This window comes from Muntiacus reevesi, unplaced genomic scaffold (genome assembly GCF_963930625.1).
Source record: "Muntiacus reevesi unplaced genomic scaffold, mMunRee1.1 SCAFFOLD_99, whole genome shotgun sequence".
Lineage (NCBI taxonomy): Eukaryota > Metazoa > Chordata > Mammalia > Artiodactyla > Cervidae > Muntiacus > Muntiacus reevesi.
In genome coordinates, this window is record NW_027078034.1 from 402827 (window position 1) to 464000 (window position 61174).

General features: G+C 40.4%; 2 protein-coding genes and 1 non-coding gene across 4 annotated transcripts; all 3 read right to left on the reverse strand.

The window, feature by feature from the left end:
- Nucleotides 1-8879: 8879 nt before the first annotated feature.
- Nucleotides 8880-50504, reverse strand: LOC136155424 (exocyst complex component 1-like). Its single transcript, XM_065917150.1, is given in 21 exon segments — nt 8880-9441; nt 13086-13280; nt 15678-15761; nt 15763-15878; nt 18082-18265; nt 21795-22023; nt 22541-22617; nt 24673-24780; nt 25351-25514; nt 26858-26890; nt 26893-26901; nt 31607-31712; nt 38229-38378; nt 43082-43194; nt 43777-43909; nt 44123-44350; nt 46152-46339; nt 46587-46606; nt 49603-49727; nt 50202-50338; nt 50423-50504. Coding segments are annotated over 21 exon segments (2694 nt in total). The 3' UTR covers nt 8880-9228.
- TRNAG-CCC (transfer RNA glycine (anticodon CCC)) lies at nt 17823-17895 on the reverse strand. Its single transcript has one exon. It is a non-coding gene; the product is annotated as a tRNA-Gly (tRNA).
- On the reverse strand, nt 46407-59937 carry LOC136155426 (keratin, type II cytoskeletal 2 epidermal-like). 2 transcript variants are annotated; one of them, XM_065917152.1, is made up of 3 exons: nt 59593-59937; nt 49635-51321; nt 46407-46445 (listed from the first exon to the last, which is right to left on the reverse strand). In XM_065917152.1, exon 2 carries the CDS (start codon nt 51294-51296, stop codon nt 50706-50708), a length of 591 nt encoding a protein of 196 aa, XP_065773224.1. In that variant the 5' UTR covers nt 51297-51321; nt 59593-59937; the 3' UTR covers nt 46407-46445; nt 49635-50705. The 2 variants fall into 2 exon arrangements, with proteins under 2 accessions (XP_065773224.1, XP_065773225.1); XM_065917153.1 differs by lacking the exon at nt 59593-59937 and having other exon boundaries at nt 49635-51702.
- Between the last annotated feature and the right edge of the window lie 1237 nt (nt 59938-61174).

Sequence of the window (61174 nt, forward strand, 5' to 3'; positions counted from 1 at the left end):
ACATTAATTTTTTCTGTGCACAGAGCTCCCATAGGGAGCTGAATTATAATTGATTTTTAGACTTACTTAGCAGGACTGCGAGTTTAACTCACATCATACCTCAGAAGTTTGGAGCAAGTGTGGTCCACTGTTAACTAGTCCAGCCTTCTTCCCCCATCCCTACCTGCTGGTAAGAAGTAAAAACAAATAACTAAATCTAACCGAGTGGTTGAAATACATTTCATGAGGGATGTTAGAATGTCTCGGAAGATAAGAGCACAGTCTGTCAGACTTCTCACCCGGGGCTCTGCGATGGGAACAGGATGTGTGCATGTGGGGGTGGAAGGCCGCCTGGCCTCGTAGCTGAGGGAAGACTGCGCTCCACAGGAGCCTCTTCTAGGCCTGCCTGGCTGTTCCTGGTGTCTCTGGCACTGCAGCTGACGCCTGGGTCTGGTGTGATGTCTGGGTCTCTTTCTGTTCCTAGTTGGCCCTCTCTGACTCTCTCTGCCTCCTCAGGGCTTCTCCCAAAACAACCTGTTCCTCTGACTTCTGGCTGTGACTCCCACCTCATCCCAGCCCTTCCTACAGGCCCTCACCCACCTCACTGGCACAGGGGATCCCCACCAGATTCTCAGAGTCTCGGTCACTGGACCCAGTGAAGAGAGTATAGGCGATTCTAAAGTTAAACCTTATGACCTCCCTCTCTCTGGTCATGCTGGACCCTCTAGGGTTGATATGAAGCAGCCTAGAATGAGGCCTCTTCTCAGAGTCTCAAATGGGGAGTGGAGATAAGAACTTCCTTCCACCTTAGATGTCTTCCCCAATTTCATATCACGTGCCCAGGCTGTGTCTGGCAGCTCTGTTCCTCTGTTGCTCTTTCCATCCCACAGTCCTGGGGCTGAAGATTAATGGCTTTCCTCTCTGTTCTTCTGTAACACACCTCACTTCCACTCCAGGAGAGAAATGACTGAGCCATGTCATCTAGGCTTAGTATCGAATGAATGGAGGATGAAAGCAGATAAAATAATTTAGAAAATCCCCTCCCAATATAATAGCCTGGCTTTTAAACTATTATTTAGCTGCACAATCTTATTTTGAAGGTTGTGCACGCACGCTAAGTCGCTTCAGTTGTGTCTGACTCTTTGCGACCCTGTGCTCTTCCGTCCGTGGGATTCTCCAGGCAAGAATATTGGAGTGGGTTGCCATTTCCTTCTTCAGGGGATCTTCCCGATGCAGGGATCGAACAGGCGTCTCTTACGTCTCCTGCACTGGCTGGTGGGTTCTTCATCACCAGTGCCACCTGGGACTCCCCTTAAGGTCAGAAACTGAGTGTTAATTATGTCTTTCTCTTTGCATTCCATGTAAATTGCCTAGAGCAGTGCCTGGTGCCCGGTAAGCAATCAATATTCTCATTCTGTAATAGATCTTTTATTATCCTGAGACTGGTTGATGTCTTTGGCCAACACATAGAAGAATATGTGCTAGGAAAAGCAAAAGAGAAAAATTATGCTGATAATGTCTAAGATATTAACCTTATTAACATTTCATTTTACCATTTTTCAAAGTTATCAACTAGTATTTGCTTGTAGAGGAATTCAAAATGTATAGGAGATTACAAATAGAAAAGTCCCAATAAAAATTTTAAAATTTCATTTCTTCTGTTCTGCTATTTTACACTTTTCTCTAAAAACAATGACTGTAAGCGTTTTGGCTGGATATTTTTACTTGCCCATCTCTACCATTACACAATAAGTTTTTGATCTTGTCTTTGTAGCCCCACAGGTGATTAGCATTTGATGAATGAAGAAATGAATGAATAATGAATTACCAAATGATGTAAGTAAATGAAATATCTTTAAAATATATTGTTATGTAAACTTGTTAAGAAGCTACCTTAGTTACATTTCGGACTTTCTTCATAGGATTACATGTGATTCAAATATAATAGTGATTTAATTATGATGCTTTGTCTACAGTTTTCTTTCAAATGCTTCCCATGATGCTTCAGGAACCTTCTACTGAGTAACAGAATGAGAAGTTTGGATGATGACAAGGCAATTCATCAAGGCTTTTGTGTTTTTACATGACTATCTGATCTCGTAGCAGTAATGCCGAGAATTTTCATGGCTTACTTTACTTTCGATATGTTATAAAGCATAGTCAATACATACTCTGCTATCTAATGTGCTCAAGTGAAATGAACTGCGCTGATTGATCATTTGGATTTGTCAATGTTTTAAAAATTAGTAACATAATTCTAAATTAAAAAAGACATAACGTTGGCAGTCTGATTAAAATGAAGGACGAGACAAACCAACCTAGTGAATAGATTACTGGTGTTATGAGTAAGAAACAGGACCCAGTTCATATCTAGTTTTCAGGTTCAGTGAATGAGGTTCTTTCCCAGGTCATTTAGCAGAATTTGTTGAAGATGTCTAAGATATTAACCTTATTAACATTTCTCAGAAGGCTGGTTGAGGCTTGAAGCCTTCTTCTCTGCTTTGCCTCACAGGATTTGGAAAGGCTAATGAAACAACATTAGCAAGTTTCTAAGGACTTTGTGGGTAATGGCTTCGCAGACAAAGGCCTGGAGAGACTTCCTCTGTCCTGGGAAAACGCAGGTGCGCCTGCCTGGTGGGTGACTGGGTCAGGGTGAGGAATGGACCCCAGTAAGCTGTTGTCATCTTTCGGCCCAAGGATGTTGCTCCATTTCATCCACTCACCCTGGAGAGCAGAGTATGATTGCTCAACCGTTGCTCAGAAATGCGTCGTTGATCCATTTCTTCTTAAAATTGAATGCTTATTAGCACCGTGCTAAACATTTTACAAACACCATCTGATTTAATCCTTACAATGAACCTATGAGAGAAGCACTACTCTTTCCCTTTTACAAATTAGGATCCTGAGGCCCAGAACTAACTTACCTGCACAAGATCAGACAGCCCGAGAGAGGCAGGGTGTGAGGCCTGTGCTAACTTCAGAGTCTGAACTCTCAGCTCAGGTTACACTGTTAACTGATCTTCACGGGTGCTGCCCAATGGGTGGGTGGCAGCAACTCAATGATGCATGTCTCAATTCCTTGACTTTATCAGACTACAGATACATCTAACTCCTCTGAGCTATTACAACACTGTCTGTATCATTCATTTGGCAAATACCATTTATTGTCTTATACAGTTTATTTGATTCTGTGTATAAACATATTTTAGTTTGCATTAATTGGGGATCTTCGGTTGCAAGCTACAGAAACTAACTTCAACTAACTTAAGGGCTCCCTACTACTCCCCAACTGCAATATGGGAAGAATATCGGGTGATTCACAAAATCAGAAGAAAAAAGAACCACTTCATCTTGGGAAGATCACAAACAAGGGCAACTTTGGAGATCTTTATAGAAGACATTTATGGGTGTTCTCTTTTGGTGTGAAACGGGGAGGATTTAACTCTAAGTACCTTCATTCAAGCAGTGTCGCCTGCCCAAGATTCACACTCCCGGCAGAGATGGAGAGTCTGATTGGCCCAGTTAGACCAATCATCTGCCTAATCTTTGCAGAGCATGGGGACTGTGATGGATAATCTTTCAGGATCCAAATGATCCTACTGTGATATGGGAAGAGACACAATCCATGTCTAGATTATTGTGATTAATTTTATATCCCCTGATGCAATACTATAATTTTTCAGGCAGAAAAGACAATCTATGGTACAAAGACAAGGCTAAGAGGCAGGAAATTATTAAGACAAAGGACCCAGAGAAGAAGCAGAGAAATCACAATTCTTAGAATGATGATGCCCTAGGAAGAGGCACATAATTTCAGCCTCCATCAGTAAAAGTTAAAGTATTCATCTATTATACTCTTAGCTGTTCCTCTGCTCTCTTCTACTTTCAGAACTGTTCCCTGTGATAAATTTTATGGTTCGAGCAATCTTACAGGAGATTATTCCTCCTGAATAAACAAATATGGAAATGAATTTTTATGAACACAAGTTAGATGTAGTTCATTTCATTTATAGCTGTAGCTAAATAAACTTGGCTTTAAAAAAGCTAAGTAAAATTATAATGAGTGAATTTTAATACAAACCACTTCAAGATTTTTTTTTTTTCAAATTTAAATTTAGGTTGGGCCTACAAACTGCCTTAGGAAAGCAGGTGGTGTTTTGGATTAAATTTTGTATTATTCCACTACGTAGAAATCCTTTTAGAAAGTTCTCTTTCCCTAAGTGCTACAGTATTGACTGGTCAACCTGACCTCAAAGTAGTTGCAGAGGATCAATGTTGGCTTAGCTACAGCTTGGCAAAGACTGGGAGGTAAGATAAGAGCTGTTGGTCCAGAAAAACAACCCACGATAAAGCGTTCTTTTAAACTATAGCAAATGCATATATTCTAACAAAACAATACAAAATTTCTTCCAAACAACTCTCAGATCTCTCTGCACGTATTTTAAAATCATCTGCAAAACCATAAGGATCATGGTTGTGTGATGAAAATTCAATAGAAACCTCTAAAGATTAATAGTAACATATGGATAATCATTAAAGAAATTACATTCAATACCCTAAATTTTCAAACAATTGCACCTACTCTGCTTATATACATATTTTTTTGACATGCTTGCATGTTTTAATACACATATATCATTGCATGCTTTACCTTTTTCTTTGATGGCTCTGGTAATCCTACTTCATGATCACAGCAGCCATGGCTCTCATCTCCTATCACAACATACCAAGAAGGAAGAAGATATAGAGGCTAAAGACCCTGTATGTCTTATGAACTTTCTTTTTTTTTCAGTTTGGACAATCTCTCTCGAGATCTCTTAGCAGACTTCCTCCTAGATCTCACTGACTAGAGCTGGGTTTACACAAATATGTATTCCTCAATCAAACATAGGCAAAGGAGAGCTGGATTGTCATGGCCTGCTGAGACCAGGCCAAGCATGCTGCCCATTATGGTTTGGGAGGCTTCAGAACCTGGGCCCCATCTTCAGAGATTCATATTTATTTGGCTAGAGTAGGGTGCAGATATCAGGAGTTTTAAACATTTCCACAACTCTAATATGCAGCAGGTCGGGATCCAAGAGTCTATGCCAGCTTTGGTGTTTCACTTTTGTCTGGCCTGTTCCTACTCTGTAAAAAGCAGAGCTCTGTTAGCAGGAGGAGCAGGCAGACCCCACAGCTCACAGTGTCTACCAGAGGAGCTGACAGTAGATCAGGTACACGGCCTCCCTAAGAGAGCATATCTGAAATCTACAGAAGACATTGTTCATTTAGGCCCTTCATGAATTTAATTCGTCAATCTTTATAGAATGTATACCACTGTGGAGACCCTGTATATGTATAAGGTAAAAACTGGGAGTAGAGTATACTTTATCTTGTAAGTCCAATTTCCTTGTAACAACCTTCACTCAGCACCTAGAATGAGATCCACATCTAGTTACATTAGGTGCTAGGTTCAAGCAGAGAACAGAGATTCTGCCCTAATGCAACTTACTTTCAAGAATACAGTTGTGCTCTAAACATTGAAGAGAATTGTAAAGAAATTCATGCAATGGTTTCCTCCTTCCATGAGTTAACAATTCAAGGCTGCCTGTTCACTTTCTACTGTTTAAACTCAATATTTAAGTACATACATGTTCTAGACAGATACTGTTACACAAAATAATCCTAGTCACAAAGACTGCAGGCTTAGATATAGGGGAGATATACTAAAGACGTAGTATATTATAGTTAAGTGCCATGAAGGAAAAGAATAGGCTCTTATGAGAGAGTTACAGGGCAACATAATTGAAATGAAAGGAGATCCAGAAAGGCTAACTGTTTAAAGTGAGATGGAGACAAATTTAAATTCAGATTAAGGCACATTCCTTCCATTTCTTAATTTCTTTTTTACTACCTTCTCTTCTAGCTGACTACCTGGAACTTCTTGAAAGACTCACCATCTTGCCAGTGAAATTGATCGAGATGTTATCTCAGAGAAGCTGCTTTCTCAAGATTTTTTGGGCAAGACATGTGCTCATAGACTCATGTTTGTCTTGCTTGCTATATTCTCCATTGTTTCTTATCACCTGATTTCCCTTTTTTTCATATACTCCTCTCCCCCTTTTCATCCGCCCCACTGTCTTTTTTCTTCCTCTTTTCAGAATATGAATTGCTCCTAAATGCACTTAGTACTCGGAGAAGGCAATGGCACCCCACTCCAGTACTCTTGCCTGGAAAATCCCATGGACAGAGGAGCCTGGTAGGCTGCAGTCCATGGGGTCGCTGAGTCGGACACGACTGAGCAATTTCACTTTCACTTTTCACTTTCACGCACTGGAGAAGGAAATGGCAACCCACTCCAGTATTCTTGCCTGGAAAATCCCTTGGACAGAGAAGCCTGGTAGGCTACAGCCCATGGGGTTGCAAAGAGATGGACACCAACTCAGCACCTATGCATACCAGCATACCATATCATGGTGCTGCCAAATATTAAAAGCTGAGAACTCTTAAAGCCACAAGCACACATGTGAGCTGTCTTCCAAAAGACAAAACAACAACAACAAAAACCCCAAATTATGTTAATTTGTTCAGAGGTATGAATGATGTAGCCTACACCATTGTAATTGACTATGCCAAAGCCTTTGACTGTGTGGATAACAATAAACTGTGGAAAATTCTGAAAGAGATGGGAATACCAGACCACCTGACCTGCCTCTTGAGAAATCTGTATGCAGATCAGGAAGCAACAGTTAGAACTACACATGGAACAACAGACTGGTTCCAAATAGGGAAAGGACTATGTCAAGGCTGTATTTTGTCACTGTGCTTATTAACTTATATGCAGAGTACATCATGAGAATTGCTGGGGTGGATGAAGCACAAGCTGGAATCAAGATTGCTGGGAGAAATATCAATAACCTCAGATATGCAGATGACACCACCCTTATGGCAGAAAGCAGGGAGGAACTAAAAGGCCTCTTGATATAGAAACGAATGAAAATGAAAACACAACAACCCAAAACTTATGGGACACTGTAAAAGCAGTGCTAAGGGGAAGGTTCATAGCATTACAAGCTTACCTCAAGAAACAAGAAAAAAGTCAAATAACTAACCTAACTCTACACCTAAAGCAACTAGAGAAGGAAGAAATGAAGAACCCCAGGGTTAGTAGAAGGAAAGAAATCTTAAAACTTAGGGCAGAAATAAATGCAAAAGAAACAAAAGAGACCATAGAAAAAATCAACAAAGCTAAAAGCTGGTTTTTTGAAAAGGTAAACAAAATTGACAAATCGTTAGCCAGACTCATCAAGAAACAAAGGGAGAAGAACCAAATCAACAAAATTAGAAATGAAAATGGAGAGATAAAAAAAAAAAAGAAAATGGAGAGATCACAACAGACAACACTGAAATACAAAGGGTCATAAGAGACTAGTACCAGCAGCTCTATGCCAATAAAATGGACAACTTGGAAGAAATGGACAAATTCTTAGAAAAGTATAACTTTCCAAAACTGAACCAGGAAGAAATAGAAGATCTTAACAGACCCATCACAAGCACGGAAATCGAAACTGTAATCAGAAATCTTCCAGCAAACAAAAGCCCAGGACCAGATGGCTTCACAGCTGAATTCTACCAAAGATTTAGAGAAGAGCTAACACCTATCTTACTCAAACTCTTCCAGAAAATTGCAGAAGGCAAACTTCCAAACTCATTCTATGAGGCCACCATCACCCTAATTCCAAAACCAGACAAAGATGCCACAAAAAAAGAAAACTACAGGCCAATATCACTGATGAACATAGATGCAAAAATCCTTAACAAAATTTTAGCAAGCAGAATCCAACAACATATTTAAAAAATCATACACCATGACCAAGTGGGTTTTATCCCAGGAATGCAAGGATTCTTTAATATCCACAAATCAATCAATGTAATACACCACATTAACAAATTGAAAGATAAAAACCATATGATTATCTCAATAGATGCAGAGAAAGCCTTTGACAAAATTCAACACTCATTTATGATTAAAACTCTCAAGAAAGCAGGAATAGAAGGAACATACCTCAACATAATAAAAGCTATATATGACAAACCCATAGCAAGCATCACCCTCAATGGTGAAAAATTGAAAGCATTTCCCCTAAAATCAGGAACAAGACAAGGGTGCCCACTCTCACCACTACTATTCAACATAGTGTTGGAAGTTTTGGCCACAGCAATCAGAGCAGAAAAAGAAGTAAAAGGGATCCAGATTGGAAAAGAAGAAGTGAAACTCTCACTGTTTGCAGATGACATGATCCTCTACACAGAAAACCCTGAAGACTCTTCCAGAAAAGTACTAGAGCTAATCAATGAATATAGTAAAGTTGCAGGATATAAAATTAACAACAGAAATCTCTTGCATTCCTATACACTAACAATGAAAAAACAGAAAGAGAAATTAAGGAAACAATACCATTCACCATTGCAACAAAAAGAATAAAATACTTAGGAGTATATCTACCTAAAGAAACAAAAGAGATGGACAGGGAGGCCTGGTGTGCTGCAGTCCATGGGGTCGCAGAGTCAGACATGACTGAGCGACTGAATTGAACTGACACCACTGTAAAACTTTGCAATTTCAGCTGTGGGTTATAGGCCTGTAGCATTGATATTACCTGGGATCTTGCTAGAAATGCAGAGTCTTAGATCATACAAAACCTGCATTTCAACAAGATTCCTGGTTGTTTCATATGTACATTAAAATTGGGGACTTGCAGATGCAGAGAATCCTAGAACATAAAGTTATGAGAATTAATAATCTTACTTCCTAGACACCATTGTATATTTAACCTTCCTGGCATAGCCATTTTTGCTTTCTCAGCACTTTTTCATTTCTTTATATTCTCTAAGTTATCATATGTTGCTCTTTTCTCATTCTATCTGTAGCACAAAATATTACATATCTCTAAGATCTAGAAAATTGTAGCTGATCAGAGTCATCCACTGCTTTTCTTTCTTCATTCAAAATATCTTATTTAATTTTGAAAAGCTGTATTAAACTTAGTTTCTAATTCCTTAGAATAAACAGATACTAACACAAATATAAACTGAGACATATTAATTAACCAATGTTTATCTTTAATAGGAATCATGTACATCTTACTTTCTCAAAATTTCTATCCAGTTATTTAGATAATTTTGTTATGTGACGTGCTTACTTTTTTAGATTCTTTTCTAAGAAGTATTTTGCTATCTGCCTTTTCTTTAAATAAGAGCCATACCACCTCAGGTAAAATAAACTTGGTCTGTTAACAGAAACATTAGACAGTGTTTGGTCTTTAGATGTTTAAATATATTTATATCTGTAACATTCTGGAGAGGGAGGTCACTGTTGTGTGGAATATCAGCTCTGAACATACTTGGCTTGAACCTCGAGCAATCCAACCAACCTTGGATCTTCTTTGTCTCCAGATCATCTACAAATGTGAAGGTTTTTTCCTATGTCAATAAAGAATATACACACACATATGAGTTTGATTTTGTTTTTAAATTAAACGTTGAGCTAATATAAAATAAGATTTATAAGGTATGTGTAAGGTATCAAGTATCATAGTACAATGAAATCCATGTAGCCACTGCCCAGTTTAAGTAACATAACATACCTTTAAAATCCTGCCCCTGCTAGATACCATAATCTTCCCTTCCTGCTCTCTAATCACTCTAGAATTTTATGATCATTTCCTTGCTTTTTCTCAGTTATACAACACTTGTAACTCTAAATACTGTTTATTTTGAACTTTTATATTAATAGAATCATATGATATATATTCTGTGACTTTTTTTTTTTTAAACCTGACATTATTTTCCTGGTATTCATCTGCAGTATTTTTTGTAGATAAAATTCACTAATTCTCACTACTCTGTTGGCAAATACTGAATACACCTTAATTTATCCATCTACTACTAATGGAAAGTTGGATTATTTGCAATTTTTTGCTATTAAAACTGTAGAGGGACTTTCCTAGCAGCCTAGTGGCTAAGAATCCGCCTTCCAATGCAGGGAATGAGGGCTGATCCCTAGCCCAGGAACTGGGATCCCATAGGCCATGGGACCTGAGCCTGAGCGCCCCAACTAGAGAGAAGCCCACAGGCTGCAGTGAGGATCCTGACGTAACCAAAAGTAAAATAAATGCCAAAAAAGTGAAGCCGCTGCACTGACAGGGTCTTTGTGTTTATGCATTAAGGACACGAGTCTCTTTATGGCAGTGATTCAGTCCTCACTGAGTACCACTGACTGACTATGTTTTATGATAAATGACATGTAATAACTCTTCTATATTGATTTTATAAGGACTTGCTTTCATACAAATGACAGCACATGATAAATTTAAGAATAATATTACCACATTTCAACTTTTTGGAAAATGTATTTCATAGAATCAGAATCACATGATCCTCAAAATTCAAGTTTACAACTGATCTTCACAAGAGCCTTATCCATATACACAATAGTTATTCAGAAGGAAAAATTCGATACAGTATTTTAGTAATTACATGATTTGTAACCAATACTGAATTACTGAAAGCTGGAGAACTCTCAACGAATTACATATAGGATAACCATTCTCAAATACAAGAAGCGAGACAATAAAGGAAAATTTCCTGTTCAGTCGTAGAAAAATGATAAAGGCATTTATGATGAGATAAATGCTTTAAGTTAGTACACAACCTACTGGGCGAATAAAATTACCACACTGGTTGGTAGTTTTGCTCTTGAATATATGTGGTATGGCATCATCCATTTTGGAGAAGAAAACGGCAACCTACTCCAGTGTTCTTGCCTTGAGATCCCAGGGACGGGGGAGCCTGGTGGGTCGCCGTCTATGGGGTCGCACAGGGTCGGACAGGACTGAAGTGACTTAGCAGCAGGATAGCATAATAGTTAATCACTGTGGATGGTGACTGCAGCCATGAAATTAAAAGATGCTTGCTCCTTGGAAGAAAAGCTATGACAAACCTAGACAACATATTAAATAGCAAAAACTTCACTTTGCTGACAAAGGTCTGTAGAGTCAAAACTATGGTTTTTCCAGTAGTCATGTACAGATGTGAGACTTGGACCATAAAGAGGGCTGAGTGCCAAAAAACTGATGCTTTCGAACTGTGCTGGAGAAGATTCTTGAGTCCCTTGGACTGCAAGGAGATCCAACCAGTCAGTGCTAAAGGAAATCAACCCTGAATATTCATTGGAAGGATTGATGCTGAAGTTAAAGCTCCAATATTTTGGACACCTGATGTGAAGAGCCGACTCACTGGAAAAGACCCTGATGCTGGGAAAGATTGAAGGTGGGAAGAGAAGAAGGTGGCAGAGGATGAGATGGTTAGGTAACATCATCGACTCAATGGACATGAATGTGAGCAAACTCTGGGCAGTCCATGGGGTCGCAAAGAGTCGGACACGACTGAGCGACGGAGCTGAACTGGGAGAGAGTGAAGGACAGGGAAGCCTGGCGTGCTGCAGTCCACAGGGTCACAGAGTCACGTCTGAACGACTGAACAACAACAGTTAAGAATGTACATCCTGAAGGAAGATTCGTAACTCCTCGAGTGACCTTGAGTATGTTACACCACTCTTCTGTGCCTCAAGGCCCTCCTTATCTGTAAACTGGGTCGTGATAATAATACCTTCCCCACAGGTTCAAATGAGATTAAATGAGTGAATGTATGTAAAGTGCTCAGAACAGTGTTTGACACAGTAATGTTTATTACATTTCAGCTGTTATTGTATCTGTTCCAATAGCCAACACAGATGTGGCTATGCACTACTATGTATGAAATAAGACTAAGGATTAAATGAAACTTCACAGCAGATGAAAGTTTAATTTATCTAAAATTAAGGATGCAAAACACTTCTTGATGACATGGAGAACACCAAGATGAGTCAGACTAATCATGAGCAGTCAAAGGGATCTATAGTCTAGAAGTGGAAACTAAATTGCTGACAGATATAAGCAGAAATCAATACGACACTGTAAATCAACTGTACTTCAGTCAAGAAAAAGTAAACAAATGAACAGTCCCATCAGAAAATAAACCTTAGACAACTATCAAGGCAGAACCTGACACACACACACTGACACGGCAGCGCTGTCAATAGGCTACACTTACTCGACTTGTTTCACATCAGCACAGTGCAAAGGGCTTTATGTATGTATTATTCTATTTAAATCTCATGACAACCTGGTGAGGGTGGGTACTATGAACGAACACCATTTCTATCTGCCAGTTCAAAGAGTGCCTTCTTCTAGGATTTTTCCTTGTAAATCCTAAATGTCACAAATCTTAAATTCCTAATAGTCAGCTTAAGACTATTTTACTAAACAGCTTTACTTACACTTTTTGCTTCTCATCTTTTAGCTCACAGTATTTCTTCCACGGGGAATGCCACTTCTATTTTATCTGTTAAGTTAGTATCTGACTTCCAGAGACTAACATAAATGCTTTCCTTCATGAAGCCTTCCATGATGCTAAAATCAAGAGTGATTCTTACTCATCTCTAACTGAGGTTTAAACCTGACTCTATCATACATTAGCTATGGGATCGTGGTCACATTACTCTACCTCTCTAAGCTCTGATTTTCACATGTATAAAATGGCAATGGCAATAATATTAGTGCCCACCTAGAGAGTACAGGTATTATTTCTGCTTTTCAAATAAGGAAACTGAGGCTCAGAGAGGTGAACTAACTTGCTCCAAACCAGGCAGTTTTACCTGGAGGCAGATTATGAACCCATATCCAGGCTCCCATGCTCACAATCACTCCACATTCCATTCCCTTACTACCTTCCAAACTAAAACAAAACACAGAAAGTCATGAAAAACCCATCCCCAAACAAAAGCAAAACAACTTAATGTCTCAAAATGATACAACAGAAAGATAAAATACACAGAGAGAGCCATATAAACTTGTATAAATATTCCTTTTTTCCTCACAATTTACTAATCTTGTCTGCATTTTATATGGCGCTTTCCTCCTGCACTAAAATTAGAAAATGTATAGCATTTCTAGAGGAATATTTAGGGGAAAATAGATATATATAAGGATGTGCAATCTAGGTAGGTTAAGAGAACTAAAGCATACCTGGAGTAAGTTCTCCTCTTCACATAAATGTTTATCAACCTTCTCGTAGAGGTTATCGAGGCCTTTTTTCACTTCTTTTCCAGGATACTCTTTAATAACTTTTCGGAGTTCTTGCTTGTTAAACGCAAGTTGATAGCTCACTTCCTCCTCTCTTATACCCTGTGCCACCCGAGCTTCCACACCTTCAAAGAAGTGCTTCAAGGAAATGAAAAGAAACAACGGCTAAGAACGGCTCTCACTACCACTTAAATTAAAAAAAAAAAAAAATCTGACTATAAAATAGTATATATCCACTGTGTAAAAATCAGACAGTGTGTGAAAATATAAAGGATAAAATAATAATCAGCTATTATCACACTACTCAGAGATAAGCACTGTCAAAAGACTAGAATTCCCTCTAGTCGTTTGATGTGTGAGTATGAAAATGAGATTAATTTTGTATGCTATATTTTTCATTTAATATTTTAAGTTTTTCCCAAAGTATAAATTTTAATGGCTGCATCATGTTCCGTCCAATGACTATACTATGTTTATTCATTCCTTCAATATTTTTCACTTTTTCTCTTGAAGTTGGCAAAATCTACTCATCAAAAACAAAATCTATTATAAATACAGCTATAAATAACTTTCATACATAGGTATTTACCCACATTTTTGATGACTGTCCAGCATAAATTTCTAGGACTATAATTCCTCAGTTGAGGAGTGTAATTGTTAAGCATTCTGAAGACTCTTCATATACACAAATTGCTTCCCAGAAAAGTTCAGTTACTTTATATTTCTGTCAGCAGTATATGACACTATTTAATCTTATCATACTATCATCAGCATTATCATAACTAAAGAAAAATCTTTGTCATTTTGAAAAGTGTAAAAGGGGGACTTTCCTGGCAGTCCAGTGGTTAAGACTCTGCCCTTCCAATGCAGACGGCATGGATTGGATCCCCGGTGGACGGACGGGGATGGGGAACTAAGATCCCACATGCCAAGTGGTGTAGCCAAAAAAAAAAGGTAAGAAAGGTTTATTTGTCATTTTATTTCAATATTCTTCAGCTAGAAATGAAGTTTATCTGCTTTTCATATGCTCAGTAAGTACATTCAGAACCCATACCCATTTATATATTGGGATCCTAGTGCTTTCCTGATTGATTTTAAAAAGATCTTTTATATTTAGCATACTGACTGTTGTGCTGTTATAAACATTCTTCTCAGGTTGCCTTTAAAGTGTAATTGGTTTTTTAACATGTATATTGGCAAGTCTTTACTTGAGCACAACATGATTTAATACTGACAAGTCAAATCCCCTCTCTACTATTCTCTAAAATTTTCTTAGCAATTATTTATTTATTCTTCATTAAATTATTACATTTTTAATAATAATTTTCTAGACAAATCTGTTCCAGATATTTAAATTTTTTTTCTACACAGATTTTAATTAATGTATTTATTTTTCTATTTTACACAGATTTTTAATTGGTTATTATAACATATAGGAAACAAATTGTTTTTTGATATATATATATACCTTGACTAGGTTAAAAAACATACTTTCCTTCACCAGATGAGACAACCCCCACAGGTCACACACAGGTGATTGTAAGCCCGAGGGCCTCCCAGGTGGCGCAGTCACAGACTCCGCCTGCCAGCAGGAGACACAAGAGGCCCAGATCTGACCCCTGGGTGGTAGGATTCCCTGGAGAAGGAAGCAGCAGTCCACTCCAGTACGATTCTCTTTCCATATATCTTTATGTTTCCGTCTTACTGCATTGGCTAGAGCTTCTCTAACAATGTTACATAATAAAGGATTTATCAATGTGTCTGCTCTAAATTTGATTTCAAAGGAAGTTCCTTTATGTTGCAGTTACGCATCATGCAGGCTTTAGGTCTGAGACAGACCCTTTACCCTAAAGGAACATCTGCCTGTTCTTCAGTTTACAAGGCACTGGTTCTGCGTTTGAATTGCTGACAACAGATAGACAATTTTTATTTGACTCTAACTTCAAAACAAAGATGACTAATCACACTGTGGACCTAATTTGTTAGAAGGGTCCATTTAAGCTTCTACTATGTTGCAAAGTTCTCTAAAACTACCATTTCTCATGTTTAAAGATCAGATTTGCTCTGGGGAATGACAAGTCAAGAAAGGAAGGATAAAGAAAAGGCAATGAATAAAACAATTTTTTATTTTCTTTTTATCTTGATAGAATTTTCAAAATCTTCATCTGAGCTAGGGATAAAGGTTAGCCATTTATGAGGTAAGAAATGGAAGACTGGTATAATGGAAAAGGCTAAATCTATGGTTAATCCCCCTGCTTTGCTACCTGTCAATTACTATAACTTTTTATTTACTTCCAGTTTCTTCATTTGTAAAACAAGGATAATGCTATCTTACCCCACATCATCGTTTACAAGAATTAAAAGAAATAATGTATATAAAACATCTAGCAGTGTCTGAGCAGCTTCAATATCTCAGTCCATCCTTCCTTATCCTCCTGCACCAGTGAATGAGCAAATTTAAATGTCTGTTGTGTTACTCACGTCTAAACACAGGTTCAAAACCAAGAAAAATATACTGAATGAAAATATGCTTACATTTAGCTTTTCAAGAGGTTGTCCTAAAGAGTATATGACATAAGACGGAAGGTGATCTGTGTTTTTTTGTTTGGCTTCTTTTTTTATCAGTTTCTAGACATGAGATTTTCAAATGAGAAAGTGTTGCAAAAATATGGTGGAAGTTTTCCATCATGAGGACATCCCTGGGGGTCTTCTGGCTTTCGTTTGCTACTTTCTCCACTAAAACAAAAATGGAAAAAATGTAACGATGACCTGGTATGAATATGACCACATTTAGCTATGGAAAAATTACATGATTTTTTTCATTTATAACTTTAAGAAGTAAGCACATTTCTGGACTTAATCAAATAAAACATACTGTATTGAAGGATCGACCTAAACCTAAATAAACAATCATTCTAAAACAGTTATATATATATGGCTAAATTTGGATTCCTATTTCACATCTTTTAGCCAACCAAATCCTAAATTGTTCAAGTGCTTAAAATGTCAAAGGCAAATAAATGAATGCAATTGTAAGTACTAAGAAAAATAAACCTAATTAAAGAAATAATTCTGTGGTAGTATGAACTTTCTAAGAATGGCCCAAAACTGAGAAGTCATAAAGAGAAAGACGAATAAACTTAACATATAATTTGGAAGCTCTTACACAGTAAAACTGTGTAAGCAAAACTGATTTATATCCTTCTAGGTTAACAAAGGATAATAAGACTGATAATACTGAGAAATACTGGGTCTCGAGGCAGATGTGACAGAAACTTCCACTAAACGCTCAAAGGACCAAACAGGTATAATCTTTCTGTGTGGTTATTTGGCAGAAACTCAACAGACACAAAACTTCTGACCCAGGAATTATTTCTAATAACTGATCCTAGGGAAATTATTGGACAATATACAGAAATATACAGAAAACTGGAAACAAACCAAATGCCTGTTAACAGAAGATCTGCTAAGTAAACAATGACAGATGGAACTCTATGTAATCATCAGAAGTGACTACGGTTATCTGTATCAGGAGACAAGGACAGACACTAGAATCACAGAGTCTAGCAGGTTCCAAACAGGGTGTAAGGTGTGAGAAACATTTCAAATTACAGAACACACAATATGTGCATGTCTGTCAGGGAGAGAGATATACTGAAAAGTTCACACAGGTAAAAATTAAATGTTAACCTTTGTATGATGAGATTACAAATTACCTTTAGTTTCTTCTTGATTTTTAAAGTCAGTGTGCTGATTTTGGGGGGTATGTAATGAGCATATACTACTTTACAATCAGACAAAGCAAAGCTACTTTGAATTTTAAAAGAAATATCAACCATATAAACATTCAATCATGTAATTTATCATCTTTCCCCTAAACCTGTTTCCACCAAAAATGTATTATCTCTAACTGTTGAGATAATTCTACTTTGGTCATTTTTTTTAGTTTTAAAAATTCCTGAATTGATGCAGTCAGATCATTTATTTCAAATTAAACACATCCACACTGTTTCTGTAACTTAACTGTGTGATCTGACATAGCTAGATGATGAATTACACTATTTTAGCATTAATTTGGGCTTCCCTGGTAGCTCAGCTGGTAAAGAATCGGCCTGCAATGCAGGAGACCCAGATTCAGTAACTGGCTCGGGAAGATCCCCTGGAGAAGGGATAGGCTACCCACTGCAGTATTCTTGACCTTCCCCGGTGGCTCAGATGGTAAAGAAACCACCTGCAATGTGGGAGGCCTGGGTTTGATCCCGGGGTTGGGAAGATCCCCTGGCTGATTGCACGGCAACCCGTGCCAGTATTCTTGCCTGGAGAATCCCATGGACAGAGGAGCCTGGTGGGCTACAGTCCATGGTGTTGCAAAGAGTCGGACATGACTGACTGACTAAGCACACACACATACAGACATCACTGTTGATCAGCTCAAGAAGACTCTTGCTAAAATGCGAATGTAATCCACAAGGTCATTTTTGTGTTTAAAAAATGAATTTCAACTTTGCATACTGATAGCCCATATGAACCCTAAAATATAAGTAGTTCCTGGTAAATACAAAAGGGTTTTACACACTGTTTTTCAAATTTAAGAAATCTTTATTATTATTATAATTTTTAATATATATATATTTTTTTATTTACTTGTGCCAGGACTTCATCGCTGCATGTGGGATCTGGTTCCCTGACCAGGGATTGAACCCAGGTTCTCCACATTGGGAGTGTGGAGTCTTAGCCACTGGACCACCAGAGAAGTCCCAAATTTAAGAAATCTTTAATTTCAGAAAACTTAAAAAAGACTAGAGACTATGGAAAATAACGAACACATCTGTCTCCCAACTTCTAACTTAATCAGAAATAATGAAAACAACTGACCAAAAACACCAGAAATAAGGAAAACCACCACCAAAAACTTCTTCATAATGTAACAAAAGTTTACCATTAACAAATACTCCTCTGATAAGTTTAGTATATGCTTTATCTAGATCTCCACGACACTCAGCATTTTTAAAGATTGATTCTGCGAGTCCAGCAAATTCTTCAAATTCAGCAACAAACGGGAGAATTCCTACTTTACTCTTCTTTGAGATCTTTACTTCTTCCATTTGCCTTATTTGGTTACTCTAAAGTTAGGTAGAAAGCAAGGGAGAAAAATAGCTAAGCAACTTAGAAACAACGTACAATTAAAAGTAAATATATATACCACAAAGGCATGATGTAATTTAATACCTAGAACATTTCGGACATTTACTAATCAAAGATTAACACAATATGGATAACTATGAAAAACTATTTCTAGAGATTAAAAAGTACATAGATATCATTGAAGGAACTAAAATCAAGGGAAAAAATCCAAATTATTCAAAACAAAATGCACTCAAAGCTTGTGAACCTCAGGTCTTTGTTTCAAGTAAAAACAACCAATGAACACTTCTATCATTTATAAAAGGTAAGTATATAATGATTGCCCACTTTGGGGCAGAGCAGATACCAGAGCACACACAGGATCTCTCAAGATTATTTCTGGTTGGTGTCTATGTAGTCAAGTTGAGAACCACAACCATTTCCAAATCTCATCAGCCTAAAATTTGTTTGGATAGAGAAGTTCTATGTTTTGGGGGTATGAGCACAGAGGAGAACAGGTACTTCTACTGTGGATTTGCATTATATAGTTTTCCATGTACCTATTAGTCATTCACTCTAAATCAGTATAGCAAAGTACTTGTGTAAGATGGATACAAAGTAACAAATAGACATATAGACAGAACATAGACACTTTGGTTCAAAATAATCAATTATGATTCTATGTACTTCCAGGGGATCTAGTTCTATTCCCAGTAAGAAGTACACTGCCCAAGTGTTGAGTCATTTTCAACTCCTACCTAAAATTTCATTGTGCTGAGATTCTGGGGGTATAACCTGAAAACCATATGACATGTAGAGATTAGAAAAGTAACCGTTCTTTTGTTCAATATGGTATTGGAAGTCCTAGACATAGCAATCAGACAGGAAAAATAAATAAAAGGAATCCAAATTGGACAAATCATTCTAAAACCTGTATGGAAACACAAAAGATCGTAATGCCAAGGCAAGCTCAAGAAAGAAGAACAAAATCAGAGGTATTATGCTCCCTGATTTCAAACTATACTACAAAGTTACAGTCATCAAACAATATGGTACTGGTACAAAAACAGACATGTACATTAACAGAACAGAGCGCCCAGGAATAAACCCATCCTTATACGGTTAATTAATCTATGACAAAGAAGGCAAGAATATACAATGAGGCAGAGACACCCAGATCATACCATTTTCAAAGGTTAAAGGGTACAAAACCACATCACTGTAGTGTGAGGAATCCTGAAAAGCAAAGTAAATGCAGGTAAGAAATGTACTGGAGTGCAGTGTCCAGCTTGGTAGTACTTGCTATGTTTCTAATTTTATCCCTAGTTCTTGGCAGGCTAATCTTTTTAGCCCCGTTCCTTGAAGAACACTTTGGGCTTGGCCACCAGATGAAAGTACTAAACTCAGATACCATCTATTCCACTTTCTGCAGTTGTCTGACATTCATTCTTTGGCTCAATACACAGAGAACCATTCACTACTCTTTCAAGGTATGCTTTAGGTCCAGATCTTGTCCCAAGTACCAAAAACATGTAACACTTACTGAGCACACACAACTGACGACACTGTGAAAAGACTTGATTTAAATTAAGAAACAGATTGATGATAACCAACAGAAGGAACCATCCTCTTCCCTTTAGTGACAAGGTCCATCTTTTAGAAATACATGCAATTTAGGGAAAAAACACGACTTTATACCTTTGTCTAGGTTAATTTAACTAAATTTCTTCACTTCCCAGTTTTGAGAGGAACACGAACATTCTTCAGCAAACTATTACTAATTACCACTATTGTTCCCTGGTGACTCAGATGGTAAAGCATCTGCCTACAATGTGGGAAACCTGGGTTCGATCCCTGGGTCGGGATGATCCCCTGGAGAAGGAAATGGCAACCCAGTCCAGTACTCTGGCCTGGAAAATCCCATGGACGGAGGAGCATGGTAGGCTACAGTCCATGGGGTCGCAGAGAGTCGGTCACGACTAAGCGACTTTACTTTCACTTTCATTACTGTCATCATCATCATCATCATCACCATTACAAGCAATTAGTTACAAGCTCTTATTCTGTACCAGGCAATGTGCTAAGCACTTCATTTGAACCTATGTCTACATCTCCCTGACACTATTATATCTTACACTTCTAACAATTACATTCAACTGGATTGAGAGGTATTATATTAAAGTTTTATATACTAGCTTTATTCACTGATAAGAGCAAGAAAATCTTCATATTCTAAAAATGTACAGTGTTCTCATGGTTAATGTTCTAGCTATTCTTATTCTATGTCACATGGGACTCATTATCTTAGACTTTAGTAATTCTTTATTTTCTTTTTGGCAATCAGCTTACAATCAGACCTTACAGGTTTATCATCACTTCTGAAGAAAGCTGGGCAGGGAAGAGGATAAGTGGCCAAATTTCATAATATTTCAAATGCCAGTGCAATCATTTGGTGGGGAAGGAGGGTTAACAAGTCTGTTGAGGTGACATTTACGTTTCTACGGATGGCTTTTAAACTTTCAGAAATCAGTAAGCATTATTTTTAAAAAGTATAAAAGATGAAGTGGATTTTAATCACCCTTAATATTTTTATTATTCTCTCATTATTCTATGGGCTTCCCTGGTGGCTCAGCCGGTAAAGAATCTGCCTGCAAAGCGAGAGACCTGGGTTCGATCCCTGGGTTGGGAAGATCCCCTGGAGGGAATGGCTACCCACTCCAGTATTCTTGCCTGGATAATTCCATGGACAGAGGAGTCTGGCAAACTACAGACCATGGGGTCACAAAGACTCAAACATGACTGAGTGACTTTCACTCACTCATTATTCTATGGCTATTCAAGCACTGGATTTAACTTAGAGGTTACATAGTAGAATAATTCAGATGATAAATACCTATTTTTACATATTAATACTAAATATATTCATAAAATGAAACTCTTTTTAGAACCTGGCCCAATCCTCTTCATATCTATGAGCTTACCAAAACCTAACAGAAAAAATAAAGTTAATGATTTTTTTCCCTATTAGGAGAAAAATGATAACTACCAAAAGTTGTCATAAGAACAATTTATTCTTAAAGCAATATGATTAAAGCTATTGAACTGAAAAAAATACTTTAATCAATTGAAATAACCCAAATATTAATTACCCTATTGTGATATATTAAAAGAAGAAAAACAATAAATTCAAGTTTCAGTTGCTTCATTAAATCTATGGTCACTAATTGGTCACCTGGGATTTCAGTTACTTAGTGGATCTCGGGTGTAATCGCTGCTGCCTCTGTGTCAGCCACTCCAGGACTGGCCATGGTTCACAGTGTAGACGGGACACAACTTGGCACTAGCCTGCTCCTGGACACTGCAGCCAATACCCTGCTGCAAGGCGTGGGGATAGGAACAGTAGGTCCCCTGGTGGGAAGCCAGAAGTCTTTGAAACACACACACACACACACACACACACACACACACACAGATACTCTGCAATGGTTAAGAGTTCTAAGTTACTGAAAAAAAAAATACCCAACTTACAATACATTTGTCAAAGTTCCTTTTGACAGTCACCAAAACATTTCCCAGTGTAGTGCTCAGAAAAGAAGCGGGGTCCACGTTCTGTGCAGTCCACACATGGCGACTCATTTTGACTAGCATGTCAAGGGAGTTAAAGCTATCGATTTTGTCTCCTAATGCAATCAAGTTGTTCAGTTCTGGCTCAATGCAGCGAAATATTTTAATTATCATCTGGCGGATCATATCTTTCCTGTTCAGAAATACAAAACAGAATAGTTAGTACAAGCTTCAGGTGCATTTACCTTTAACTTTAATCCACTCGGTATACACAAATGACTAAAATTTGATATATCAACTAACACTGTCCAAATAGTTAATTATTCTAGAGTGGTTTCCAACATAAACATATTTTTTTGAGGTTGCATTTTTATCACTCAAAATAACGTCCTTTGTAGAACTGGGTCCTGAAATGTGCTTTGTGATTTCTGAGAAATACACTACAATTCAAATGCAACTTCCTACCAGCAAACATCAAAATTGACTGCATTTGTGTGATTACAAGAGCAAAGAAAAGCCAAAGAGCCATAAAGGGGACCAAGTTTACTTCATTGAGAAGCTCTGTAACACACTGGGCACACAGATCGGTGCTCTGAGTGTTGTCAGCTATGGACAGTAATCTGGACTCCTCACTGGGCAGCATTCCTTCCTGCTCAATTGAAAGTTTACTTTTTTTTCACAATAAACAACAGATAGTAACAAACACATACTCAGATGAAACAGGCAGCGGTGTGCCAGCATTATGTTGCCGTGACAAAGTTCCTCCATCTGTGTCCTCTGCTTCAGTCTGCAAAAATTATTCAGATACTTTACATAATAAAAGGCTAACAAATTGAAGAGTTTAGTTTATATAGCAATAGCCTGCTCAGTCTCCAAATTCTTAGGAGAGAATGTATGATGAGAAATAATGATTTTTAAAGGTAGTATTATCAATGAAATTATATAATTTAACATGTTGCTTCAGAATGTTCAGGAGAAGCTTTGTTTTCAGATTTTATCTGAGAATGAGAAGCTGTGTTTGCTTGTGAGCACATTTGGGGGGGGGTGGGGCGGGAGAGAAAGGTAGAGGAGACTCAGAGGGAGTGCAGGAACGAGGGGACAATTTAATAAAAAGCGGAAAATATCTAGGGACATGTTCAAGGGAGAATTTTGAAAATTAAAATCATTCTAATAAAATTAATCATCCTAATAAAACTTGAGCATAAAAAATGCTGTCAGAAGTTCTTACAGAAACTAACAAATTTACTAGCAATTACCATCTACAAGAACAAACCCCCTAACCATCTGAAAGACTTAATTTTGAGCACTGTTTTTATATGTTTGTTCTTTTAAAGATCATCTTAATTTTAAAAAAATCACTCGATTTGCATTGTGTTTTTAAGTTCTTTAAAATACTCTAGCAAATGGCTCATTTTATTTTCTTACATTTATGCCACCAGAGAGCCATGTTCAATAGGCATTATTATACCCATTACATAGATGAGGAAAAGTAGGGATTAAATAATTAGTTTATGGTCTTGAAAGGTTGTTGCTGAACGATAAGACGCGGGATTCTTGGCCTCCGGAGGAGACGAATTCAATCCGGGGCCAGAGACGAGGCTGGATCGCTCAGAGCTTTTGTGTAATAAAGTTTTACTAAAGTATAAAGGAGATAGAGAAAGCTTCTGACATAGGCATCAGAAGGGGGCAAAAGAGTACCCCCCTCCTAGTCTTTAGCTGTATGGTATATAGTCACTCACAGTCTGTTAATGAAAAGAAAGGAATGTCATAAAATCTAGAATGGCACCAGATAATTCATCCCAGGCCATAAAACTATTGACTTGCATCTTGTACCAACAAATAGTTTCGTTTACATAGATTAGGGGAACAACACCTGAACAAGTAAGTTAGGCCCTTTGGCGGAACCAACTTGAAGATGGAGTCTGGGGTTCATTAACATAGCTTAAGACAACATTTCCATACGAAAAAGAAATGTATTGGTTAACTCAAGGTTTGGGAGTAGTTAGTTTTAGGTGAGACCAGGTGTCATGGCCACACAGAATGTTAGGAGAAACCTCCTTTTAATTTTGTATAGAGAAGGAAAAACAGATCGCTGGTTTGTTCTTTTCTGCCGGTTAGGAGAGATAAAAATGTCTGGCACTTACAGCCTCATTCCTCCATTTGGAGACCCCTGGCCTTCCCGCCTGTTACTCTCTCAGTCTCATAGTAAGAAAGCCATAAGAAAGATTCTGATTTGAGGCTCACCATTTTTCTCTTGCTTGCTTTCATTTATTTTTTAAGACCATGGGGGCTTCCCTGGTGGCTCAGCAGGAAAGAAATCTGCCTGCCAATGCAGGAGCCACGGGTTCAATCCCTGGGTTGGGAAGATCCCCTGGTGACGGAACTGGCAATCCACTCCAGTATTCTTGCCTGGGGAATCCCATGGAGAGAGAAACCTGGTGGGCTACAGTCCACGGGGTTGCAAAGAGTCAGACACGACTTAGTGACTAAATAACAACAAATATACATTAAAACATCATTGTAATTTTTTAATTCTATTTACTTTTTCTTGATCACTAAAACAATAAATTTGCTTTTTAAAAATATTTTTTGCCAAGTAAACTCAGACATTTCCCCCACTCATCAATTTGGAGAATGTTTAGGCCTTAGATAGTCTAGAATATTAGATTAGATGCTCAAACACTATCCTTTTTTTTTATTATCTTATATGATAAAAATTACTTAAAAAATCCTTACAATGTAAATTCTTTCTGTTCTGATATTGAAATTATGACAACATAATGATTAGGCTAATTATGATATAGATCACAAATATGAGCTAGTAAATAAATGTCACCCATACCACAGTTCCAGGCATACTCTGATGTTGCTGTAGTTTGAAAAATTTACTTATGAAGTCTTGTTCTGCCAGACACAGGGGCTCCAGTTCACTCAGTACCTGTTCAAAGATCTGAAGAAAACCAAAATGATTCTACAAAGAACTGAACAAAACGCTTAAAATAACATTCCACATTTAATCACTTTTCTGCAGCAACCAGGGAAGCTTTATCTATAATCTTAATAGAATCCCCCAAACAAATACTTCCAAGATTGACAAGACAATGCAGTATTGATGAGGCATAACAGGGTCAGAACATACCTAAAACAAAACTGACAACAATTACTCACTTGGAATCTGGAAAGAGGAACAGAGTGATAAAACTTTATTTAAACAATTTAGCTTCATAAAAGTTGTTTCCTCTTTGTAGTCACTCAAATAACTGGATTGACAATGCAAGCTCTTTATGATTTAAAACAAATTTTAATAAAGCTGTTATGTCATTTAATTGATGAATCACATTTCAGTTGCCATTTGACCAGTTTTTTTTTTTTTTTTTTTTAGATTCAGAAATGGAAAGTAAGACACGGTTAATTAAAAGAGTCAATAGAGCCCAAATCTTTGAACACAATTAAAGCAGTAACAAACTGGTGCTAGAAAACTGACAGTAATGTTTAAGAAACATGCGTCATTTTATCTTACCTTATCAAACCTGGCTCTGTCGGCGACATCGAGATCAGAGGCCGACATGTCTCCCATGTCCAGCAAGGAAGATGACTGAGACCGGCGGTTCCCGGAGCTCTGAACACTGAGCTTATTTAGACTGGAAGTAGACCCGGTTAATTTCCCGGAACTCCCGTGAAGACCTGGGAAATGATAAACCTTTAAAAGCTGTGACCTTCACGAATGAAAGGTTCATGGCATCCATCAGGGCTCCCTTCTGCTGTCCTGCTCTTCTGGGGCTCATATGGGTTAGGGCACAACTCTGCCACATGAAGAGGATGTAGAGTGTCTTCCTCTTTCATTAAGATTTGTGTTCTACTTCTGAGCCTATGTAAAGATAGGTGAAATCATACAGAATCACAGAATAAGACTGAAAGGGATCTTAGAGATCACACTGTGCCCTGCCCAGTCTCATCACAGTTGTCTGATGATTTTTCAAAAGTAGATGAGGAGTTCTTTTCCACTCAGAAGACATGACTATGGATGAAAGTCACTGACCCCCTAGAATACTAGCTAACATAATGATTGTATTTCTAGAAAAAAACTGCCATATTCCAATATTATTTGCCTCTACATTGAATCAACATATTAGGCTGAACCACATGAAACTACCAACACTCAATTAATCTTGTCCTACTAAAAACGTCAATTACACATGACTCAACTTAATACATTCCTGAACTCAGACATTCCTGTTTTTTCAGCAAGTGAATTGATTAAAGTTCTTTTAAAAACTAAACAAAACGAAAAGAGAAAAACTAACAACAAAAACAAAAACCTGAATATTTGTTGTATTTAAAATACAACTAACATAACACATACATAGTTAACTATATTAATATGGGACATCTGAGTTTAGGTATAAACATAGGTATCTATCATAGCTATGAGGAAAAATGAGAACAATATGTCTGCACAATATCCTACATACACCAAACTATTAAAGGATTCTATTTTTACAAGAAAATGTGATGTTTCTATTCAGAATTAAATTTAAACAGTAAAACATTTTTATTCTTCTTGACTATTTCTCAGCTAAACCTGTATTATTCACTGATGGTCAGAAGGGACAAATAATAAAATAAGTGATAAAAAATATGATATACAAATCATATTTGTATATGTAAAGTAAAAAATAACAACAACAAATATGATATACAGTTAGTTAGAGACAAACTTTGGTTTCATTATGCAAAATCTGACCATACGTACAAGAAATTTTATAGTTTCTAAACACAGCCTGAAAACAAAAGTATAACGGTTAAGACTTTTTATAAGTTTCTGACTACCCACCATACATGTTTAACCATGCCACACATTTCTTGGATGCAGCCATCCCACTTCCTTTCTGTTGGTTTTCTTTCTGGCCAAGCCCTGGCAACCCAGAGCAAGCAGTGTTTCTGGCGCAGCTTCTCCAGGATGAACGACTGGCTCCTAGACACACACACGCACTGAGAGCACCTGCTGACACGCCGAGCACGCCCACTCTCGGCTTCCCGTCTGACAGCACTGCTTTTCCAGGCAGTGTGGCTGCGATGGGTTAGGCTGCAAGCGTCACAGACAAAGACAAGTTAGCAAGCTGCAATCTGCACAAACCGCGCACAAGAGGAAGTTAAAGCTCTAGTTGAAAAGACACATGCAAAGAACCAGGAGCATCAAGCAACGAGAGAGGCAACATATGTTTAGTTGGTCAGCTACTGCTTGAGAAATTACATGACAGAAAAACCTTTACTAGTCTTTTAATGTACTATTTGATGCAAATATTCAGGTAAAAATATCTACATGTGTAAACCTCCCCCACACTTTTAAGTCTCCTAAGCTGATGTACTTAAATTTAAAGACTACACTTCCAAGTTCTGATTTCTGAAGAAAACAGAGTTCAAGTAAATAATTTAATACAGTGAAAATTTAATAGAATGAACTTGCACGTTTATACATTAAATGCATTAACAATCCTGTATTCACTGAAAGCTCTTGGAAGGAATCTCCACTGTACTAAATAATTTTATACTCCCTCTGATAAAAAAATTATGAGTGGAGTTTTAAAACCATTTTAGAAATAATAAGCTAAACTGTTTAGTAACTTAGCTGGCTCTGTGAACACTGAGAATAAAACACATGTATCAAAACACTAATTATTGGGAGATGGGTAGGTAGAAGGGTAAAGCTGAGAGACAGGTCTAATGTGGGAATTGGAGTTCTTTCAGGGTCATTTGGCATTTCCTTTATCTAAAACCTCTCTTTAGTATTTGTTCGATCAATTGTAGAGATCGTTTTGTGAAACATTCTAAACCCAAATGAGAATCTAACTTGAATGGCAAAGAAAGAAATTATAGAATAAAACAGAAAATTAATGAATATAACTCTAGAAATATTTAAGAAACGGAAAACAAGGTGTCAACTCCTGCCAAACAGGGATAGTGATAGTTGCTATTGCTAGGCAAAAGCTCGAGTATAAACTACTAATTTGCCACACCAAAAACATGTCAATCTCCCTAGCCTTGTCTGCCTGAAGTTTAAAGGAATATGAAATGATAAGGCTGGACACACAGCAACCAGGAGCGGGGGATGCACTGGAGCCACTAGCTTGTCAATCTGAACAGTACCTGCTGGCGATCTTAAGGTGTCGCTCTACTAAGTTCACCAGTTTCAGAGCAAAGCCTAATTCTGCATATAGTTTTCTTTTTTTAAAGTAGTTAATAAATACTACTAGTGCCCTATTTGGGCTCATAAAAAAGCCTATATTATTTATCAGCAAGAAGTAACAATATTCTGGTAAATTTTAAATATCCTTAAACAATTTCTGCTAGAGTACAAGCACCAAGAGGGTAGGGTCTTTGCTCATTGCTGCATTCTCAGTATCGAGCAGCGATTATCATGTAATAGGTAATTAATAAACATTTACTGAATGAATCATCCACTCAGGACTGAATGTAGTCTTGTGTTCAAGACTCCCTTTGGAGTCAACAAGATTTCTTAATTTCAGTGGAGAAACACTGGAAAAAATGTGCTTGGCATATCATTTTTTAAGTTTTGGATTACTAAAGATAAGGAAGTTATTATGTAAATGGACTCAACTAATACTTGTGTGTCTTATCTTAGTAGTAAAAAGAAAAAAAATGGGCAATTTAAAAAATTATTACTAGATATCCTTTGCCTGTCTTTTCATTCAGTACATCTGAGGAATACAGAAGAAAAACAAAACACCAAAGTATCAATCTCGGGAGGACAATCCCACACCTCTGAGAGTATCAGGGTAACCTTCTGACCTTAGAAAGGCAAAGGTTTTATAAAAACCTTACCGCAAAGAAAAAGTGCTTTACTGGCATTTTAACGTTGTTTTAAATTATCTAAACTAAGTAGATGTTAAAGACTTGAGTAAAGAATGGTTCAAAAAGAGAGAATTCCCCTGAATCTCTATGACTATACACAATTTCCTTTTGTAAAATACATTCAATCTGACTTTCTATTCTTTTTTTTTTTTTAACTGCCCGCCGCTGACTTTCTATTTTTATTAGTATCTCGGATGCAGCATTTTCAGAGCAAGGAAAAAACAAAACAAATTTAAAATTTTATTCATAATTCCTTAATTTTGAGCCATTGAAAATTTACCTTCCCCAAATTTTAGGTTTCTCTTTTAACTGTAATTACTATTAAGAACTGATTTAAACATAATTCGAATCCTTGAAAAGGTATCTTTAAAAAGTTTACATTCTATCTATTTAGAACTTCTGAAGTCATTTGTATTTAACTTGAAATTTATTTTTAAATGTTGACCAACAAGCTACATTTTCAAAGATGAACAAAATAGTTTTTATCCTCTGAATTCTGTTTATTATTTAGTTTTTCCTTTCTTGTAACTGATAACATCAAAGTAATAGAAACTATAATTTTTTGGTTACTCTCCTATTTCTTACTACTTAATGGATACATACGAGAGATGTAATCTTAACCCTGTTTTAAAAGTATCTTCTAAACTTGTCTTAGGTTAATTAAAAATTTTTTAACAAGATAATTTAAGAACTTCAAAAAATAAGAAAAAAAAATTAAGGTTTTAGGTTAATGCAATGATACCATTAAGATAGTATTGTATTTGATTTAAATTATATTCCAATTATGTCATTTATCTCAATGAGAATCTTAAGCTTGATAAATTAATATTATGACAGGGGCATTAATAACCTCCCAAGGAGGTAGTTTTAGAAAGATTTCCCTTTTACTGCAGTAGCAAGTGATGACAAATATACTAAATGAAAACATTAAACATGTAACTGTATTAATATGTTGTTTACTAAAAAGAAAAACTGATTTTGTTATAGCCACGCTTTCCGGGAAACAGACTCACTCAGAAGGACAATGCAGATAGTGGAGTGCAGTTTATTACACCGGCGGGCCCAAGGCAGAGTCTCCTCTTAGCCAAGGACCCCGTCCAGCATTTGTGAAAATCTTTTATACCCCATGTGTACGTGTCCAAATCCACCACCTACCCCATGTGTACGTGTCCAAACCCCACCACCTACCCCATGTGTACGTGTCCAAACCCACCACCTCAATTCCGTTGAGACTTACATAAACAAAGGTAGGGTAAATACAACTACAATAACCCCATCATTCAAGTGTTGTGTGTTCAAACAGTCAATAGTCAATAAGCCCGGAGTTACATTCCAACCAGTTAATAATCGATAAGCCTGTGATTACATCCTGATAGATACAGGAAAAGTTTATGACCTGTCCGGAGACAGGGGTGATTACGGTATGCTTCCTCTTAGGCAATGAGCAACCTGGATGTGATCTTCAAGATTCCCCTGTCTGGAGGGGGTCTTATCCTTCCATTGTCGTTCCCACAGGCACTAAGCAGAGAGTTCAGAGTCCACTGGAGAGGCAGCCGAGCACGATCAGCACGGACAGGCCTGAGATGGAGTCCAGGCCCTATGAATTCCTTCTTCAATTTAACATATCCATGGTGAAACATTAACAAGGATATAAACACACCGTTTAAGAACAAGTAACCTTTAGGATGAGTTAGCATTTCTGTTTCCAAAAGCCTATTGTCCCAATATTTTTATCAGTATCTTTACCAAAGTGTAATACACAGATTCAAACCATTTAAAAAATCGGAACTAGTATCACCAATATATTAGTGTTGTATTAAAAACAAAAACAAACCACAAACCAGTGAATCACAAAATAATTACCCACTACTAAAGATAGTCTTCTTTGTCCTAAAGAAAAGAATGGAAAGACGAGCTATCAATTTCAATCAGGGCACAGGCTCCTTTCAACAAGCAAATGCTACACTCATGGTTCTAAAGGGGAGCTATGCAGACACAGAGGACACACTGTAGCCATTTAAGGCCAGGTTCTGACTCCGACAGGCACAGAACTCCATCCAAAAAGCCCAGAGATGGGTACATGCAAGAGCAGAACGTGGCCTCGGCAAATCATTTCCTTGCAACTTGATACTTTCACTGGTTATCCTTTTAAATCAAGTTTTTTGTTTATTTAACATATTTAGAAGCAACAAAAACCCCTCTTGTTTCAAAAATAACTCTTTGGAAAAATAAAGTATAATTACAGGAGAAATTTTGGTGACATTTTTACAGCCCCTTCACAGGGGAGAAAACACTTAGCAACTTTCTTTTTGATTCAAAATAGCCAGTGACAAGTAAGAAGCCAGGCATCACTTCACTTCCCTGTGGAGTGCAATGACTTAAGAGATCACAGACTTGCCTCCAACTGGTACAAAAGGTCTTTTAGGAAATCAGAAACTGAACTTCCAACATCTGTCTCTTAATCTAGTACTTTCTCTCCAGACTGCACTTCATTCTCTGGCCAACTGCTGCTGCTGTGACTATACACAGCTGTCCCTGGTGTCTGTGCAGGGTTGGTTCCAGCACCAGTGGTGGACACCAAAATCCATGGATGCTCAAGTCCCATGGTTGGTCCTCCGTATTCACGGGTTCCGCGTCTGCGCTGTACTTTTATTAGACACGGCATGTATATACAATTGCTGTCAAGTTCACATACTGCAGAATTTTAATTAGTAAAAATAAGGCTTTAGAGACATACTTGTTCCATGAAAAACCTATAAATCAAACCAATGCATTAGATTTATTCTTTTACTAATTCTATTGTATCTCCTTCCACCTTGCCTAAAAAGTCTTAAAATTATGTGTCACAGATAAATAATTTTTAGTAGAAGAGAAAACAAGGGGACTGAGGTGCCTAAGCTTACCAAGCTTCTTGCTTTCTTTAGTTGTGCCAGTCATCTTGATCTTTGCAACTTCAAAGACATCTTTAATTTCTCTCTCACAGAGTCATGACAAATAATCCATGCAATTCTTAAAAGTGAAAACAACACATACTCATTAATAAAACAAGTATAACAATTTCCATTTCTCAATCCCCCCATATCCTTTGTGCTTGTTTTCAATTTTGTGGTCTGAAAATATTTGATGCATTTCATAGGACACAAGAAGGCTATTTTCCATCTTTTAAAAAAACTGAACTGGCATCATAATATTAACAGTTTGTAAAAATATGAAGTTGAATAATCACACTCACATTTTCACTTTTATACTTTCAGTTCAGTTCAGTTGCTCAGTCAAGTACGACTCTTTGCAACCCCATGGACTGCAGCATGCCAGGCCTCCCTGTCCATCACCAACTCCCGAAGCCTGCTCAAACTCATGTCCATTGAGTCGGTGATGCCATCCAGCCGTCTCATCTTCTGTTGTCCCCTTCTCCTCCAGTCTTCAATCTTTCCCAGCATCAGGGTCTTTTCAAATGAGTCACTTCTACGCATCAGGTGGCCAAAGTATTGGAGTTTCAGCTTCAATATCAGTTGTTTCAATGAATATTCAGGACTGATTTCCTTTAGGATTGACTGGTTGTATCTCCTTGCTGTACGAGGGACTCTCAAGAATCCTCTCCAACACCACAGTTCAAAGGCATCAATTCTTCGGTGCTCAGCTTTCTTTACAGTCCAACTCTCACACCCATACATAACTACTGGAAAAGTCATAGCCTTGACTAAATGGACCTTTGTTGGCAAAGTAATGTCTCAGTTTTTTAATATGCTGTCTAGGTTGGTCATAGCTTTTCTCCCAAGGAGCAAGCCTCTTTTAATTTCATGGCTGTAATCACCACCTGCAGTGATTTTGGAGCCCCCCAAAATAAAGTCTCTCACTGCTTCCATTGTCTCCCCATTTATTTGCCATGAAGTGATGGGACCAGATGCCATGATCTTAGTTTTCTGAATGTTGAGTTTTAAGCCAACTTTTTCACTCTCCTCTTTCACTTTCATCAAGAGGCTCTTTAGTTCTTCACTTTCTGCCATAAGGCTGGTGTCATCTGCTTATCTGAGGATTTTGATATTTCTCCTGGCAATCCTGATTCCAGTTTGTGCTTCACGAAGCCCAGCATTTCAAACGATGTACTCTGCATATAAGTTAAATAAGCAGGGTGACAGTATACAACCTTGATATACTCCTTTCCTGATTTGGAACCAGTCTGTTGTTCCATGTTCAGTTCTAACCGTTGCTATCTGACCTGCATACGGATTTCTTGAGAGGCAAATAACGTGGTCTGCTACTCCTATCTTTTGAAGAATTTTTCACAGTTTGGTAATCCACACAGTCAAAGGCTTTGGCGTAGTCAGTAAAGCAGCAGTAGATGTTTTTCTGGAACTCTCTTGCTTTTTCAATGATCCGATGGTAATTTACACATTACCTTTCATGTATTTTAAACATAGCTGCATTCATACGATACTGGGTGTTTGGGGCAGCACAATCACGCTTTTCCAGGTCATATGCTAATGACTGCACAGTATTATGCTCTGCTGATGTTCAGTTTAGTAAACCAACCTCCTAACACAGACTACATAATTGGTTTTGATATTTTGCTGTGATAGACAATGTTACAACAAGCTTTTCATCTCTAATGAACTGCTTTCTTGGAATAATTTCCTAAGGGTAAAATTACAGTGCTAAAGAATAAGGGAATCTTTTAACTCTTCTTCCATAATGCCATGCTGTTTCAAAAATTATTATACCAACAGACAGGATCAATGACACTGAAGCAGGACACTGAGTTTTACCATACCTTGCCAGCATGGGGTAGTAAATTAGCCCCAAATAGGTTACTCTCATAAGAATTTAATTACCACATCTTACAGTTTTCATAATCAAATGATTTCTTTTTAAAAAACAAAATTTATTCTAGTTCAAATGAAAACATCTATTATTTAACATGCAAACTCATTCCCTCATCATCTATGCTTATTATCATACAAAAATATTTTATACCCTGATGAAAGAGTCAACAGCGGGAGGCCATGTATTTTTCCAAATCCTATGTTAAATGCCTTATGTAGAGTTTCACTAAATTTAAATAAATCCACAGCAGAAAAACTCCTATGCCTAGTTATTCTTTTAAATTTATCATGAAATCTACACTTCAATTTCAAACACATCCAGTTTTAGAACAGTTTACTTTGCTTTAAACATCAGATGTAACTTTCAAAGGTATATCACTTAAATTATTTGTATACTGACTCATAGTTCATTATTGATTTTTTTAAGTTATTTTATAAGTATATAAAAATATATTAGATATATTTATATATATTTAGATATTTTATTGATAGATATGTCCTTATAAAAAATTTTTGGATGAAACATAATATAGAGCCTTCTTTTTTCCAATTTGCATGCCACATACATTTCCCACAGATTCTCCGTAAGGAAAGTTAAATAGGAAATTTTTTCCTGTGATCTTTGTGTGTAACTTTAAAAGCAAATCTAAAGCTAAAAAGACACTAAAATTATTCCTATTTCATTCAGCTATTTCACTTTTCAGCATCTCATTCGTTGAATTTTAAATTATCACAAAAACACTGATCACTGGAAATCAATGTAAATGGCTGACCAACTTATAATTCATAAAATCTTCATTAGATTTCTACTCAACTCACTCAATATAACAGACTGCATTCCAATACCCAAACTAAGTGCACACTACTACCCAAGCAATTTAAACAGTCGCTATTTTTAAAACAGTGATTTGAGCAGACTACTGAAAATCACCTTCTTTTTCAATACAATTGAAATGACTGAACACCTTCCCCCAGGTTCTCAACAGAACCCACAGGTGGGGAAGCCCACAGACAGGCGTGACTCCCAGCTCATTCACTTACTGAATTCAGAGAGAAGCTTCTCACTGGGAGTATTTATTTCTCTTAGCATCCTGTATACAGCACCTAACTTAAAATCCAACTATCTTGAGCTTAAATACTGTTATCTCAGGCAGTATTTCCAACTTTTTCTTGTGCTCACTTTAGAGTCTTACAGATAACACCATGTTTTATTTTCTATATTTACAAATATAGGACTGAGGCTGAGACAATGTGTGAGCAGTCTTAAAGACTGTCGGCCTCAAGGGGCTATTGGGAGAGGAAAGATTGTTCCTACCTAAACAAGGATAAACCACCTCTCCCTGCTCAACTGCTCTACATGCTCTACTGCCCCAGCTAGGCAGAAGGGATTCTGGGCAGCCGAGCTTATTACATGCCCAACGCACCTCTATTTTCCTTAGGCTCTAAATTACATACACCCCAAATCAGGGGTTTGCTTAGATTCAGCCGTAAGTAGAGTTGGGGCAGGGCCTAGTTATTCTTTTCCCTAAAGAAATGAAGACAAGCTTTTCCTGGTCCTGCCAAAAAGTGTGAGCTGGGTACAAATAACCAAGTACAAAGGTGAGTGCTACGTCACTTCAATCAGGTTCAACTCTTTGCAGCCCTATGGACTAGAGCTCACCAGGCTCCTCTGTCCATGGAATTCTCCAGGCAAGAATACTGGAGTGGGTTGCCATTTCCTTCTCCAGGGGACCTTCCTGAGCCAGACACTGAAGCTGAATCTCCTATGTCTCCTGCATTGGCAGGCGGGTTCTTTACCACTAGCACACACTACATGGAAAGGATCAAGTACAAATAGCATCTGGATTTAATTATTATTTCTTACCAAAGAAACACTGATTTGTCAGGTTCCTTTTTTCATTCCTTTCCTTCCATTTCCTTTCATTCCTTTCTTGGTCATATTAATAAGATTCCTATTTTTGAAAACACTTGAGCAACCAAATTAGATTATCAGGCATAAAACTGCATGGTCTGTCACAAGTTCAAACACAAGACAAAGCAAGATTCTTTGGAAATAAGATAATTTCATTTAAAAAAGCACATCAATACTGTCAATTGAAAATATACCATGAGCAGAGAATGATTCCATACTTCAGCACTAGACTGGCTACTGGCTTGCTTCTTCACTTTAAATTACATTCATGAAGCTACATATATATAAAGATACGGCAATAATACTCACTGAGAACACAATCAGGCAAAAAGCTTATTGATTATTTTACTCATTTGAATATTCACTAGGGGACAAAGCACTTGTTGGCACAAAACTCTTAAGATGTAACGATATTTAATCATTCAAAATACAGTATTAATCCTCTTAAAACTTCAGAAGGCAAAGATTCCAGTCATGCAAATATTCTTCTGTAAACTATCTCCAAATCAGAATTCTGCTGACTCAAAACTAATCAGAATACAACACAACAGTAGAGTCCTGAGCCCAAGGGTTCCTGCTACAATGGCCGTTTACTAAATGAGAGCATGTCATTCTGCTACTCAAAGCCCATCAACACCCCTCCCTCATCTCTCTGCAAGTAAAAACCAAATTCCAACACCGGTGCCCAGTCCCTTCCAGATCTGCCCTGCCCCGCCCCCCGCCCCCCACCGCACCTCTCACGCCCGCCCTCCCATCCTGAACCTGACTCGCCGTGCTCCCACCACCACGGCCTGCTTGCTCCTCCAGTGCTCCAGGTTGCTCTTGCCTTGGGGCACTTGTGCTGTGCTGGGAAAGCTTTCCTCGGAAATTCCCACTGCGCACCCCTGCTTATCTTTAAAATTTGTGCTCAAATGTTGCCTTCTCGGACCACCCTTTTTGAAACCGCAACCTTTCTGATGTCCTAGCATTCCCTGCTTTATTTTCTCTAGAGCTCTCAGCAGTACCTTCCAGCAGACTATGAAGTTGACTTTTATGTTGGTCCTTCTCCACTGGAATATGTACTCTGAACAGGCAAGTGTTCGCCTGTCTCCTTCAGCGCCGTTCTCTTTCGTGCATACAACAGTGTCAGCACACAGCAGATGCTCAGCGCGTTTGCTAAGGGAACGTGTGAATGGCTCTTTCTTGTCCAGCTGTGGCCATCCGTGTGTGTGTGTGCTCAGCCACTCAGTCGTGTCCCACTCTGCGACCCCACGGACTGTGGCCACCAGGCTCCTCTCTCCACGGGATTCTCCAGGCAATGGTACTGCAGTCGGTTGCCATTTCCTTCTCCAGGGGATCTTTCCAACCCAGGGATCAAGCCTGCATTTTCTACATTGACAGGTGGATTTTTTTTTTATCATTGCGCCACCTGGGAAGCCCAAGTGGTATTTATCACTGTTTTAATCTCTGCGTCTCACAAGTCTGGCACCATCCTGTCCCTTGTTTTGGGATTCTCTCTTGTGACTTATAATCTCTATTCCTACTATCATCCTCTTCGTCCAAGATTTCATTTCAGTTCATTATTGTATTAGGTTCTTAGTTTCCCCTATCAAGTCTCTTCCTGTGTCTGAAGAATGCTGCTAGGACTCACGACTCAGATTTTTCAACCTAACTTCTCACTCTTCTAGAATATGGAATTTCAGCTTCAGTCAGGCTGGTCTTCTTAAAGTCCCGGGAAAAGAGTCAAGTCCAATGTTTTCTATGAAGTTTTCTCCTGTGGCTACAGGTCATGAATTTCCTTTCTCTAACATGCTATACATTTAAACTCATATCCAGTTCAGCACTTAACTCTGGCCGGCTGCTAAGGATAGTTGCTCTTCCCGGGCAGACCTGACGCTCTCTGGAAGTAGGAGCATGTGTGGGAGCCACTTCTTATTCTTACATATGGATTAGTGAGTACAAAAGAGGCACACAGTGAAAATCTGGTGAGTGACAAAGAAATGTACCATAATATGATAATCCAATTTTTCCAGCTAGTGTGTCCCACAATCAGGAACAGAAATACCCATGTTCCTCTGTGCCTGGAACAATGGAATGTCTGCTTAATAAAGAGGCACACTGCATGTGCTTAAAAGAACAGATTACAGGTTCTTATAAAGCAAATGCCTCATTGAAAATATAACTTCATACTCTCTAGTTTTTATATTGCACATAAAGCAACTCAGGAAATAATTATTTAACTAACTAAACTAAATGATGCTTCAAGCTACAGTATGGCCTAATACTATATTGAAGTTCAAAATTTAGCTATTCTCCATCTAAGTACATAAAATAAATGTTCTCCAGAATTTTAGACTCTGTGGGAGAAGGCGAGGGTGGGATGTTCAGAGAGAAGAGCATTGAAACAAGTATACTATCAAGGGTGAAAGAGATCACCAGCCCAGGCTGGATGCATGAGACGGGTGCTCAGGGCTGGTGCACTGGGAAGACCCAGAGGGATGGGATGGAGAGGGAGACGGGAGGGGGGGATCAGGATGGGGAACACATGTAAATCCATGGCTGATTCATGTCAGTGTATGGCAAAAGCCACTACAATATTGTAAAGTAATTAGCCTCCAACGAATAAAAATAAATGAAAAAGAAAAAAAATGTTCTCCATAGCTAATGAGCACTAAGAAATTCAACTACTTGCTGCTTTTTTAAGAACATACAACAGTGCTTCAAATGTCACTTGCGGAACTGAACACACGACCTCTCGATTCTAAAAGATAATGCTCTATACTCAGTGAGTAACTGACGTCAAATCCATACCTTTGTTAGTCCCTCATATTTTCAATAATCCGTACTCTCTAGCCACTCCATCAGCTTGGCATATCGGAGTAAGTCTCTATGAAATGCATGATGATTAGGTAAAGTCAGTTCAATAGAGCGCTGAGCAAGAGTTGAACTCTGATCATGACCCTAGAGTGAATAAATAAGGACATAACTATCACTGACAGTATAAAGAAACATTGTTGTAATTAAATATCAAGCATGGCCAAGCAAAAACAACAGAACATAGAAATATAAGAACTGAGTACTTACTTGTCTTTTTTTAATCATCCTGTGTATACAAACTGAACACCACCACCATAAAATAGTCATAAACACACAAGAATGACTCTCTGATAAATCGACTCATTTTATCTTTTAGAGTAGTTGAGAATGAATAGTTTAATCAACTTTACCTCTCCCATAACATTTTACAATTGACTAAGCAAATAAATATCATGATATAAACTGTTACTAAGAAACACACACCGAACAGGGGAAGTCATTCAAAACAAATTGTCTCCATCTATGATATCTCCATTAGAGTCTACGATATTTAAACAGCAGGTGAAAATGCACAGGACACAGAATGTCAGAACTAGGAAGGACTGCAGATGACTGCTTCCTGGGCTTTCCAGGACAGCGCTCAGTGCTCAGTTGCTGGATCATATCCTATTCTTGGCCAACCCAATAGATTGTCTGTAGCCTGCCGGGCTCCTCTGTCCATGGGAGTTCCCAGCAAGAGTACTGGTGTAGGTTGCCATTTCCTCCTCCAGGGGATCTTCCCCACCCAGGGACTGAACCTATGTCTTCTGCACTGCAGGCGGATTCTTTACCACTGAGCCACCTGGGAAGCCCTTTCCAGGATAACCCCTAATAATAATGTAATTTTAATTTTTCCATTAATTTTCTACAGAAGCAACTATATAATTTTGTTTTTAATCCTTGACATGACTTATATAAATGAACACGTTTTCAATCAGCCTGAGGCAGACGATGCATCCTGACTTTTGTTCTAGAGTATATGGATCCAGTAGATCAGCTGACCCAACGGAACAAACTGAAATTCAAAGGGCTAAGTGATCCACACAGGCCACACAGGCGGAAGGCTAGAATCTGAACCTCAGCCATGTGAGTCTCACTTCTGTTTTCTTTTAAAAACATGCCAAACAAAACCATTCTAACCAGACTCAAAAACTGCTGAAGGTCATTACAAACATTACATTTCAGAAATGTTTACCACATCAGAAGGATGACTGAGATTCCACTGACTCACAGATATTAGATACTGTACACAGAGAGAGATTAGTTTTAAGTCTGCTAATGTCTCCAAATTGTGCCTTAATTAAGTTACACTAACTAAAAGGAAGGAGTATTTGACAAACTTGTTATTGCTGATAAATGTTTTCCAAATATTTTACCCTTATTAATAATAACATTAGATATATTTCCATTATCCTTCCTCATTAATTTTTTCAATAATTCAAGACTCAAAATCATGGTTTATGTTCTTCTATAGCTGTTTACTCAGGTCACTGCATGTTAAGTTGTACTATTTAATTTAATGTCAGGAAAACTCTTCAATTAAAAACCTTCATCTCTCCTGCAAAATGGAAGAACCAACATTTATAGAGAATTTTACGGTTTACAAAGCTCTTCTACATATATTACTATTCAAAACTTTCTACTGTAAGTAGCATTTCCAGATCATCATCATGTGAAAATTCACTGATATAAAAACATTATTACCTTCAGACTATTAGGATATATTAAATATTGTTAGTGTTAACAGAAAGATTTTAAGAGAAACTGGTTTCAAAATATATAGGAAGGAGAAAAAATACTTAAATTGCTTAATTCAATCAATAATATAGATAACTATCATATCTAGAATTCAATCGTGCTAAGAATTTTACTCTTTATATACTTTAAAAATTAAGACATTGTTTAAAGTTTCTTATTAGAGATAAATAAATTAGTAATGATGACTGAACACCTTTTGAAAAGGACTGGCCATTCTAGATGCCTTTAAGAACACCATGATTCATGAGAAGAGGTCAAAATATCAACATTAACAGGAGTTTTGGAAGAAGCTGATTCCAACCCTCATGAATGACTTTGAGGGGTATGACTTCAGTACAGGAAGTAACTATAGATGTGGTAGAAAGCAGAACTAGAATTAGAAGTGGAGTCTAAAGATGTGACTGAACTGTTATAATCTCATTTAACAGATATTTAATGGATGAGAAGTTGCTTCTTACGGATGAACAAAGAAACTGGTCTCTTGAAAGAGAATCTACTCCTGATGAAGATGCTGTGAAGGCTACTGAAATGACAACAAAGGATTTAGACTATAATTAATACATAAACTAAGTTGATAAAACAAGAGGCAGGATTTGAGAAGACTGACTCCAATTTTGGAAGAAGTTCTACTGTGGGTAAAATGCTATCAAACAGCATTGCATGCCACAGAGAAATTGTCTGAGAAAGGAAAAGTTGATCATTACAGCAAACTTCACTCTTGTCTTATTTTTAAAAATTGACATAGCTACCCCAATCTTCAGCAATCACTGCCTTGGTCCTCCAGCACCTTCAACATTGAGGAAAGACCCTCCACCAGCAAAAAGATGATGACTCAGATGGTAGGCTCAGAGGGTGCTTAGCAATTTTTAGCAATGAAGTATTTTTAAAATAAATGTGTACATTCTTCTGTTAGACATAATGCTATTGCACACAATAGGCTAAAATACTGTGTAAACATAGCTTTTTTACGCACTGGGAAACCAAAAAATTTGTGTGACTTGCTTTACTGACACATTCACTTCATTGTGGTGTCCCTAAGGTAGCCCCTATACACTGCTGTAGAGTTTTAAGTACATTACCTTTACCACATCCTCACAAGCATCTTGAGGGTAGCAGCCATTTCTTACTCTTACATATGGAGGACAGTGAGTCCTGTCACACAATGTAACACACAAATCAGACACACAATCAAAATTTGATGGTGAACAAAGACATGTAACCCAGTGCGGTAATCGAATCTTCCCCGTGTGTCCCACAACCAGGAACAGAAATCCCCTTGTTTCCCAACTCTTTGCTAGGTGACACGAAGTATTCAATTTAACACACAGAAAATCTCTTTTCTGCACTTGGGACACTGTCTTTCATCTTCATCAGCACATTCCAGGTTGTTGCAACATTCTGGTTTTTAACATGCATTACTCACATGTAACAATGCATATTAGATTTTCAGAACTGGGATGCATTCATTTTAAACAAAGCCATTAGTTTATAAGGCAAGGAAGCAAAAATCACAAATAATAGCATGTTATAACAAACAATTAAGGGTGGAGAAAGGATTATCATTTACTGACTGGTATTTTCCATACCATTTACAAATGTGGACTATAGCCTGTCAACAGGATAATTTAAAAAAACTAGGGAATTGTGTAAAAATAGATATTATTGAAATAATAGTGTAAGAAAAATGTGCATTAGTATTTCCTATGTGATTCCTAGGTTTACTTTTTTCCTGAAGCTTTTCAAGTCAAGTGGAATGTTAAGAGAGTCTTCCCCTGGTTCCCCCTTGCACGGTTAGTTAGCTGGTCTTCCTTTACTCCCATGGTACCACCATAACATACACCCTCCCTCAGTCTGTTTGTCGCCCTTCTCTAGATCGTGAGCAACTAGAGCAAAGAATCAGCCTCTCATCTATTCCAATGAAACGTCTGGAATGCATCTTTAATCACTTGGCAAATGACTTCCAAATAAAGGAGTGAGTGAGTGAATGAAAGAATGACAGAAAGAAAGGCAAGCAGAATGAGATTAAATGCCTTTGGATCTAAATAAACTTTCTGTTATGGGACATTAAAAAAACTGCCACAAATATGGTTAACAGGTAGCTCAAATCAGTAAATTATAACTATAAAGATTCTGCTGCTATTAAGCTTAGTAAACCTTACAGGGGAAAAAAAAGAATCGGAGAAGCTGGAGCCAAAGTTGATGTACCCACAGGCACGGAAAGAAAGTAGGACCTGTTATAGAGTTGAAGGAGGGCCTGAGTAAACTAATCAGAAATAAAATAGAGTAAATACAATTGTTTCAGAATACTACAAAGTGAAAACAAAATAAGAACCTGGAATATCAGTCAGCATTTCTTGATGAACAAAATTTCACTCAACTTTTTTTGGCCCCAAATCCCTATTAAAGAGATCATAAATACACAAAATCTAATTTATGACACCTAATTTATTCAAGAAATATTAAGTCTAATTTATTATTTATTAAAAAAAGCACCTTCTAGTCAAATCCCTCTAAGGTATACTTAACAGTAACATTTATATCAATGCCACAACCTTAATTATAACACCTTTTCCACATAGAAATAGAGATAAAGGTTTTCTATAAGATTAAATCAACTAGAATTTACAATTGAGTTAGTCATTTTTCTCATATTTATAAGTATATGGAGCCAATGAAATACTGAAAACATGGAATCAAGTCCCTGTTCTCACTTGAAAATACTGAAAAATAAAACAGGCCAAACATTAAAAACGTAACAAGTTTGGACTTATTTTTAGAAACAAGATTGTCTAAATGGGGTATATGTAACATGCAAGCACAATTATTTAAAACTTGGGGAATTTTGGCTAAAAGGAACTGTCTTCATAGGAGACCACTGAGGCCCCCAAAACATCTATGAGCAAATACATACATATCTAAAAATATTAAAATCAAATAAATATAGAAAGGAACATATTGTGCTCCCAATTAAATACATTAAAATTTTTTTTCTGTGACCATTTCATTTCAAGCTACAGGAACATGCCAGTACTATAATAAGATAAAATTACCTGTCGAACAAAAACATTGTTGAGGTGACTGGCCAGTCTCCGGGCAAAATTCTCTCGCAAATCACTGAAACGCTGCTGCTGCTGCTGCTCAACTGCCAGAAGCACGTCATGGCCTGAAATCGTGACAGCTTATTCAACGGGTTAAAGAGCTCCCGGATGTCTAACGAGTGCATTTATAACAGAAGCCGTATTTCAGTTCTGAAGAACTCAACCTTTTGCTGGTTTATGCGTGTGTTTATAAAAGAAAGGTAAGGGGGAAAAACAGTGTAACTCAGCGATCCTCACGCTGCGGTCTTGCCTCAGCCTCACCTGGGAACGGTCAGAAACATGGATTCTAAGGCCTCAGAGCGGACCTACTGCTTCTGCGCTGGCCCCTAGCCGTGATCCCGATGCAAGCTCAAGTTTAGGAACCGCTGGTCTAGCAAAGCCTTACGGCATCTACTTTGTGCTAGGTCCTGTGAACAGCGCTGAAGAAAAATGCTGGTGTTAACGTAGAGTCACTGATGGTCAATCAGAAGGTACCGAAATGAACAAGTTCTTCGTGCCGATATAAATTATGTTTGAGAGTAAGTGAAACTTGTTTCAATAGCTAATAATCTAACCCTAAACCACCTGCCTCATGGACTTCTTGTCAAAAGCTTTACACTAAGTCAGAAGCTTAGTCCCAGGTTCTTGGGCAGATTTTATGGTCATACCTGGTCGAAGAGCTACATTCACGCACTGCAGCAGGGCATCTGCAGCATTGGTGCAGGCCTCAATGCCCCTGGAAGAAGAAAGATCTCCTTCCTGAAGTGCCTTTATATGACCTTTGGCCAGGTCCATGTGGCTCTGGAAAGTAAATAAACACACCATTTGTCTGTGTACTCTTAGGAAGTTTACAGGTAAGATGCTACGCAATCCTATTACTGGGTGTTTGAAACTTCAGTATTTTTAAATCTTGCTCTCCTAAGGAAACTAGAAAATACTTGCAAATGGGCTTTAGAGATCATTAGTTTTGTTTTTTTTTTTTAATTGTTGCTAGTAGTTTATAACCATGCTTACCACAAGAAACTCTATCTCAGACAGGAGTTTTACGTTATTAGTGTTACTGAGATGAATGAGGTGGTTGCTTTCGGAGATCTGATCCATCTGTTCTTTTACACTTTGGAGCATTTCCTCATAACTGCTCAGTTTCAATTCAATCTGATCCACCTCCTTGAGAGCCTCATCCAGTAACTTCATTAGGATGTTGACTTGCTTTTCAGAGGCCATGATAGACTGGATGTTGGCCTACACAGTTAAAAAGAGAAGTAATACTTCATATTCTTCAAATGAAATATCCATAAATCTTTGACAGCAGCGTGACTCAGCAGCAGCGGCAACAAAGGCTGACACACACATCTACACGTCTACTTTAATTGGCTGCTTTGTGTTTACACTCCACTTTTTCACACAGTATTTCAGGGAAGCACACGTCCCCTTATGTGGAGGTTAGGGACCAGATCTCAATACCGCATATTTAGGGCATGCGCCATGATGTATCATCAGCAATGGTGGACTCTCATTAGTGCCGTTAGGTTATACCACCTCTGACGCTGCTTCCAGCTCTATCAACTATAGACATTTTCTATAATCTGCAACATTTATGTAAAATCCTAAACAAAAGCATAATAATCACCTATGCTAATACCTTAGTTAAGAGGGTAGCAGTAGCATGCCAGTCTTTAACAGATACATGGAACTAATTTATAACTGTAGCATGATTTGTACTAATAGGATGTGGAAGAGTCTATTGCCATAAGATAGCTCCTTCTACAATATTCTTTCTTTTCTCTTTCATTTGCAACTACTTTTTTTTCCCAGACAAAGTAGCAACAAACCACCGAGCCCTTATTAATATTTTCTAAAGACTCTATTGATTCTCAATTCCCTGAAATATGGAAGCTTTCAAACCCAAAATTAAACTGCAAAGTAATATGATGACTTGAAACACAGAGGCAACATTAACTAGAAAATACAAACCACAAAGCCACATTAAGAAGGCAGATAACATGATATGAGGAAAAAATTTGGATAAAGAGTTAAAATAACATCATTGTATGGGTGATGCTAAAATTTCACATGTTATTTTATATACTATTCATAATAACTCCCATGGAGGTGCAGCCCAACTGTAAAGCAGCAGAGCTCTGACCCACTGAATCTTAAGCAGCAGAGCTGTGACTTGAACTGATCCAGGACAATTTTCACTTCAACATCTTGAAGTCTCTTCTAGGCTTTACTTCCAGAGAGTTCTACAAATTTGTAAGCTTGGGCTATTGGTGTAATCTCTGGACCTCAGTTCAACCTTACAACTTCTGTACCTTTCATGTATAAAATGCCAACACTCTTTTAAGTCTTAAAAACATTCCTTATTCTCAGAGTTTTTCTTAAATTCATACTTTGCCTAATAAAACGACACCCCCCTCACAAAACACTCTCATTTTAGATTTTTCTCATAAGACAGGTGCTACTTGTAGCTTTTTACTTCCTAAAGATGTACATGTAGGTACAAGCTCAGATATGTGCATACAAATAAACAGCATCTATTCCACAGCAGTTCAGAGGAGTCGTCAAACATCCTTTTGCCCTGGCTCTCCTGTTTTCACTACACTATTTTGCTCTCTTTGGGTAAAGGATTCGCTTCTTTCAGCTCACTCTCTCTCCTTCTAACTTGTACCTATTTTTTTCCCCCCAAACCACAAAAATGTTATTCTCTTGCCTTGAACTATTCTGAAGTGTTCCAGAGGCTGGGGGAATCAACCCCCAGGGTGGTTTCAGGTTGGCTACTTTCTACTTCCATCACTTCATATCAAGAACCTCCCCAAATCCAGAACCTCAGCCAACTGCCTTCACTGGCCTAATAGGAATGGTTCTGTCTCTGGACCAAGAACAGTGAAAGACAGAGGGAGGCAGCTGGTGATGCGCTTCTAGGGAAAGACAGCAACGATCCCACCGTCTAGGCTCAAAGGCAGCGGCAGCAGAATATGAACATCACCAGTCTCCTCAGCTTACCACACATCACTAGCCACACGTTACAAGAAAGGCTGACCCCATCTAACACCTGCAGCTCTCTGGACAACCTTTCTGCAAAGGCCTCGGCGCTAGAAATTGCATATTCACAGCCTTCCATCATTATCTCAATATCCCGCTCTTCTCTTGCATTTAACTCTTGGCATTCATCCACTGCCTCTTCCTCACCTCCTGTCACACTCTGATTTTCTCCACTTGGAACAGATTCTTAAAAGAGGGTAAAAATTAAAAATAAAGTAGTAAAAAACTAGGAAGGACAACAGCATTGTACTTACAGGTAAGGTCAGTTATAAGCACAGGTCACATTTAGAGGCTGAAAAATAGGAAAAAAATGATTCAAAATATATGAAAAAAAAACTTATTTTATGAAGAACCGCATATGTTAACATGTCTATTATAACAAAAGCATGCAGTCTAATTTATTGACTTGTGTTAAAACAGGCCTTAGTCACACTTTCCCAAAACATAATTAAACTATAAAACAAATATACAACCGGAAACGAAACACGTGTACAAGCCTAACCTTTTTTTTTCTCTACCTGAGATAACTGTTGCTCTAATACAATAATGCTTATAATTCAGGACACATGAGGAACAATTTGCTTTCCTTTTTTTTCCAGGTAACACCTTCTTCTGTTATTTTTGTTCTTTCTATCTTTGTTATGTTTTGTGTTTTCCTCCAAATAACTTTCAATTGAAATTTTAAAAATGCATCTACAATTCATAATTTATTTTGGGCAATGAAAATATTAACTGAACTTTCCATTTCTCTCTGTAAAAATTTTTCACATGTGTTTATAAAATTTCTAAGGATCAGCTAATAGAAACTTTCTCAATATCTGTATAGTAAGAACAACATCATGGCTGTGTAAAACTACAAAAATTTCAGCTGTCTTCCTGCTTCAAAACAAAAGACCAGGAGGTCAGAACTGAGATGCTTTCTAGATAAATGTTTCAGTTCACTTTCTGGAAAGAACAGACTCAGCATATGGGATTTTACATAAATCTTGAGATCGAGAGATAAAATGAAAAAAATAATTTTACCCTTAAATAAACCTCGAAACAAAGTTACTGATTTTCAACAATTCACAGGACACGCTTTAAAACACAAATTCCAAGTGTTTTAGATATTCATTATTTTGTATGAAAATGAGAATCTACATTCAGCATGACTTGACATATGTTAACTTGTCCTTGAACAAAACACACCTAATTCAAAGTAACAAATGATTTACTCTTAAGAATGCTAATTAGCCAGCTTTAGATAACATGCCAGAAAAAAAAGAGGGGCTAAAACTTTCGGCACAGGCAATTACAGACTGCAGTACACAAATGCAAGTCCCTTAGAGCGGCGTCTCCCAGCTCTCAGCCCTTTCCAAGTCACTCTGGAAATGTTAAAAGTGTTTTGTGTGCAGCTTTTTAGCCACTAGGGGGCAGGGGATGCCCAGTTCATTCTGCACAGCTCCTTACACAAGTAAACATTTAAAATAAACAAATATTTTAAATGATCATAATTGTTTCAGAAGGCATCTTCTCACATAAGCAAGGTCATGAATCACTGTCAAGTAAAACTGAAGTAGCACCAAATCAATAACAAGAAACATTTTTATGGACTTTGAAACTTTAGAAAGCATTTGTATGTTCATTATCTAATGTAATCCTCAAATAAATTCCATGAAATAGTTATTATTTTCCCATTAGAAATTACCACATACTATGTCCTTAGTGACTGCCCAAGAAAAGCTGAAATCTTGAGTGTTACACCTATTAATGCCAAGGTCCCCGCCCCACCCCATGGGAATGCTGGATGCTAAAACTGACAGGGATTTTCAGCTCAAGATGGCAGACTAGGACACATTTACTTTCTGTTCCTTCTGAAACCATACTTAAATAAAAGTGTAGAAATACCAAAATTAATAAGCCAGTAAAAGCCAAGAGGTTGTGGAAGTCATCAACTACAGAAAGATTTCAACATATTTCGAGAAGGCAAAAAATGAAACCGAGTGATGAATAAAATAACTAAGGAAAGACTGTCCTAAGGAGGGTCTGCACAAAGCCAGTTAGCTTTCAGTGAGTTCTGGTTATAGCAAAGGGCAAGGAAAGAAGAGGAGCTGAAAAACAAGGAAATTAAAGTTATTTTAGGGAAAAAAGTTAATTGTATGAGCTCCAGAGACCACTCAGCCTGCTGCCATATCAATCCATGGATTACAATGGATTGTTGGTAAGCAAGACAAGAAAATAAGGAAGAAACAAAAATGAAGAGATTGTTCCTTACTGAACTCTTCTCAAATGAGATCAAGGAATTATGGTTAAATGCCACAGCTGTAAATCATTTCTGCTCCTAGAGAGGTCAGATAGGGCTTATGATATTTCTCGCTTTTTTCAGACATAATTTAGGTCTGAGAAAAACCTTTTGTGTCCTCCAATCTCAAATCTTCTTGGGGATGGAAGTCCAAATTTACTCTGACATACTATAAAAAGAATCTCAAGAGCAGAGGGCAAACTAATTTATAATATATGAATTATGTCCAGTGTTATTTTAAATAGATTTTAAACTAAAATATATAAATAAAGTTTCACTGATCAATACAATTCTGGGTTCTGAAACCTCTACATGTCACATGCCTGCTGTGTAACACACAATGTCAGCCCAGGAGAAAGAAAACACTCCAATGAAGTAAGCCAAAGAAACAAGATTCAAACTCGATAAAGCCATGTTAGACTAGGAGTTTTCAGTCCTATCCTATTCTTTTGAAGCTTCTACCTTGTGAATAATAACATGTCTCCCTTGTCCTAGACACCCAAGAGTGTGACTTCTCTCCTGGGCATAAGAATCTTTAGAATTATATATGGTAGTAAAGAGTGGACCCAGCTGACATGCTCACAGTGACCAAACTGTACTGACTGACTGAAGCTGACACAGGGCTCCACTATGAAGCTGCAATAAGTGATGTGTTTGCTTTCTCAACATGAATGAGCTGCCTTACTGAACACACTCCAGGAAGGCCACAGAAACAGGCTTCTAATCCATACAGAATAATACACTGGTAAATTTCTTTCAGGAAAGCCCATGATTTATCTAGACTATCATCTTTACATATCTGGATCCTTCAAACTATCCCAAAGGGAAAACCTCCGCTGGTGCTATGCTGACAACTGGTGGTCCTTAACCTGCCTCTTCTGAGATCAGAACCCAACGCAGCAGGTGATCAATTCATGAATTGAGCAAAAGAAAACCTACAGGGTAGGATATAGACTCATTATAGGTATGACACTTAGGGCTAAGTGCCATAAGGAGGACAAGAAAAGAGCAGTAACACGTGAAGCATGTATGGCGGGGAGGCACCACAGCCCAGAGCAGGTTTGGGTCACATCCTGGCTAAGCCATTACCATCTGCACACCCTGAAGAACAGTCTAAGATTTAACTGTTGTACCAAATTTCTAAAAAGAAGTGAAGAAAGAGGCTTACCCGCCAGAAAAGGACGTGGTGGGGTGCAGCACCTGGCCAGGTGAGGGCTCTGCATTCCGGCTGGTGATGATGGCAGAGGAGCCGCGGCGGAGAAGGTGCTCCTGGCTCCTGGCCTCGCAGAGAAGCTGGAGAGGTCCCCACAGGTGCTGGACCACCCCCGGGAGGGTGGGTGGCTCCTGCAGTCAGCTTTGCACAGGTCTCTGAGACCCAGGCAGGGAAGGGCCGGCAGATACACACGCAGGCACCAAGGGGGCTGCATGATGAGGAGCTAGATGGGATGAGCTCTGGAGAAGGAGGCCCCCACGGTCCTGAAGAGTCTCTGCACGGTGGCCCATCTGGTGCCAAACACCTGCCACCCACAGTGGGAGGTCTCAGCGGCTAGAGAGCCCGGGAGGGGTCGTGCACTGGGGCCCGCCCTTTGCCCCGGAATTTGCAGTTTCTCTGTGACACGTATACCATGGACGCGTCACAATTGCCAGGCTGAGTCCTCCTCCCTCCAGGGCGTGTTTGACCGCGAGAGGAGTAAGAAGCTAGGGAGACGCTCTCCCAGTTTCACATTCTATTCTCGGGTTATTTGGCGCACAATACGGGCAATTTACTGTGTAAACTTCTTTCTGGGCTCCGCCGCCGGCGCCCGCTGGGCCGGCGCTCGCTGGTTTTGCGCCCTCGGGGTGCCACCACATCTGGCCGGGGTCACCCCGCCGCCCCAGCTCCTGCTTTACAACCTGGTCGCAGGCTGCTCAACCAGGATCCAGTGCCCTCATCGTCCGGGTTTTACAGCATGCCGAAAAGGTGGTACCCAATCCAGCAGGCTGGGTACTCTCCCGTGTGGGCGGGCTACCCCTGGCGAACTTGAGGGAGCGGCCGAAGCAGCAGCCCGTCCTGTCCACTCGTAATTCCATGATGTTCGGACCTTCGAGAACCGTCAGAATTCCTCCACCGGGGCGCAAAATTACTCTCCTGCGTTCACTCCCTGAGCTACCTGTTCAGGTAGCCAAGGCTGGGAAGCCGGTACCAACCAGTCACCGCCCACTTCCTCGCGCAAAGGAGAGTAAGGCCATGGTCCAGGAAGATCAAAGGGAAGGCGTGACAGAGGAGGAAGGTCACACAGAGGCCGAAGGAGAGGACAACGGAAAGATGAGTCCGGACCGCAGCGGGGCTATGACAATGACACCTAGGCCCCAGGAGACCGGCGGGCTCCTCCCGCCCCTCCACTGCCCTCCCGAGCCTCCAAACCTCCTTCCGGGGCACCCAGGAGGCAACTTCAGTGAGAAAGCCCAGATGTCTCGGACGAAGCCTTCCTCCCAAAGCCCCGCCATCTGCTCAGACGGCACTGCTGGAGACGGCCGGCCTCCCTCGCAGCCTGGCCCCCTGGCCACGGTGCTCTCTGCCCCAAGTCCGCGCTGCAGCCTGCTGCCCGAGAGGCCAGGAGAAGTGGTGCTGGGTGAAGACCACCAACCCGGCTGCCCAGAGTCACCGATGTCCGGGAAGGCGCTGCAGCGTGAGCCACCTTCAGACACCCCGCGGAGAAGCTCTTCTCCCCTGGGAGCCGCCGGCAGTGGGCGCCCCCGCAAGAGGACGATGCCCCCGCCGCTTTTTCTGCCACTGCCGCCCCCGCTGCCGCCACTGCCGCCCCCGCTGCCGCTGCTCTGGGGTCGCAGTGACCTTCCCCCGCCTCCGAAGCTTCCAGCCATGACTCGCGCCAAAACCCGGGGCACCCTGAAACAAAACAGGGACCGTCAGAGGAACAGAATCCTGAGGGATCCAAGGCAGGCCATGCGACGCCGCAGCGCCGCCCCGCCTGCCCCAGGGACCACAGGCTCCCTGCCTCCGGTCAGTCACACGTTGCAGGTCCCTCCTACCACCACCAACTTGGCCGACCTGTCCTCCAGATTCCCCAATCTGGCTGGCCTTCCACCTTGCCTGACACCTTATGTGGATCGGGTGGCAAGACACACAGCCCCCGTGGACTCTCATTCTGCTAGTCCTGCAGATGCTCTGCCTCCAGTTTCCAATCCCACTGTGGGAACTGCCCTCAAGGAGGATGCGGGCACTGCGTGTGCAGTCAGAGCAACACCACCTTCTATTTCTGACCTCTCCACACCCCTGAGCACCCCAACCCTCCCCTTCCAGCCACCCTCCGACAAAAATGAATCCCCAACACCCATGTGTGTAGATTCTCCCCCTCCCTCATACTTACTCACCCCTCTTCCAGACCGCCCCATCGCTCCCCCTGCTACAACTTCTACTGGAGTCCCTTTTACCACCACAGTCACAGCATCTCCAAGTGTAACCTTCCTGTCTCCTTCAGATCAGGACGTCACTGACATGGACACTACTCCCCCGGCTCATGCTGTAACCTTTCAGTCTCCCCCAGGTATTGGGGTGGAGCAGACACGCACTGCAGGGAGACCAGACACCACCAGCGCCATTTGTGCCGACGGTCTCCTGCCCTGCTTCAATCTTTAACTATGCCTTTCACTCCCAAACCAACCCTCACCCTACATCTGCAGCCACTGATGGGCAGCAGAGAGCCTCTGTTTTTCCCAAGCCCCCATCTGGGGCTCCGGCTGCTGTCTTCCCCGGGCCCCCACCTGGGGGTCAGGCTGTCGTCTTCCGCGGGCCCCCACCCGGAGGTCAGGCTGCCGCCATTCCCGAGCCCTCATCTGGGGCTCCGGCTGCCGCCTTCCCTGGGCCCCCACATGGTTATCAGGCTGCCGCCTTTCCCGGGCCCTCATCTGGGGCTCCGGCTGCCGTCTTCCCCGGGCCATCACCTGGATATCAGGCTGCCGCCTTTCCCGGGCCCTCATCTGGGGCTCCGACTGCCATCTTCCCCGGGTCCCCACCTGGGGGTCAGGCTGTCGTCTTCCGCGGGCCCACACCCGGAGGTCAGGCTGCCGCCTTTCCCGGGACCCCACCTGGGAGTCAGGCTGTCGTCTTCCCCGGGCCCCCACCTGGGGGTCAGGCTGCCGCCTTTCCCGGGCCCCCATCTGGGGCTCCGGCTGCCGCCTTCCCCGGGCCCCCACCTGGGGGTCAGGCTGCTGCCTTTCCCAGGCCCTCATCTGGGGCTCCGACTGGCGCCTTCCCCGGGCCCCCACCTGGGGGTCAGGCTGTCGTCTTCCCCGGGCCCCCACTCGGAGTCAGGCTGCCGCCTTTCCCGGGCCCCCACGTGGGGGTCAGGCTGCCGCCTTCCCCGGGCCCCCATCTGGGGCTCCGGCTGCCGCCTTCCCCGGGCCCCCACCTGGGGGTCAGGCTGCTGCCTTTCCCAGGCCCTCATCTGGGGCTCCGGCTGGCGCCTTCCCCGGGCGCCCACCTGGGGGTCAGGCTGTCGTCTTCCCCGGGCCCCCACTCGGAGTCAGGCTGCCGCCTTCCCCGGGCCCCCACCTGGGTATCAGGCTGCTGCCTTTCCCAGGCCCTCATCTGGGGTTCCGGCTGCCGCCTTCCCCGGGCCCCCACCTGGGGGTCAGGCTGCTGCCTTTCCCGGGCCCTCATCTGGGGCTCCGGCTGGCGCCTTCCCCGGGCCCCCACTCGGAGTCAGGCTGCCGCCTTTCCTGGGCCCTCATCTGGGGCTCCGGCTGCCGCCTTCCCCGGGCCCCCACTCGGAGTCAGGCTGCCGCCTTCCCCGGGCCACCACCTGGGTATCAGGCTGCTGCCTTTCCCGGGCCCCCACCTGGGGGTCAGGCTCTCGTCTTCCCCGGGCCCCCACCTGGGGGTCAGGCTGCTACCTTTCCCGGGCCCTCATCTGGGGCTCCGGCTGGCGCCTTCCCCGGGCCCCCACCTGGGACTCTGGTTAATGTCTCCCTTGGAACCCCATCTACGGCCTTGGGTCCTGTCTTCCCCGGCCCCACTGTGTAGGACTCCAGCCAGTGTCTTCCCCATCCCTCCATCTAGGGTTCTGCCCACTCTCTCCCCTAGCCCCCCATCTACAGCTTTTGGTCCTGTCTTCCCTGGCCCCCTCTCTAGGGCTTTGGCTCTTTCCCTCAGTCCCCAAATTATGGCTTTAGGTCCTGCCTCCCCCAGCCCCCCATCTATTGCTTCAGCTCCTGTTTTCCCCAAACCCCCATCTATGGCTTCGGCTCCTGCCTCCCCCAGCCCCCCACCTATGGCTTCGGCAGTTATCTATGCTTCAGCAGTCAGCATCTCTACAGATGTCAAACCAGTCTTTGACATCAAAGCTATGGATGCACCTCCTCCTCAGACTTTACTTTCTAGTCTACCTCTGACTCCAAGGACAACCACTACTCATACCACATGGCTCTTCCTGGTTCTGAGAACACAGCACCCAGTGGCAGCGATGCCTGGACCCGAGCCTCGACTTATTTACCTGTGGACGTGGACAACAGAGGTACCCATGTTTCAAGTGAAGCTTGAAACCCAGAACTCACCATTGAACCCACATCTGGGGCCAACAACAGGAAGAAGCCTAACAAGTCTATTCCACTGGGAAACCCATTAGCCCTAGCACAAGATGAAAAGCTAACCTCTTCTGCAGTCCAGCCACCCAGAGGAAGGATAATGGATTCGGGTTTACCAGATCCCCTGTCTTCCACCACCACCATCAACATGCAGCCGCCCTCTGTCTACAGCTCAGGTATTTTCCCCAGGGATGTATCTGCTACTTCTGGTTTTGGAATGGATACCACAGTGCCCAGTCCTGGAGACAGTAGCTTGTTGTCTTGCTAGTACCACATGAGGCCCACTGTTGATGGGGCTGCAGCCTCTATGGCTGGTGGGAGTTTTGGGTTGGTGTGAATGCCCTAGGCCTCACTTATTCAGAAGCATCTGGCCCAACTCACTTTTGCACAGAACTGTGTGGGACACCCAGCACCACCTGTGTTCCTACTGTGGCCAGATCACCTTGGGCTCATCTCATTGCAGCTGGCTGCTGCAGTAGGAACAGCAAGCCCCCATCCCAGCATCCGGGCACATATCTGGTTCCAACTTGAATCCAAACGCCTGGGGTCTCCTTCAGCCAAGTCCAGGTGGTAGAGTCACGGCAGGGGAAACCACCATCCTTATGGTTAGAGGTCGGGGTGTTACCACTTCCCATCACTGCACCCAGGACCCACATGAGTGTAGACAAGCTACAGTTACAAATCCCATCACCATGAAGAAGAAATTTGTGTCAAGGGACAAGTCAATTTCAACTTTTCACTAGAACAACACTGCATCCATTGGATTTGCAACTGTGAGACCCACCCCTGGCTTGAAACCCACTAGAAGTTCCACCTGACTTCCAAACACAAGGGGTCCACCTGTCCAAGATCCAAGTGGTGGTGGTATAGGAGGGAACGTCGTCATTCCCAGGAATGGAGGACCTGGTAGCCACACTTCCCATCAGTACAACTGGGACCCACCTGGCCAATACACCATGGGTGAACACATGGAAGGAGCCACATCTCATCTCGGATGGGAGGCCCAAGTGTCAGCACCTGCCACTGGGCTCGGAACTCATATATGCAAAGCACAGAGCGGGTGACGGGGGCCAGCACCTCACCCGCTGTGACTGGGTACACTTCTGCTGTCCCATTCACACAAAGCACCCAGGCCTCCCCAGCCCAAACCCACGTAGTACGATGGGGGATAGCACCATACATATTTAGAGAGGAATGTCTGCACTCAGAACTCCTGGGACCCCAACTCAGGGCACCCCTCTGACTTTGGAGGAGCACGATGTTGCCTTTAGCAGCAATGAGCCAAAGGACCACACGCTCAGCGATATGCACGAGTAGGTGTGTGTTGTATGTGCATGGGTGAGGAAGGTGGGTGTGTGTGTCGTGCAGGCTGAGAAGTATCTGAGCCCAGTTCAGAACTACATACCAGAATTGAGAAGTTCCATGTGGAGGATGGAAAGTAATCTGCATGTATCATCCACTATGCCATCCCTGGTTTGACTGTAAACTTGGCCGACCCAAACTTCTGGATATTTTCCCTACACTTGGAACTGGCAAGTTCTACAGCTGTCTTTAGCTGCTTCCTCTCCCCCTACCCATTTGCCTCAATGGACACTTATCTTTCCCAGCTTTATGGACAAATATGTATATAGGTAATTTATATATAAGTAAAAACTTATTCCTGTTAATCTACTACTGTTTGTGTGTCTTTACCCATTGATATATATGAGTCATGATGTGTTGAGGCAGACTTAAGGTTGCAAAATTTTCTGGGTCCCAGTGACTGGGTTGTGGAGCTAGGCATACATTATGACCATGTGTGCTGACTTCTGAAATCTGCTTTGAGTGTAAGGAGTGACAGTCCAGGAAGAACTAAGGTCCAGAGGAGGCAGAGACAGGGCAGCTCATCCTTACTTCTCTATGTCTCTCTCTCTCCCCCTGCACCACACGAACCACACCAGAGGCCAGACAATCCCTGATGTGTGAAGAGGAAACACACTTGATGGTTTTCGTTTTTGAAAACGTTTAAATGTCTCTTTTGTGCATCTTTTGATCCAATTGAAACTTAGGCCAGTCATCTCTGTATGTTCCCACTTCACCCAGAGAGGATGGACTTTGTATCCAGGTTCATGTGTCTGGAGAAACAAAGGAAGAGTCCATGCCTGCTCTGTAATTGTTGAAAATTTAAGTTTACTTCAAGTTGATCATACTGCTTAAAGTATCAGAAAAGATTCTCTTCAATAACTGGCTTGGCTCTGAGATAGGCTGCTAAAATACCAAACATAAGAGGTATAACTGTGTCCAGTTCTTGCAGACCCTAGAGTTTTGCTGGGCCTCCAGGAGGTTCAATAAAGGCAAAACTCCTGACTCTCTGTAGCCTATCCTGTAGTCAGAGGGGAGAACAGAAATCAGTGTAAATTATCTGACAAGCTGGTGGTGTGGTTTAGTTGCTAAGTTGTGTCAGACTCTTTGCAACCCCAGGGACTCTAGCCCACCTGTAGGCTCCTCTGTCCACAGGATTTTCCAGGCAAGGATACTGGAGTGGGTTGCCATTTCCTTCTCCAGGGGGTCTTCCTGACCCAGAGATCGGGCCAGGTCTCCTGCATTACAGGTGGATTCTTTACTGACTGAGCCTCCAGGGAAGCCTAGTAACAAACGCAACAGAGATTGAGCAGTGTATGGGCAGAGAAACAAGGTGTTCCAGTTAAACAGTAGAACAGGATAAGTCTTACTGGGAAGGTGGAGTTTGAACAGTGTAGCGGGAGGGAACTGAGTCAGATATCTGAGGAAAAAGCATTCCAGATAATGGGAATAACCTCTGCAAGGCCCAGAAGAAGGACACCAATGTCCTAAGGGAAAAGCTAGTAAATAATGCGGCTGGAAGAAAGTCAGAAAGTGGGAAGGGAGAAGAGAAGAGGAAAGGAGGGTGGAGAAGATGTGGATTGAATTGTGGCATCATCATTTATTGATTGTGTGATCACAAACTTAATCCAACCTTCAAACGTTTCAGTGAAATCAGTGATTTTCCTATGGCCAATTTACCTCACACGAGTTTTGGAAGGATAAAATAACACAGGGAAATGAATTATAAGCCACTGTTATTATTCTACACATAAAGACAGATAGACAGACAGATATAGAGAGTTAAGACAATTTTTTTGTCCCCCTCCACAGATTCATATATTGAAGCCCTATCCCCTTATGTGTGATGGAATTAGGAGATGGAGTTTTTAGGAGGTAACTAGGTTTAGAAGAGGCCATGAGGGTAGAGCTGTCATGATAGGATTAGCTCTTATAAGAAACAGAAAAAACACGAAAGCTTTCTCTCTCCACCATGTGAGGAGGACACAGCAAGGAGATGGCCATCTACAAGCCAAAAATGGAGGACTCACCTGGAAGTGTTTCTGCCTTGCTCTTAAGACTTCCCAGAAGTGTGAAATGTCTCTTGTTTAAGCCACTTAGTCTATGCTATTCTGTTATAGCAGCCTGAGCAGACTAATACAGGCAGGTGAGTAGGGAAAGGATAACTGATAGCTACATAGATGGAGATAGAGCATGCATATGTATGCTTAATGAATTACTTCAAATGTCCTCACCAGGCAATTCAAATAGGAGATTCCCATTTTAAAGGGAGCATAAAAGTGCTTGCTTTCATGAAGTATACAGATGGAAAAATACTGCAGCCTAAAAATGCACAGCACTGAGCCTAATGCAACATTTCTGAGATTAGTCCTGCAAAACAAAGAACACCATCACAGAGAGGCCGACAGCCTCCTCCCGGCACCCTGCCGCCTGATTCATTTACTCCAAGTTGTTCCTTCCGACTCCAGAGGATCAAAGCTCCTGTTGCCTGACTTCAGACACTCTCCTTCCCTACCAGAAGCAGGGCTGAAATACAGTTTGCTTCTAATAGTTCCACACCTTCTCTCGGCCATGCAGGACAACATCACCAGGGACAATTTTTAACTTTTAAAATTTATAATGCTTTTCATTAAAAAACAAAAATCCTTCAAAGCTGAAAACAACAATTCTGATAAGGCAAGCACTTAGCAAATGTATGAGATATAAAGATGATTTTGAATTTCATGTTTTAATGCATTTACACAGTTGAAGCTTCATCTAAATAAATGGAAATATTGTTATGAAAATACTATGTGGACATGATAGCATCTCAAATACAGAAATTCAACTTTTCTAACCCCAGTTCCCCTCTCCAGAGACAGTTTTTGGCCACAGGAATGTTGCCCCCATAATTCTAGACATTATGTTTATCTGCTGTATCCATTGTAGATCCATTTTAGCACCCTAGCATGAGGCAGGAAGATAAACTCCTACCCCCACTACTTCTCATCCCTCTTCCCTCCAATACATCATATTCATTTCATCACTTCTGCTGCCTCTCTTCTGTAATGCCATGCAATTTTTGCTGGCTTTTATTGAAGGGAGAAGTAGTAGTCTAGTGGCTAAAAGCCTTGGTTCTGGAGATGGACCACTTGGCTTGGAAGCTTTGTTCTTCAGTATATTATTAGCTCTGCAATCCTGAGCAATTTACTCAACCTTCCTGGGCCTCTGTTTCCTCACCTGTATGATGAGGAACTGGATGATAACCACCACTGCGTGGAGTTGCTCGTGATGATGCAAATAATAACACATCTGCAGCCTTCAATGTCCAACACACGGAAGCTCTCAAGAAATATTAGCTATAGGACATAGCTACAGTACTCACTTTCACTCTAATCTCATCATTTTCTTTATGCCTGAGACTGCTTGTGCCCCCAGTTCTGTCTTTCCCCTTGTACAGCTCACCTTTGGGCAATAGCATGTTTGCTTTACCTGTGATGATAATATTTATAATTTGTTATGCAAACACAACAAAGTGTCCTGTGTTTTATTTACAGGTTGATGCTATGGGTTGAAAACCAGTAAGTTAAATTAACTAAGTTCTGCTCGGTCCTGGGGACAACAGAATGGTAGAACTGTATTTCCCTCTCTGTAGGCATGATGCTCCTACTTCTGTCTCTATCATCAACTGTTTAAACTCATGCTGTATTTCAGTTTGCTTTTTCCTTCAACTGCTATTTTCTCACAAAATGTCATCACTTCTCCTAAAATCTGACCCACCTTCTTTTGTTCTCTTGAACCATTTCCCCAGAATAAACTATTTTTAAAATGTTCAAAGGCAACACTGTTTCCTTGCCTGGATCCCCTCCTCTTTCAGAACCCTTGCCCCTCCCCCTCCTCAGTTTGAAGCTCTAAGACCAAAGGAAGCATAAGACCCTGAAAGAAAAGAGACCAAATTGCTTTCAGGTTAGACTGGAAATAACCACTAGTTACTGATCATGAAAACGGCATAATTCTGGCCCCATCACTCCTAATTTCCTTGCCTTGTGGGAGAGTTAACAATCTGGATTTCAACCAGTACTTCAGGTCATTATGAGCCAGGTAGTCCTTATTCCATACTGTGCCCAATACTGGTCTAGGCCACGAGTGAGATCTCACCTAGGGCCTCTTACATTTCTTAAGATTAGAAATTTTGTGTGGAACTTCAGGCTAAAACTCTCGTTATTATCAAGCAGGGCATTTTCCCCACATATACCTCTCAAGAATTAGCAGGCGGCTTGTGGAAGATTTGAGAATCCCAGACTCATGAATGCATGTCTTTCTTGTCGCCGATATTTTCTTCTCAGAGATCCAGAAACACCCTTGCCTATGCTGAGCCCACCCAGGCCCTCCCTGGACCGGGCGCTGCCGTCACCCAGGGTGACGAGAGGCGAGGGGCTGCCTGAGCAGCAGCTGACGCCTCACGTGAGACGGAGCCGGGCGCGGTCCCTCAGCAGCCCCGGGACAGGGGTGCCGCCCTCAGACGCTCCTCTCAGGCCTGGAGAACGCCGCGGGTGCTAAGTGTTGGAGCCACAATGTGGACCTCCCGTATTTGCCCAAGGTGGAAAGGCTAGGAGAGACAGAAAAACAAAACAACCTTGAGAAACAGAACCAGGCTTGAAAAGTTCTCTCTCTGAGACAAGTGGCACTACTGTCTTAAATTCACGCTAAGTTGGAGATCACACACCTTTGGTTTTTAAACTGGCAGATACTTGTTTTACAATGTTGTGTTGGTTTATGCCATACAACAAAGCAAATCAGTCATAATTATATATACATATATAATATATACGTTATATATAATATAAACATATAATTATCTATATCTGTATCTCCCCTTCCTCTTGAGCCTACCTCAGCCCTCCCCTCACTCCCCTCCAGGCCATCACGGAGTACCAGGCTGGGCTCTCCGGGTTATCCGGCAGCTTCCCACTAGTAGCTATTTCACACGTGATAGTGTCTATATGCCAATGCTACTTTGTGGCGACATGGATGAACCGAGACACTTTCTTAGAAGTAGGTTTTCAGAACATGGAGGAAAAATGAAAGCTTATGTCCAAAGAGATGGGGATGTGTGTGGGGGAGGCGGGGGGACAGTGAGATAAAGGGTGCAAAACATAAGCTCTGTCCATTTTTAATTTGCTGCTGGACTAGCCCAGGCTGTTGTACAGAAATCTGAAAACACTAAATGTGGTGAAATAGCCACATGGACAATTGCTCAAAAATACTTTTCTGTTCCCCTTGAAACAGAATGATTTTACTGATTTCATCAAATACATACCTCAAAGTGATGACAGAAAGTTGAGTAAGTTATGTGCTGGGAATTGCACTTATGATTATTAGCAAGCACAATTACAGTGCTTACACTACAACAAGTACTATTTTAAGTGCTTAGCAAGTGCTTAAGCCCATTTAATCCTCACAATTGCAATCTTAGGTAGGTATTATTTATAATACTGACTTATTTTTTTGAAACTGAGGCCCAGAGAGGTTAAAGAGCCTGTCCAATGTCGCACAGTAAGTAGATGGCAAAAACCCAGGATTAAAACAAACCATCTATACTTTCATCACTTTGCTATGTCACCTTATTACAAGTTATGTTTAGGGAAGGGACAAAAATGACAAGACTCAACTAAAAGGAAAAGGGAGAAATGAGAAAATGACTGATCCTAGAAGCTAGGCAGGGTTTAGGCTCAGGAATTTCTGGTGATGAGGTCTAGAAATAAGAATAAGAACTTTTGGGGAATATTAATTTGGGGTAGTATCTGAATCCATTGAGAAATGACTTTGTTTTCTTT

What these genes read in the sequence shown, in the direction of transcription:
- LOC136155426 (XM_065917152.1), bottom strand. Translation starts at nt 51,296, where the DNA reads ATGGCTGGAAGCTTCGGAGGCGGGGGAAGGTCACTGCGACCCCAGAGC.